The 72089-nt window shown below is 47.6% G+C and overlaps 2 protein-coding genes across 2 annotated transcripts; both read left to right on the top strand.

Moving 5' to 3' along the window:
• Positions 1–22732: 22732 nt before the first annotated feature.
• On the top strand, positions 22733–32975 carry LOC136610093 (olfactory receptor 5AR1-like). The gene is made up of 3 exons (XM_066589358.1): positions 22733–22751; positions 23311–23598; positions 32326–32975. The coding sequence occupies exons 1-3, from the start codon at positions 22733–22735 to the stop codon at positions 32973–32975; spliced, it is 957 nt and encodes a 318-aa protein (XP_066445455.1).
• A 12612-nt stretch (positions 32976–45587) lies between these two features.
• On the top strand, positions 45588–46424 carry LOC136610744 (olfactory receptor 5AP2-like). The gene has a single exon (XM_066589954.1). It carries the CDS (start codon positions 45588–45590, stop codon positions 46422–46424), a length of 837 nt encoding a protein of 278 aa, XP_066446051.1.
• The last annotated feature ends 25665 nt before the right edge of the window (positions 46425–72089 follow it).

Below are 72089 nucleotides of genomic sequence, written 5' to 3' on the forward strand. Positions count from 1 at the left end.
AACCTTTGTCGCGCCAAGATCAGCTGGGGAGCCACCACCACCAGCATGCGCAGGCATATGATGGCCAAGCACCCCACAAGATGGGACGAAGGCCGTTCACTGCCTCCGGTTTGCACCACTGCCTCTCCCACTGTGCCCCAACCTGCCACTGAGATCCAACCCCCCTCTGAGGACACAGGCACTACCGTCTCCTGGCCTGCACCCACACCCTCACCTCCGCTGTCCTCGGCCCCATCCAGCAATGTCTCTCAGCGCAGCGTCCAGACGTCGCTAGCGCCACTGTTTGAGCGCAAGTGCAAGTACGCCACCACGCACCCGCACGCTCAAGCGTTAAACGGGCACATTGCCAAATTGATCAGCCTGGAGATGCTGCCGTATAGGCTTGTGGAAACGGAGGCTTTCAAAAGCATGATGGCGGCGGCGGCCTTGCGCTACTCGGTTCCCAGTTGCCACTACTTTTCCCGATGTGCCGTCCCAGCCCTGCACGACCACGTCTCCCGCAACATTGTACGTGCCCTCACCAACGCGGTTACTGCCAAGGTCCACTTAACCACGGACACGTGGACAAGCACAGGCGGGCAGGGCCACTATATCTCCCTGACGGCACATTGGGTGAATTTAGTGGAGGCTGGGACAGAGTCAGAGCCTGGGACCGCTCACGTCCTACCTACCCCCAGAATTGCGGGCCACAGCTCGGTGCTGGTATCTGCGACGGTGTATGCTTCCTCCACTAAACCACCCTCCTCCTCCTCCAACGCAAACTCTGTCTTGCAATCAAGATGTGTCAGCAGCAGCAGCACGTCGCCAGCAGTCGGTGTCGCGCAGCGTGGTAGCACAGTGGTGGGCAAGCGTCAGCAGGTCGTGCTGAAACTACTCAGCTTAGGAGAGAAGAGGCCCACTGCCCACGAACTGCTGCAGGGTCTGACAGAGCAGACCGACCGCTGGCTTGCGCCGCTGAGCCTCCAACCGGGCATGGTCGTGTGTGACAACGGCCGTAACCTGGTGGCGGCTCTGCAGCTCGGCAGCCTCACGCACGTGCCATGCCTGGCCCATGTTTTTAATTTGGTGGTTCAGCGCTTTCTGAAAAGCTACCCACACTTGTCATACCTGCTTGGAAAGGTGCACCGGGTCAGCGCACATTTCCGCAACTCCAAGACGGACGCTGCCACCCTGCGGACCCTGCAACATCGGTTTAATCTGCCAGTGCACCGACTGCTGTGCGACGTGCCCACACGGTGGAACTCTACGCTCCACATGTTGGCAAGGCTCTATGAGCAGCGTAGAGCTATAGTGGAATACCAACTCCAACATGGGTGGCATAGTGGGAGTCAGCCTCCTCAATTCTTTACAGAAGAGTGGGCCTGGTTGGCAGACATCTGCCAGGTCCTTGGAAACTTTGAGGAGTCTACCCAGATGGTGAGCGGGGATGCTGCAATCATTAGCGTCACCATTCCTCTGCTATGCCTCTTGAGAAGTTCCCTGCAAAGCATAAAGGCAGATGCTTTGCACTCGGAAACGGAGGCGTGGGAAGACAGTATGTCGCTGGATAGTCAGAGCACCCTCATGTCTATATCTCAGCGCGTTGAGGAGGAGGAGGTGGAGGAGCATGAGGAGGAGGGGGAAGAGACAGCTTGGCCCACTGCTGAGGGCACCCATGCTGCTTGTCTGTCATCCTTTCAGCGTGTATGGCCGGAGGAGGAGGAGGATCCTGAAAGTGATCTTCCTAGTGAGGACAACCATGTGTTGCGTACAGGTACCCTTTTACACATGGCTGACTTCATGTTAGGATGCCTTTCTCGTGACCCTCGCGTTACACGCATTCTGGCCACTATGGATTACTGGGTGTACACACTGCTCGACCCACGGTATAAGGAGAACCTTTCCACTCTCATTCCTGAAGAGGAAAGGGGTTCGAGAGTGTAGCTATACCACAGGACCGTGGCGGACAAGCTGATGCTAAAATTCCGATCCGACAGCGCTAGTGGCAGAAGGCGCAGTTCCGAGGGCCAGGTAGCAGGGGAGGCGCGGAGATCAGGCAGCATGTACAGCACAGGCAGGGGAACACTCTCTAAGGCCTTTGACAGCTTTCTGGCTCCCCAGCAAGACTGTGTCACCGCTCCCCAGTCAAGGCTGAGTCAGCGGGAGCACTGTAAAAGGATGGTGAGGGAGTACGTAGTCGATCGCACGACCGTCCTCCGTGACGCCTCTGCCCCCTACAACTACTGGGTGTCGAAGCTGGACACGTGGCCTGAACTCACGCTGTATGCCCTGGAGGTGCTTGCTTGTCCTGCGGCTAGCGTCTTGTCAGAGAGGGTGTTTAGTGCGGCTGGGGGAATCATCACGGATAAGCGTACCCGCCTGTCAACCGATAGTGCCGACAGGCTTACACTCATCAAGATGAACAAAGCCTGGATTTCCCCAGACTTCTCTTCTTCACCAGCGGACAGCAGCGATACCTAAGCAATAAGTAGGCTGCACCCGCGGATGGCAGCATCGTTCTCTATCACCATCAAAAACGGGGACATTTTTGCTTCATCAATCTGTGTATAATATTCCTCCTCCTCCTCCTGCTCCTCCTCCTGAAACCTCACATAATCACGCTGAACGGGCAATTTTTCTTAGGCCCACAAGGCTCAGTCATATAATTTTTCTAAACAATTTTTATACGTTTCAATGCTCATTAAAGCGTTGAAACTTGCACCTGAACCAATTTTTATTTTATCTGGGCTGCCTCCAGGCCTAGTTACCAATTAAGCCACATTAACCAAAGCGATTAATGGGTTTCACCTGCCCTCTTGGTTGGGCCTGGGCAATTTTTCTGAGGTACATTAGTACTGTTGGTACATCAATTTTTGGGGGCCCTTGCCTACAGTGTAATCCAATTAATTTTTAGCCCACCTGCATTACAGCTGACGTTACATCAGCTGTGTTGGGCACTGCAATGGGATATATTTATGTACCGCCGGTGGGTTCCAGGGAGCCACCCATGCTGTGGGTCCACACGGAGTTGAAACTGTATGTGTCCACTTCTAAAGAACCCCAGTCTGACTGGGGCATGCAGTGTGTGCCGAAGCCCACCTGCATTTAATCGGACGTTACCTCAGCTGTGATGGGCACTGCAATGGGATACATTAATTTACAGCCGGTGGGTTCCAGGGAGCCACCCATGCTGTGGGTGCACACGGAATTCCCATTGCAGAGTTGTACCTGCCTGTGACTATTTATAAAAAAACGCGGTCTGACTGGGGCATGCAGACACCTTGACAGAATGAATAGTGTGTGGCACATAGGTTCCCCATTGCTATGCCCACGTGTGCAGCTCCTGATGGCGGTGGCACAGGATTATATTATTCATTGCTTCTGTACAGCATTGTGGGCTATCGCCCCGCCCCTTTTAAAGAGGGTCGCTGCCTAGCCGTGCCAACCCTCTGCAGTGTGTGCCTGCGGTTCCTCCTCATGGCAGACGCACTTATAAATAGACAGGAGTGTGGCGTGGCATGAGGGCAGCTGAAGGCTGCGCTGGGACAATTTGGTGTGTGCTGTGGACACTGGGTCGTGCAGGGGGGGTTGGGCAGCATGTAACCCAGGAGAAGTGGCAGCGGAGTGTCATGCAGGCAGTGATTGTGCTTTGTTGGAGGTAGTGTGGTGCTTAGCTAAGGTATGCATTGCTAATGAGGGCTTTTCAGAAGTAAAAGTTGTTGGGGGGGCCCACTCTTGCCGCTATTGTGGCTTAATAGTGGGACCTGGGAACTTGAGATGCAGCCCAACATGTAGCCCCTCGCCTGCCCTATCCGTTGCTGTGTCGTTCCCATCACTTTCTTGAATTGCCCCGATTTTCACAAATGGAAACCTTAGCGAGCATCGGCAATATACGAAAATGCTCGAGTCGCCCATTGACTTCAATGGGGTTCGTTACTTGAAACGAACCCTCGAGCATCGCGATAATTTCGTCCCGAGTAACGAGCACCCGAGCATTTTGGTGCTCGCTCATCTCTAGTCGCAAACCAATGTGGACACACTGAATGTTTAGATGTCTACTTGACAAATGAAATTCAATGTGCATAAAAGTAAAGTTATATGAAAGGGCCAGGCAAAAATATACAGCTAATTAGAGATGAGCGAGCACCCAAATCCTTGGGTGCTCGTTACATGGGATGAAAATTTCGCGATGCTCGAGGGTTCGTTTTGCTACATGTTGGGCTGCATCCCAGGTTCCCAGGTCCCACTATTAAGCCACAATAGCGGCAATAGTGCCCCCCCCTCCCAACAATTTTTACTTCTAAAAAGCCCTCATTAGCAATGCATACCTTAGCTAAGCACCACACTACCTCCAACAAAGCACAATCACTGCCTGCATGACACTCCGCTGCCACTTCTCCTGGGTTACATGCTGCCCAACCCCCCACCCCCCGCATGACCCAGTGTCCACAGCACACACCAAAGTGTCCCTGCGCAGCCTTCAGCTGCCCTCATGCCACGCCATCCTCATGTCTATTTATAAGTGCGTCTGCCATGAGGAGGAACCGCAGGCACACACTGCAGAGGGTTGGCACGGCTAGGCAGCGACCCTCTTTAAAAGGGGCAGGACGATAGCCCACAATGCTGTACAGAAGCAATGAGAAATATAATCCTGTGCCACCGCCATCAGGAGCTGCACACGTGGGCATAGCAATGGGGAACCTATGTGCCACACACTATTCATTCTGTCAAGGTGTCTGCATGCCCCAGTCAGACCGCGTTTTTTTATAAATAGCCACAGGCAGGTACAACTCCGCAATGGGAATTCCGTTTGCACCCACAGCATGGGTGGCTCCCTGGAACCCACCGGCTGTACATAAATGTATCCCATTGCAGTGCCCTGGACAGCATAGCTAACGTCAGATTAAATGCAGGTGTGCTTCGGCCCACACTGCATGCCCCAACATGACCGGGGTTTTTAATTCATAGACACAGGCAGGTACAACTCCCTATTGTGAAATCCCTGTGGAATCACAGCATGGGTGGCTCCCTGGAACCCACCGGCGGTACATAAATATATCCCATTGCAGTGCCCAGCACAGCTGAGGTAATGTCATGTTTAATGCAGGTGGGCTTCGGCCCACACTGCATGCCCCAGTCAGACTGGGGTTCTTTAGAAGTGGACACATGCAGTTACAACTCCCTGTGGACCGACAGCATGGGTGGCTCCCTGGAACCCACCGGCAGTACATAAATATATCCCATTGCAGTGCCCAACACAGCTGAGGTAATGTCGTGCTTAATGCAGGTGGGCTTCGGCCCACACTGCATGCCCCAGTCAGACTGGGGTTCTTTAGAAGTGGACACATGCAGTTACAACTCCCTGTGGACCGACAGCATGGGTGGGTGCCAGGAAGCCACCGGTGGTACATAAATATATCCCATTGCAGTGCCCAGCACAGCTGATGTAACGTCAGCTTTAATGCAGGTGGGCAAAAAATTAATTGGATTACACTGTAGGCGAGGGCCCCCCCAAAAAAATTGGTGTACCAACAGTACTAATGTACCTCAGAAAAATTGCCCATGTCCAACCAAGAGGGCAGGTGAAACCCATTAATCGCTTTGGTTAATGTGGCTTAATTTGTAACTAGGCCTGGAGGTTGCCCAGTTAAAATAAAAATTGGTTCAGGTGCAAGTTTCAACGCTTTAATGAGCATTGAAACGTATAAAAATTGTTTACAAAAATTATATGACTGAGCCTTGTGGGCCTAAGAAAAATTGCACGTTCGGCGTGATTACGTCAGGTTTCAGGAGGAGGAGCAGGAGGATGAATAGAATACACAGATTGATGAAGCTAAAAGGTCCCCGTTTTTGATGGTGATAGAGAACGATGCTTCCATCCGCGGGTGCAGCCTACGTATTGCTTAGGTATCGCTGCTGTCCGCTGGTGGAGAAGAGAAGTCTGGGGAAATCCAGGCTTTGTTCATCTTGATGAGTGTAAGCCTGTCGGCACTGTCGGTTGACAGGTGGGTACGCTTATCCGTGATGATTCCCCCAGCCGCACTAAACACCGTCTCTGACAAGACGCTAGCCGCAGGACAAGCAAGCACCTCCAGGGCATACAGCGTGAGTTCAGGCCACGTGTCCAGCTTCGACACCCAGTAGTTGTAGGGGGCAGAGGCGTCACAGAGGACGGTCGTGCGATCGGCTACGTACTCCCTCACCATCCTTTTACAGTGCTCCCGCCGATACAGCCTTGACTGGGGAGCGGTGACACAGTGTTGCTGGGGAGCCAGTAAGCTGTCAAAGGCCTTAGAGAGTGTTCCCTTGTCTGTGCTGTACATGCTGCCTGATCTCCGCGCCTCCCCTGCTACCTGGCCCTCGGAACTGCGCCTTCGGCCACTAGCGCTGTCGGATGGGAATTTTACCATCAGTTTGTCCGCCAGGGTCCTGTGGTATAGCATCACTCTCGAACCCCTTTCCTCTTCAGGAATGAGAGTGGAAAGGTTCTCCTTATACCGTGGGTCGAGCAGTGTGTACACCCAGTAATCCGTAGTGGCCAGAATGCGTGTAACGCGAGGGTCACGAGAAAGGCATCCTAACATGAAGTCAGCCATGTGTGCCAGGGTACCTGTACGCAACACATGGCTGTCCTCACTAGGAAGATCACTTTCAGGATCCTCCTCCTCCTCCTCCTCAGGCCATACACGCTGAAAGGATGACAGGCAAGCAGCATGGGTACCCTCAGCAGTGGGCCAAGCTGTCTCTTCCCCCTCCTCCTCATCCTCCTCATGCTCCTCCTCCTCCTCCTCCTTAACGCGCTGAGATATAGACAGGAGGGTGCTCTGACTATCCAGCGGCATACTGTCTTCCCCGGCCTCCGTTTCCGAGCGCAAAGCGTCTGCCTTTATGCTTTGCAGGGAACTTCTCAAGAGGCATAGCAGAGGAATGGTGATGCTAATGATTGCAGCATCGCCGCTCACCATCTGGGTAGACTCCTCAAAATTTCCAAGGACCTGGCAGATGTCTGCCAACCAAGCCCACTCTTCTGTAAAGAATTGAGGAGGCTGACTCCCACTGCGCCGCCCATGTTGGAGTTGGTATTCCACTATAGCTCTACGCTGCTCATAGAGCCTAGCCAACATGTGGAGCGTAGAGTTCCACCGTGTGGGCACGTCGCACAGCAGTCGGTGCACTGGCAGATTAAACCGATGTTGCAGGGTGTGCAGGGTGGCAGTGTCCGTGTGGGACTTGCGAAAATGTGCGCAGAGCCGGCGCACCTTTCCGAGGAGGTCTGACAAGCGTGGGTAGCTTTTCAGAAAGCGCTGAACCACCAAATTAAAGACGTGGGCCAGGCATGGCACGTGCGTAAGGCTGCCGAGCTGCAGAGCTGCCACCAGGTTACGGCCGTTGTCACACACGACCATGCCCGGTTGGAGGCTCAGCGGCGCAAGCCAGCGGTCGGTCTGCTCTGTCAGACCCTGTAGCAGTTCGTGGGCCGTGTGCCTCTTCTCTCCTAAGCTGAGTAGTTTCAGCATGGCCTGCTGACGCTTGCCCACCGCTGTGGTGCCACGCCGCGCGACACCGACTGCTGGCGACGTGCTGCTGCTGACACATCTTGATTGCGAGACAGAGGTTGCGTAGGAGGAGGAGGGTGGTTTAGTGGAGGAAGCATACACCGCCGCAGATACCACTACCGAGCTGGGGCCCGCAATTCTGGGGGTGGGTAGGACGTGAGCGGTCCCAGACTCTGACTCTGTCCCAGCCTCCACTAAATTCACCCAATGTGTCGTCAGGGAGATATAGTGGCCCTGCCCGCCTGTGCTTGTCCACGTGTCCGTGGTTAAGTGGACCTTGGCAGTAACCGCTTTGGTGAGGGCGCGTACAATGTTGCGGGAGACGTGGTCGTGCAGGGCTGGGACGGCACATCGGGAAAAGTAGTGGCGATTGGGAATTGAGTAGCGCGGGGCGCTCCTCCCTCGGACTTACTCCAATTACTACTACCTGAGTGATAGACAACTGTGTCTCATCGTCATCTTCCTCCTCACCCACTGAAAGCTCTTGAGACAGTTGCCGGAAGTCCCCAGCCTCATCCCCCGGACCCCGGGAACTTTCCAAAAGTTGGGCATCGGTCACGACAAACTCCTCCAGTGGGAGAGGATTCGGAACCATTGCTGTCCATTCTGGGCAGGGGCCCGAGAACAGTTCCTGGGAGTCTGCCTGCTCCTCAGAATCTAAGGCAAAGACCAGGCAGCATCAGATGAATTTTCAAGACAACTTCAAAACCTTTATTCCTCCATCAAAGGAAAACCTGCGACGTTTAGGCCACTATCGCGGCCTTTCTCAAGCATGCAAATTCATCTGATGCTGCCTGGTCTTTGCCTTACACTTCTGATGACTACTGGGTCGTGATCCGGACCAAGCTGGGCTGTTGCATTTACCTGCTCCCGCTGCATTTGCGGCAGAACGACTGAGACTAGTTTTGAGAGAATCCATGTGAGTGCTGCTGTTGGCTTTTATATTTACTTGCTCCTCAGAATGTGTCATTGTAATGAAGTGAGGAGGCTGGGAGGAAGGAGGAGCAGCAGCCAGAGGATTCAGAGTTGCAGCAGTGGACGGCGCAGAACTCTGGGTGGTCGATAGATTGCTGGATGCACTTTCTGCCATCCACGACAGGACCTGCTTACACTGCTCATTTTCTTATAAAAGTCTACCGCGTGGACCCATTAATTGTGAGATCAATGTGGGGATGCCAGAAACGTGCCTCTCTCCTAATCCCGCAGCAGTCAGCTGCGATACACTTGGATCAGGAGCTCGGCCTGTGCCCACACCCTGACTTGGGCCTCCGCGTCCTCGCCCGCGTCCACGTCCACATCCTCTAGGCCTACCCCTACCCCTCAGCATGGTGTATTACCAGTAGTGCAGAAACGGAATGCTGTAATTAAATGTGCCGCTTATTGGCCTGTGGTTGGAGGCTGACTTCGCTTACGGAACGCACAGCAGAGCCAGGAAAGAATTTAGCGCAAGCCTGCTGTAACACTTAGCTGGCTGCGTATTAATTAGGACTACTACCCCCAGCAGAGACGCAGTACACTCAGGACGGTCACAGGCAGCCCAAATAGAATGTTTTTTCCCAAATTTCTTTGGAAAAGCCCACTGCCTATATACACAGTATATCTCTTTCACTGTCCCTGGCTCACCACTACTGGCCCTGGACTATGTAAAATTACTGCAGACTGTTTCCCTCTGGACAGGATGACAGCGGTGATGTAACGGGCAACGCAGAGCCAGGAAAGAATTTTGCGCAAGCCTGCTGTAACACTTAGCTGGCTGCGTATTAATTAGGACTACTACCCCCAGCAGAGCCGCAGTACACTCAGGACGGTCACAGGCAGCCCAAATAGAATGTTTTTTCCCAAATTTTTTGGGAAAAGCCCACTGCCTATATACACAGTATATCTCTTTCACTGTCCCTGCCTCACCACTACTGGCCCTGGACTATGTAAAATTACTGCAGACTGAGGACGCAATGCTCTGCACGGCCGATATACAAAAAAAAAAAAATGTGCAACACTGCAAAAAGCAGCCTCAACAGTACTGCACACGGTCAGATGTGGCCCTAAGAAGGACCGTTGGGGTTCTTGAAGCCTAAAATAACTCCTAACACTCTCCCTATAGCAACTCCAGCAAGACAGCACTTTCCCTGAACTTTGTCAGAATGCATGTGTGGCGAGCCGCGGGAGGGGCCGATTTATATACTCGGGTGACACCTAATCTCGCCAGCCACTCACTGCAGGGGGGTGGTATAGGGCTTGAACGTAGCAGGGGGAAGTTGTAATGCCTTCCATGTCTTTCTATTGGCCAGAAAAGCGCGCTAACGTCTCAGAGATGAAAGTGAAAGTAACTCGAACATCGCGTGGTACTCGTCACGAGTAACGAGCATCTCGAACACGCTAATACTCGAATGAATATCAAGCTCGGATGAGTACGTTCGCTCATCTCTAATCACAAAGTCATATGTACACCAATCTATGTATGTGTCAATAAAAACTACAAATCACCCTGCAAAAAAATGAGGTTGGGAGTCCTGTATGTGCCCAAGTTCCTGCAGCTGTCTGACTTTGCACCGCTTTTTTTAGGGAGCTGAAAAGAAGCCCTCTGTGCCACTATGTAATACTGTTATTCCATCTGTAGCTCTGTCCTCTTCCCTGAGCAAGTTTTCTGCCTTCTCTTTTTGTTGTAGGTCATCGCGGGAAAGAAACATTAATCATTACAAGAACAGGACGTTGGTGGTAATGTTAATGTTAGCCATGCATCAGGCTTACTGGCGATCTCCAGCAATGGTCGTGATGCACAAGCAGTTACATGACCACAATGCTAGCATGATGTGTCACCAGCCAAGGAAACACTGAGATGGCGCACTGACATAACTTGGCTCCACTACACCTCTGCTAATAACCGGAGACAAAGTAAAATTGGAGCACACTTATAGATGACTTTCCAGAATAAGTTGCTGTGTATACATGAAGAATATCATTATATCTGCCCATTATATGACTTGTATCCTGTATTTATCATCATTTCCTCCCTCTTCAGGGTGTATCTATAATTCTCAATTCTCTTTGCGCCAGTGCAGGAGACTACACATTGTGCTGTGTTCTATACACTGTGCACAAAGAGAACAGCAGATTCTACTCCCAAAGGGTGCGTTCACATTGGAAAGTTTTCATGCAATGCATATCGCATCCAAAAAGCCCATTGGCAAAACCAGTGTTTTTTGTCATTTTTCTGCATTTGCAGATTTTTACAGAAAATGTGTCAAAACTGTGGCAAAAATGCACTGATGCAGTTTTTGGATATAGCTTTTATAGTATCTTAGCTGCCCCCTGTGAATAATGCCTGTGTGTAACACACCCGCATACAGATATAACTTCATTAGCTAGCACACTAGAAAAGTGCTGAGCAGTAGCTACACAGTAAACAATCACTACTAGCTGCAAGAATGTCTATGTGAGTCTTTCCTCCTCAAGCAGCTCACCTCTTCTCCTTTCTTTCAATAGACTTCTATGGGCAGCTAAGTTAGCCTTCTCCACCGTTTCCTGTTTTCCATCTTGCTATCTCTTTTACTAGAGATTTCTATCACTTTGCAACAAACAGTGGACAACTAATTAGAAGGAAGGGAGAACCCTAGTGGCCAGCACTTTAAATGGATTTTTTAGCACAAAAACCATCATTTTAGGCAAATAAATGTTGTAGACATAAAGATTAGTTAGCGTAAAATGTCTATTGATTTGTAATAAAGAAGAAGCATTGCGCAGCTGTAGTGATTTAGCTCTGTAGAGGCTAACGGCTGCTTAATTTCATTATGGTAATTGCTGGACAATGGCATGGTGAAAGATATATGTGTTTTATAACTTCAGCCTAATATAAAGCTCTTCTGCAGCCTCTAAGAGTTAGACACATTCCTGTACTGTGTGTTTTAAGTGTATCCATTTTGTGTGTCTTCCCAGCCCTTTTTCCCCCACACTGAAACTTCTCAAACAAAGACTGCCACATACACTGGAATTCCTTTAGCTTGACCGTATGCTGAGAGGACAAAGTCCACACATACACTGGACTTGAGAGAAGGGTGGGGAGGGGAGACAGGGAATTCTATATGGCCCAGCGAATAAGAATATGTATACGATACTGATGTAATCTGTTGCACGCCCATAAAGGGCAGGTATTATGTGTTTCAATAAATTAGGGCTCTGGGGATTGTAACTCCAGAGAGCTGGTTGAGATTCAAGGCTGATGACTTGTGTCCGATTGGTTTCTTTCATTATGTGTGCACACTATACAATTAGGAAGCTACAGAATACCCTGAAACCTGCTGGAGAAAAATATAATCCAGTACATAAAGTGATTTGCATTTTTGCTAGTTATCATGGTGGCTATCACATAAACGGAAGTTGTATGAAACATTATTGACCATTTAATCTTTATACTGTACATGTGTTAGTATATACACAGTCTAAAGGTAACAGTTTATCTCCCACTGGACAAATAAATTCTACTTCTCGACCAAGATATGGTTTAGTATCTCTATACACACTCCTTTTATCAGTCAGTCCATAAGAGCTTGGTCACAGTCCTCGCATCTTTCATGCCTGCCACTATCTCAGACCCTGGGTGGTCACAGCAACAGTCTGACTCTCACTCCTGCACACCAGCAAAATGAATACCAGCGATAGATCCTAGTATCACAATCCCTCTTTGGTACAGTGTTACTCCTGCACTGACTTGCCACTGGCACACTCTGTTATTAGTGCCACTTACATCTCTGCCATCTACATCACCTGTATCTCCAAGCTTTCCTGCCATCTTGATGTCCGCCTGACTGTAACAACCCCTAGCACACCCTACAATACCACCACACCACTAAAACATTTGATAACAGTCTGGGATGATTTAGTGAATCCTGCACTGAGCAGGGGGTTGGACCCGATGACCCTGGAGGTCCCTTCTAACTCTACCATTCTATGATAACGTGTACTATACAAGTATACATATATTTGCACAACAAACAGTATAACCACACACGTTGGAAGAATCATGTGGGAAATAAAGCTCTCAGAATGATTTCTCTACATTAGGGACATTGATAATTAACCTCTCTTCGATATTTTAATAATGTAGCTTGTTAAACATACACAAGCCGAAATATCCCCAGGGATAAATACAAAGATATAAGAAATCTTATATTCTGTGCAAATATAAATGGACTTGCTGTGCATACAGGGTCCTGATTGACAGCCCTTTACAACTAGGAAGACATATATTATTAGGAAACTCAACAATTGCTCCAAGAACAAGAAATTAACTTACAGCAAAAATAAGCAATTCATAATTGTGAGCATGGATGGACTTAACAATGGTTAGTGACAAGTCAGTGACTTTCTGAGAAGTGCCTCCTCGTCGCCAATGTCCTAATGACGATTTTATTGCTTCTATATACTATATATATTTCTCAGTGAATATATTGGCTTTGACAACCTCTGTCATATACCTATGCACCATTGTCAAAATAAATCTTGTAGTAAGTAAACTGCCAACCACAACAGCGCATAATTTACTTCCCTACTAGTAGCACAGTCTTCTAGGGGCTCATGCACAAAGTGTCCGGTATAACAAATACCATTCAGACCCATGGAAGAGTTACGTAAATGTCTTCAATACATTGCTACGTGGAAACATACCCTTAGTATTGCACAGATAAATTCCTTTTTTTCCCCTGTATGTCTGAGTAAATACCAGTCCACACGTTTTTACTGGCATTCTATAAATGGATCAAGAAAATTAGGATGAATAACTGTATGTCAAAATGCTATAAGATTAGACTTCCCCAAAACAATGCATGAATTCCCACAACTGAGGTGAAATCTCAACCAAAATCAAGTCAGGATCGGCAAGATCACCTTCAAGTCAAGGAGGTACCCTCAGACCCAAAGCTATCCCCCCCCCCCCCCCACACACACACACACACCCCACCACTCTCACTCTGCACCAGACGTGGCAGCTGTAAATTCAATATTCACGACTCCTCTTCAAACGCCTGTAGCTCTGAATCTATAAGAGATATAGACACATATTTTGTGTGTCATTCTAAAGTCAAGGCTTTAAAATGATTCCAAAAGCATGTTGATAATATTGATAGAACTGAGGCTACAGCTGTTTGAATTACAGCAAGGTCTGTCCTAGGTAAACTGTAGGGGAATGCAATTGGCAGGCTGGCGCCTCCTGTCCCCCTCAGTCTTGACTGCACCCGGGTCACATGCATCACCAAGCTATGCCCCTGAGTTCCAGTGGGTACACAGCAATATTCACAAGAACTTTCAGCCATACTCTGACAATATCTGATTTTGTGCTATATCTATATATAGAATTACTTGGTTGTTGAAAAAATCTCCTGCAATCCTCTGTTCGTATAACCATCTATTTTGGAATAGCTGTGTGTATTTCTGTAGTGATGTCTCCTACAATTGGGTCATATCCACATCAGGTATCTTATTTTTGCTGTACTGACTACTGCATTGTGTTCTGTGTTCCATTCTAGATATAGATATTTGTTTATTATATTCCATTTATGTACTCTATCATACTTTATATACTAGGTTTATGTTTATCTAGGTGGAAACAACTATCATACAGTTGCAAGAAAAAGTAAGTGAGCCCTTTTAAACTATAAATAAAATGTGGTCCAATTGTTATATAAGTCACAATTATAGACAAATGAAACCTAATAATACACATACAGTTGTACCGTTCTTTTGCTTTATTGAGCACATTGAGTAAACATACAGAACGCAGGGAGAAGAAAATAAGTGAACCCTTGAATTTAATAACCCGTAGATCCACCTTTAGTAGTTTTGCATCCTTCTTGGACTTGCAAGTGTCTATCAGTTTGTCAATATTTCTGGGTTGTATAGCATACACATCCCTCTTTAGGTCATACCACAGCAACTCAATAGGGTTAAGGTCAGAAGTTTGACCTTATTAGTTCCAAAATACAGATCTTCTTCTTCAGTTGATCCACTTGTGTACTTTGGGTCTTTAGTAACATAGTAACATAGTATGTAAGGCTGAATGAAGACATTGTCCATCTAGTCCAGCCTGTCTATCCTACTTTGTTGATCCAGAGGAAGGCAAAAAACCCCAAGGCCAGAAACCAATTAGCCCTTTCGGGGAAAAAATTCCTTCCCGACTCCCTAATGGCAATCAGACTGTTCCCTGGATCAACCCCTAATAGTTCCTACCTGCCTATATACCCGGATTAACAATTAACCTAAGATTTATATCCTGTAATATCCTTCTTCTCCAGAAAGACATCAAGTCCCCTTTTAAACGCCTCTGTGGATTTTGCCATCACCACTTCCTCCGGTAGAGAGTTCCATAGTCTCACTGCTCTTACAGTAAAGAATCCCCTTCTATGTTGGTGATGAAACCTACTTTCCTCTAATCGTAGCGGATGTCCTCTTGTTACCGTCGTGGTCCTGGGTGTAAACAGATCGCGGGAGAGATCCATGTGTTGTCCCCTCATATACTTATACATAGTTATTTGGTCCCCTCTTAACCTTCTTTTTTCTAGAGTAAATAGACCCAATTTGGATAGCCTCTCTGGGTATTCCAGTCCCGTCATTCCATGTATTAGTTTAGTTGCCCTTCTTTGAACCCCCTCCAGTACCGCAACATCCCTCCTGAGCACCGGTGTCCAGAATTGTACGCAGTATTCCATGTGAGGCCTGACAAGTGCCTTATATAATGGAAGGATGATGTTCTCGTCCTTCGCCCCTATACCTCTTTTAATGCACCCCAAGACTTTATTTGCCTTTGCAGCAGCTGACTGGCATTGGTTACTCCAGTTTAGTCTATTATCCACTAATACCCCCAGATCCTTTTCCATATCACTTTTCCCTAGTGGTACCCCAATAAGTGAATATTGGTGACATCTGTTTCTCCTGCCCATGTGCATAGTCTTACATTTTTCAACATTGAACTTCATTTGCCATTTTTCTGCCCAAGCCCCCAGCTTATCTAGGTCCGTTTGTAGCCGCACATTGTCCTCCATTCCATTAATTATATTGTATAATTTTGTGTCATCTGCAAATATTGATATTTTGCTGTGCAGCCCCTCTACCAGGTCATTGATAAATATGTTGAACAGAGTGGGGCCTAATACTGAACCCTGTGGCACCCCACTAGCGACTATGGTCCAATCAGAGTACGCACCATTTATTACCACCCTCTGCTTTCTATCATTGAGCCAATTTTCTACCCACTTACACATGTTTTCGCCCAGTCCGAGCTGCCTCATTTTGTATATTAGCCTATTATGTGGCACGGTGTCAAAGGCTTTAGAGAAGTCCAGATATACAAGATCAATAGATTCTCCCTGGTCCAGCTTAGAGCTTACTTCATCGTAGAAACTGATCAGATTTGTCTGACATGAGCGACCCTTCATGAATCCATGCTGGTGAGGAGTTATTCCCTTGTTTTCCTTGAGGTGCTCATCGATGGCGTCTCTCAGAATCCCCTCGAAAATTTTTCCCGTTACTGAAGTGAGACTTACTGGCCTGTAGTTTCCAGGCTCACTTTTGCTCCCTTTTTTGTAAATTGGAACCACGTTGGCAATGCGCCAATCCAATGGTACTATACCGGTCTTGATAGTGTCTAGAAATATTAGGTATAGCGGCCTAGCTATCTCGTCGCTTAGTTCCCTTAGTATCCTTGGGTGTAATCCATCTGGGCCCGGCGATTTATCAATTTTACTTTTCTTTAGACGCTTCCGCACCTCCTCCTGTGTTAGGTATGAGATGTTTTGTGAGGGGTTCGTTTTATTCCCCTGTATCTCGTGTGGCATTTCCTTTTCTTTTGTGAATACACTTGAGAAGAAACTGTTTAGTAGGTTTGCTTTCCCTTCGTCATCATCAATGATTTCTCCTGCATTGTTTTTTAACGGGCCATCGCTCTGCCTGCAAATCCTTTTGCTGTTAATGTCTGTTTGTCTTGCTGTATCACCCCTCTCTTCAGTTTGAGGACATGGGCAACTGCACTTACATTCTCTGCAAAATGTTTTGCTGTACTTTATAATTCATTGATCCCTCAATGATCACAAGTCATCCAGGCCCTGATGCAGCGAAATATCCCTAAACCATCATGCCGCCTCCACCATTCTTCTCAGCTGGGATGGGATGTTAATGTGAAGTGTCTTTTTATCTCATCTGTCCATATAAAATTTTCCCAGAAGCATCATGTACCACACAGGAAGTCTTGTGCAAATGTCAGATGAACCAATCTGCTTTTCTGGACATCATTAGCTTACTTTGTGGTGTCCTTCCATAAACAAAATTCTTATTTTGTGTTTTTCTAGTTATGGCACATGAACAAATGTTTTTGCAATGTGTAGAGTCTCCTTTAGTTCTTTTATAGTTACCCTTGCTCATTGCACTCTTGGATTGATCTTAACAGGATGCCCACACATATGCAGAATAGAAGAAGTCTTGAATTTTCTCAATTTGTAGATAATTTAATTATAGATAGATGTACACTCAGGTCTTTGGCAATAAATTTGTAGCAATTTAAGCAGCTTGCATCTTTATAATATGTCTTCTGAGTTCTTCTGAAGGTTTATGTATCGAAGCATGGTTCACACTAACCAATCTTTCTTGAAAATAATAGATTTGTTAGAAGCCAGGCTTTGTGTGCCTTTATTTAATGGACAAAGACTACCAATAATTATTGTTATTATAATTCAAGCACCTTTTGCCAATTAACTCTTGGAAAAATCACTTTTTTCTCTGATCAATAGATGTTTACTCAATGTGCCAAATAAAAGACAAAACAAAAAATAATGTTTGGTACTGTGGCTTAGATAACAATTAGAATACATTTTATTAGTAATCAATGTAGAAATCCAGGTGGTTCCAAAGGGAACGCTGTACATTTATACTTTGTAAATCCTGGTTGGATTTTAGTTTAGCTTTCACATCAGATTGGAGTTTTCTAATCTAATTTCCCAAAGTATTGTCTTTGAGAAATATAATCTGTTAGCATTTTAATAATGAATAGAGATGAGCGAGCGCACTCGTCCGAGTATTAGGGTACTTGAGATGCTCGTACTCGAGGCAAGCACCACGCGATGTTCGAGTCAATTCCATTTCCTTCCCTGAAAGTTTTGCGCCATTTTCTGGCCAATAGAAACGCAAGGAAGGCATTACAACTTCCTCCTGTGACGTTCCAGCCCTATCCCACCCCCCTGAAGTGAGTGGCTGTCGAGATCAAGTGACCCCCGAGTATTTAAAGTGTGGCCGCCCGCGGCTAGCCCACAGTCACACACTGGGACAGATCAGGGACAGTGCTGGTGCTGCTATAGGGAAAGTGTTAGTGTCGGATCCTGTGTACAAGAACCCCAACGGTCCTTCTTAGGGCCATATCTGACCGTGTGCATTACTGTTGTGGCTGCTGGTAGCAATTTTGCTAATTTATTTTTTTTTTTTTGCATATCGGGCGTGCAGCCCCATTACAGCTATAGCGTTCTCAGGCTGCAGTCTGTACTACATAGTATAGGGACAGCGTTGCTGAGATAGGCAGAGTGGTAGTGTAGGATCCTATGTACAAGGACCCCAACGGTCCTTCTTAGGGCTACCTGTGACTGTGTGCATTTTACAGGTTGTCTGATGGAAGTTGTAGTCCATCACTATTGCACAGCCAGGCCTGTTTGCAGCCTTCCATATACATTTTTTTTGGCTGAATTTAGCGTTACATAACCGCTGTCAGCCTCCAACTGTACGCCAATAATTCCAAAATTTTATACACCGCTCTGTGTCTGCCATCAACTTCACGCATAGCGTACGGCAACAGCCCCTGATAGAGGGAAAGTCATATACATGCTATATAGCCGGTATTCTTTTTCAAAAAAATTTTAAATAAAAGCTCCTTCTTATGGCTACCTGTGACCGTGTGCATTTTACAGGTTGTCTGATGGGAGTTGTAGTCCATCACTATTGCACTTAGGCCTGTTTGCGGCCTTTCTGACTATTTTTTTCTGCCTTGAGTTTGCCTTACTATACTGATCTCAGCGACAAAGTCTACGCACATAATTCCAAGATTATTTACACCGTCCTGTGTCTGCAGTGAATTAGAGACGCACAGCATACAGCCACAGCGACTAATAGAGGGGAAGTGATATACACAGTATATAGCCTGTATTCTTTTACCAAAAAAACAAAAAGCTCCTCTGTTGGGCTACCTTTGACTGTTTAAATTTTACTGGGTGTCTGGTGGGAGTTTAAGTCCAACACTATTGCACAGTTAGGCCTGTTTGTGGCCTTCCTGACTATTTTTTTCTGCCTGGAGTGTGCCTTACTATAACGCTCTCAGCGACAAAGTCTACATACATAAGTCCACGATTATTTACACCGGCCTGTGTCTGCAGTGAATTTGACGCTCAGCGTACGGCCAACACAGGTACTTATAGAGGGAAAGTGATATACACATTATATAGCCTGTCTTTTAAAAAAAAAAAAAAAAAAAGCTCCTTCGTTGGGCTACCTCTGACCGTCTGCATTTTACTGGGTGCCTGGTGGAAGTTTTGGTGCATCACTATTGCATTGCTAGGCCGGTTTGCGGCCTTCATTCCATTTTTTCCTGCCTGGAGTTAGTGTTACGATTCTGCTCTCTGCGTGAAAGTGTACGCATATAATTCCATAATTATTTACAGCGGTCTGGGTCGGCTCTATTTGTAATCCACCATGCTGAGGGGTAGGGGTAGGGGCCGAGGATGTGGACACGGGCGAGGATGCAGAGTTCCAAGTGAGGGTGTGGGCACAGGCCGAGTTCCTGGTCCAGGTGTATCCCAGCCGGCTGCTGCGGGATTAGGAGAGAGGCAAGTTTCTGGGGTCTCCAGCTTCATATCACAATTTATGGGTCCACGTGGTAGACCTTTATTGCAAACAGAGCAGTGTAAGCACGTCCTTTCGTGAATGGCAGAAAATGCATCCAGCAGTGTATCGGGCACCCAGTCTTCTACGCAGTCCACTGCTGAAACTCTGAATCCTCTGGCTGCTGCTCCTCCTTCCTCACAGCCTATACTGCTGCTACAAAAATGGTACTGGGGTCTGCATATGCTTCTGCTACAGAAATGTTCCTGGGGTCTGTTTATACTGCTGCTACAGAAATGTTACAGGGGTCTGCGTATACTGCTGCTAGAGAAATGTTCCTGGGGTCTGCCTATACTTCCACTACAGAAATGGTACTGGGGTCTGCCTATATTGCAGCTACAAAAATGTTACAGGGGTCTGCCTATACTGCTGCTACAGAAATGTTCCTGGGATCTGTTTATACCTTTGCTACAGGAATGTTACAGCGGTCTGTCTATACTATGGGTGCACTAAGTCTTCCCATCGCGGTGTTTTACCGATGTGGCACAAATAATACAGTGACTGACTAGGCCAGAATTGCTGGCCGAGGCCAAGTTGCTTGGTGGGGCGAAACTCTCTCATGGTTGGGCACTCCGATTTCTTTCTGTGTAATACCATCTTTGTGCACTTACAGCATAGGCTAGGCCAAGGAACTCAAAGACTGCCCCTTCCAGTGTTGAGCTATCTATGTTGCAACACATGGATTTCCCGCTGCTATGTAACTCAGGGCACCTTGGGTCACAAAGGTGGAGGCTTAGAACCGAGCCTGACCCTAGGCCCGCTAGCGTGCTTCCCACACAGACTATAGCGGGTCCTGGTCATGGTGTCTTGGGCTTGTAATGCCACCTCCTCCTCCTGTTTGGGGTCAGGGGATCATGTATTTTCTCCCGTGTTACTACAGTTATCTGATACACTGGTTTGGGCCAAAGAAGAGGAGCGTTACAGCATTGATGAGATCTTCACAGCTGTACTAGCATCGAAGTCTGCTCTATGCCCACAATTGCTGAGGGTGTGTGCAGAGGCCTATGTACTCGGCACAGTGAAAGTCTGGCATGTTTGGGCACTATCATTTCTTCATGGTAATTACTGTCTTTGGGTTCCTTCGGCTCGCCTACGCTGTGGGTGCACAAATAAAATAAATAAATCTTGGTATTTATATAGCGTCAACTTATTCCGCAGCGCTTTCAGGTAATAATTACTTATTACCCCCCACCAAGCTGGGTTCTCATTTTACCAACCTCGGAAGGATGGAAGGCTGAGTCAACCTTGAGCCGGCTACCTGCATCATGCAGGGATAGCTCTATCGACACCACACTCTGCGCCACACGAGGCTCAGTACAAAGACTTCCCATAGCGGTGATTTACCTGTCCAGCACAAAGTCACTGACTGACTTGGATAGGGTGCATAGTGCAGATGCCTTTCCCCTTGCGGTGTCGATAGAGCTATCCGACACCTAGACAGAATGAATACTGTGTGGGCACATCGACTTCCCATTGCTATGTCAGTCGCGGCACCTTGGGTCTCACAAGGTGTTTGCTGGGACCGAGCCTGGCCAAGGGCCCACTCACATCCTTCCCACACAGGCTACAGCAGGTCCTAGTCATGGTGTCTTGGGCTTGTAATGCCACCTCCTCCTCTTGCTTGGGGTCAGGTGATCAGCAATGCGTATCATGTATTTTCTCTCATGTTACCACAGTTATCTAAGAAACTTGTTTGGGCCAAAGGAGAGAAGCGTAACTGCATTAATGTTACAGGGGTCTGCCTAAACTTCAGCTGCAGAAATGTTACAGGGGTCTGTCTATATTTCAGCTGCAGAAATGTTACCGGGGGCTGCCTATACTTCAGCTGCAGAAATGTTACAGGGGTCTGCCTATACTGCTGCTACACAAATGTAACCCAGGAGAAGAGGCAGCGGTGTGTCCCGCAGGCAGTGATTGTGCTTGGTTGGAGGTAGTGTGGGGCTTAGCTAAGGTGTGCCTTGCTAATGAGGGCTTGTCTGAAGAAAAAATTGTTAGGGGGGGGGGGCACTCTTGCCGCTATTGTGGCTTAATAGTGGGACCTGGGAACCTGAGATGCAGCCCAGCATGTTGCCCCTCGCCTGCCCTGTCCGTTTCTGTGTCTTTTTCATCACTTTCTTGGGTTTTCCAGATTTTCACAAATGAAAACCTTAGCGGAGCATGGGTCATATACAGAAATGCTCGAGTCACCCATTGACTTCAATGGGTTCGTTACTCGAAACGAACTCTCGAGCATCGCGAAAAGTTCGACTCGAGCAACGAGCACCCGATCATTTTGGTGCTCGCTCATCTCTAATAATGAAATAACGATTATCTAAATAAATATTATTTGTGGGCAAGGCTTGGAGTCAATTCTTTAGGTTTTTTCTGTTTATGTATAATCCTGGCATTTGTATCAAAGGATATAATTGCGCTGTTTAAACAATTTATCTGCATATTATATAACAGATATTAGAAAAAAATCAATAATAGAGTGTTTGAAACGGTCCTTAAAATATAGCAGTGATAGAGCAGTTCTGCATCCATGTCTACTCTATGTGGGGGTTCATAATAACATTTCTTTTTTTTTTTTTCAAATCAGATTTTTATTAAAGTTTTTGCAATTGTACAGGGGTATCAAGCGACACAACATGTAACAAACACTCATTGGTCTAGAGAGTACAAACGCGCCAATACAGGCTACCCAATATCCGATGTCTCAGTCTGCGGTTGGCGTTATATTTCTTCATCTGCAGCTATACTAGAGGAGTCTAGGTATGTAGCCATAGATCGAATGCTTCTCCTCTGTTTTCTCTCTCTTACCGGACCAATGGCATAGATAAACTTGGAAGTCAACATCTGTGGGGTGGGAGGGAAGGGAAAGGAGGGGGGGAAGAGGGGGCAGGAAAGGGGAAGAGGAAAGGATATAGTGTGGTGGACCTAAAAGCAGGGGAGGGGGAGCGGGTGCACCTCGTCTCATTAGTCCCACACCGCCATGAGCCGCATCTCACGCCATGGTGCCCAGGTTACTATGAACTTGTCATAGGTGTTATTCGACCAGCTGTGTAATTCTTCCAATGAGTATAAATTGTCAATTCTCTCTTTCCATTGACCCAACGTTGGGGGTGTATTTTGTAGCCAAAGGCGGGGGATTAGGGATTTAGCTGTATCCAGCAGCAGAGCAATCAATTTATTTCTTATAGGATGGAAATGCTTAAGCGGTCTCCATAGTAGGACTAAGTCAGGGAAGATGGAAATGTTTGGTGCAATTTTCTGGATGATTTTATCCACGCCCCTCCAGAAGGGAATCAGGACCGAGCATGACCACCAAATGTGTAGGTACGTCCCCACATCGTTCTTACATCTCCAGCAAGTTTCCTGGGTGGAGAGTTTATGTTCGAATAACCATTGTGGGGTCCGATACCACCTTACAAGCAGTTTATATTATGCCTCCTGACTAGAGATGAGCGAACGTACTCGTAACGAGTACTTACGCACCTGAGTACCGCCATTTTCGAGTACTTCAGTACTCGGGCGTAAAGATTCGGGGGGCGCCGGGGGGCGGGGAGAGGCGCGGCGGTGCGGGGGGGAGCAGCGGGGAACAGGGGGGAGCCCTCTCTCTCTCCCTCTCCCCCCCACTCCCCACTGCTACCCCCCGTGCCGCCACGGCGCCCCCCGAATCATTACGCCCGAGTACTGCAGCACTCGAAAATGGCGGTACTCGGGTGCGTAAGTACTCGTAACGAGTACGTTCGCTCATCTCTAGCTATGACGCATTGGGGTTAGACCAAATGAGGTATTTAGGATCGATTTAGTCTCCTCTGCCGTTAGATGAATACCCAACTCCTTCTCATAATAACATTTCTAAAGCACTTTTCTCATTATATCTATCTTACAGGTCATCATGTGTATAATGAATCATCAAAAAAAGGTTTCACACTCCTAGGATTTAGTGATCAAGCAAATCTTCAAATTTTCCTCTTTCTGGTGTTCACGTCCATGTATCTAATCACTGTTGCTGGGAACCTGGGGATCATGCTACTTACAGTCACAGATACTCACCTGCACAGTCCAATGTATTTTTTCCTTTTCAACCTGGCCTTCATTGATCTTTGGTACTCTTCAGGCATCACACCGAAAATGTTGGTAGATTTAGTTACGGTGGAGAAAAGCATATCATATATTGGGTGTGCATTAGAGATGAGCGAACGCGTTCGTCCGAGCTTGATATTCGTGCGAATATTAGGGTGTTCGGGATGTTCGTTATTCGTGACGAACACCATGCGGTGTTCTGGTTACTTTCACTTCCTTCCCTGAGACGTTAGCGCGCTTTTCTGGCCAATTGAAAGACAGGGAAGGCATTACAACTTCCCCCTGCAACGTTTAAGCCCTATACCACCCCCCTGCTGTGAGTGGCTGGCGAGATCAGGTGTTCGCCTAATATAAAAGTCGGCCCCTCCCGCGGCTCGCCTCAGATGCGGTGTGAGTTAGATGAGGGACAGTGCTGTTTATACCGGAGCTGCTGTAGGGAAAGAATTGGTAGTTAGTGTAGGCTTCAAGACCCCCCAAAGGTCCTTATTAGGGCCACTGATAGCTGTGTGTTGGCTGCTGTTAGCAGTGGGATTTTTTTTTTTTTCTCAAAATCGCCTCTGCAGACCGTTGCACCTGGCATTAGGGACAGAAGTGCTGCATAGGCAGGGAGAGTGTTAGGAGTGAGTGTAGCCTTCAAGAACCTCAACGGTCCTTTCTAGGGCCATATTTATCCGTGTGCAGTACTGTCCAGGCTGCTGTTGGCTGTGCTGCATTTTTTTTGGGCTTCTCAAAATCGCCTCTGCAGAGCATTGCACCCTCCATTGATACTGCAGGGAAAGAATTGTATAGGCAGGGCCACAACACAGTTATTATTCATAGAATATACGCAGTGCTGCCTGTTGGTGGGAAAAAACTGAAAACAAATCTATTTGTCCAGCCTCTGTCCGTCCTTACGCCTGTGTAGACGTGTGAGCTGCGTGAAAAACATTGCTAAATCATACGCAGCCAGCTACGCTTTACTGCTGGGTTCGCCATTTGCTTTCCTTAATTGGGAAAAAAAATACCTGCTCTCCAAGAGTTATAATAACTCTGCTACCCTCACGTTCTGTGACACATAAGCAGGGACACAGCGCAGTTATTAAACTTCGCAGGTTCATTGAATATACGCAGTGCTGCCTGTTGGTGGGAAAAAACTGAAAACAAATCTATTTGTCCAGCCTGTGTCCGTCCTTACGCCTGTGTAGACGTGTGAGCTGCGTGAAAAACATTGCTAAATCATACGCAGCCAGCTACGCTTTACTGCTGTGTTCGCCATTTGCTTTCCTTAATTGGGAAAAAAAAATACCTGCTCTCCAAGAGTTATAATAACTCTGCTACCCTCACGTTCTGTGACACATAAGCAGGGACACAGCGCAGTTATTAAACTTCGCAGGTTCATTGAATATACGCAGTGCTGCCTGTTGGTGGGAAAAAACTGAAAACAAATCTATTTGTCCAGCCTGTGTCCGTCCTTACGCCTGTGTAGACGTGTGAGCTGCGTGAAAAACATTGCTAAATCATACGCAGCCAGCTACGCTTTACTGCTGTGTTCGCCATTTGCTTTCCTTAATTGGGAAAAAAAAATACCTGCTCTCCAAGAGTTATAATAACTCTGCTACCCTCACGTTCTGTGACACATAAGCAGGGACACAGCGCAGTTATTAAACTTCGCAGGTTCATTGAATATACGCAGTGCTGCCTGTTGGTGGGAAAAAACTGAAAACAAATCTATTTGTCCAGCCTGTGTCCGTCCTTACGCCTGTGGAGACGTGTGAGCTGCGTGAAGAACATTGCTAAATCATACGCAGCCAGCTACGCTTTACTGCTGTGTTCGCCATTTGCTTTCCTTAATTGGGAAAAAAAAATACCTGCTCTCCAAGAGTTATAATAACTCTGCTACCCTCACGTTCTGTGACACATAAGCAGGGACACAGCGCAGTTATTAAACTTCGCAGGTTCATTGAATATACGCAGTGCTGCCTGTTGGTGGGAAAAAACTGAAAACAAATCTATTTGTCCAGCCTGTGTCCGTCCTTACGCCTGTGTAGACGTGTGAGCTGCGTGAAAAACATTGCTAAATCATACGCAGCCAGCTACGCTTTACTGCTGTGTTCGCCATTTGCTTTCCTTAATTGGGAAAAAAAAATACCTGCTCTCCAAGAGTTATAATAACTCTGCTACCCTCACGTTCTGTGACACATAAGCAGGGACACAGCGCAGTTATTAAACTTCGCAGGTTCATTGAATATACGCAGTGCTGCCTGTTGGTGGGAAAAAACTGAAAACAAATCTATTTGTCCAGCCTGTGTCCGTCCTTACGCCTGTGTAGACGTGTGAGCTGCGTGAAAAACATTGCTAAATCATACGCAGCCAGCTACGCTTTACTGCTGTGTTCGCCATTTGCTTTCCTTAATTGGGAAAAAAAATACCTGCTCTCCAAGAGTTATAATAACTCTGCTACCCTCACGTTCTGTGACACATAAGCAGGGACACAGCGCAGTTATTAAACTTCGCAGGTTCATTGAATATACGCAGTGCTGCCTGTTGGTGGGAAAAAACTGAAAACAAATCTATTTGTCCAGCCTGTGTCCGTCCTTACGCCTGTGGAGACGTGTGAGCTGCGTGAAGAACATTGCTAAATCATACGCAGCCAGCTACGCTTTACTGCTGTGTTCGCCATTTGCTTTCCTTAATTGGGAAAAAAAAATACCTGCTCTCCAAGAGTTATAATAACTCTGCTACCCTCACGTTCTGTGACACATAAGCAGGGACACAGCGCAGTTATTAAACTTCGCAGGTTCATTGAATATACGCAGTGCTGCCTGTTGGTGGGAAAAAACTGAAAACAAATCTATTTGTCCAGCCTGTGTCCGTCCTTACGCCTGTGTAGACGTGTGAGCTGCGTGAAAAACATTGCTAAATCATACGCAGCCAGCTACGCTTTACTGCTGTGTTCGCCATTTGCTTTCCTTAATTGGGAAAAAAAAATACCTGCTCTCCAAGAGTTATAATAACTCTGCTACCCTCACGTTCTGTGACACATAAGCAGGGACACAGCACAGTTATTAAACTTTGATAATTCATTCACTAGAGGCAGTGGGGCCTTTCGTTTTCCAAAAAGGGCAAAAATTATATTTGGCCTGCAGTCTTGCGCCAATTTATTTCCTGCCTGGGAAATCTAATCACTGGTAATACAGCATGCTGAGGGGTAGGGGTAAGCCTAGAGGACGTGGACGTGGACGTGGCAGAGGACGCGGAGGGCCAAGTGAGGGTGTGGGCACAGGCCAAGCTCCTGATCCAGGTGTGTCGCAGCTGTCTGCTGCGCGATTAGGAGAGAGGCACGTTTCTGGCGTCCCCACATTCATCGCCCAATTAATGGGTCCACGCGGGAGACGGTTATTAGAAAATGAGCAGTGTGAGCAGGTCCTGTCCTGGATGGCAGAAAGTGCTTCGAGCAACCTATCGTCTACCCGCAGTTCTGCGCCGTCCACTGCTGCCAATCCGAATCCTCTGTCTGCTGCTCCTCCTTCCTCCCAGCCTCCTCAGTCCACTACAATGACACCTGCTCAGGAGCGGGAACACTCCCAGGAACTGTTCTCGGGCCCCTGCTTAGATTGGGCAGCAGCGGTTCCTCTCCCACCAGAGGAGTTTATCGTCACTGATGCCCAACCATTCGAAAGTTCCCGGGGTCCGGGGGAAGAGGCTGGGGACTTCCGCCAACTGTCTCAACAACTTTCTGTGGGTGAGGAGGACGATGACGATCAGACACAGTTGTCTTGCAGTGAGGTAGTAGTAAGGGCAGTAAGTCCCAGGGAGCAGCGCACAGAGGATTCGGAGGAAGAGCAGCAGGACGATGAGGTGACTGACCCCACCTGGTGTGCAACGCTTACTCAGGAGGACAGGTCTTCAGAGGGGGAGTCAAGGGCATCAGCAGGGCAGGTTGCAAGAGGCAGTGCGGTGGCCAGGGGTAGAGGCAGGGCCAGACCGAATAATCCACCAAGTGTTTCCCAAAGCGCCCCCTCGCGCCATGCCACCCTGCGTAGGCCGAGGTGCTCTAAGGTCTGGCAGTTTTTCACAGAGACGCCTGACGACCGACGAACAGTGGTGTGCAACCTTTGTCGCGCAAAGCTCAGCCGGGGAGCCAACACCAACAGCCTCACCACCACCACCATGCGCAGACATATGATGGCCAAGCACCCCGCAAGGTGGGACAAAGGCCGTTCACCGTCTCCGGTTTGCACCCCTGCCTCTCCCCCTGTGCCCCAACCTGCCACTGAGATGCAACCCCCCTCTCAGGACACAGGCACTACCGCCTCATGGCCTGCACCCACACCCTCATCTCCGCTGTCCTCGGCCCCATCCAGCAGTGTAGTTCAGCGCACCGTTCAGCCGTCGCTTGCGCAAGTGTTCGAGCGCAAGCGCAAGTACGCCGCCACGCACCCGCACGCTCAAACGTTAACCGTCCGCATCGCAAAATTCATCAGCCTTGAGATGCTGCCGTATAGGGTTGTGGAAACGGAGTCCTTCAAAAGTATCATGGAGGCGGCGGCCCCGCGCTACTCAGTTCCCAGTCGCCACTACTTTTCCCGATGTGCCGTCCCAGCCCTGCACGACCACGTCTCCCGCAACATTGTGCGCGCCCTCACCAACGCGGTTACTGCCACGGTCCACTTAACTACGGACACGTGGACAAGCACAGGCGGGCAGGGCCACTACATCTCCCTGACGGCACATTGGGTGAATTTAGTGGAGGCTGGGACAGAGTCAGAGCCTGGGACCGCTCACGTCCTACCCACCCCCAGAATTGCGGGCCCCAGCTCGGTGCTGGTATCTGCGGAGGTGTATGCTTCCTCCACTAAAGCACCCTCCTCCTCCTCCTCCTCCTCTGTCTCACAATCAAGATGTGTTAGCAGCAGCATGTCGCCAGCAGTCGGTGTCGCGCGGTGTGGCAGCACAGCGGTGGGCAAGCGTCAGCAGGCCGTGCTGAAACTACTCAGCTTAGGCGATAAGAGGCACACGGCCCACGAACTGCTGCAGGGTCTGACACAGCAGACCGACCGCTGGCTTGCGCCGCTGAGCCTCCAACCGGGCATGGTCGTGTGTGACAACGGCCGTAACCTGGTGGCGGCTCTGCAGCTTGGCAGCCTCACGCACGTGCCATGCCTGGCCCACGTCTTTAATTTGGTGGTTCAGCGGTTTCTGAAAAGCTACCCACGCTTGTCAGACCTGCTCGTAAAGGCGCGCCGGCTCTGCGCACATTTCCGCAAGTCCCACACGGACGCTGCCACCCTGCGCACCCTGCAACATCACTTTAAGCTGCCAGTGCACCGACTGCTGTGCGACGTGCCCACACGGTGGAACTCTACGCTCCACATGTTGGCCAGGCTCTATGAACAACGGAGAGCTATAGTCGAATACCAACTCCAACATGGGCGGCGCAGTGGGAGTCAGCCTCCTCAATTCCTTTCAGAAGAGTGGGCCTGGTTGGCAGACATCTGCCATGTCCTTGGTAATTTTGAGGAGTCTACCCAGGTGGTGAGCGGCGATGCTACAATCATTAGCGTCACCATTCCTCTGCTATGCATCTTGAGAAATTCCCTGCAAACCATAAAGGCAGCTGCTTTGCGCTCGGAAACGGGGGCGGGGGAAGACAGTATGCCGCTGGATAGTCAGGGCACCCTCCTGTCTATTTCTCAGCGCGTACAGGAGGAGGAGGAGGAGCATGAGGAGGATGAGGAGGAGGGGGAAGAGACAGCTTGGCCCGCTGCTGACGGTACACCGGCTGATTGCCTGTCATCCTTTCAGCGTGTATGGCCTGAGGAGGAGGAGGAGGAGGAGGAGGATCCTGAAAGTGATCTTCCTAGTGAAGACAGCCATGTGTTGCGTACAGGTACCCTGGCACACATGGCTGACTTCATGTTAGGATGCCTTTCTCGTGACCCTCGCGTTGCACGCATTCTGGCCACGACGGATTACTGGGTGTACACACTGCTCGATCCACGGTATAAGGAGAACCTGCCCACTCTGATTCCCGAAGAGGAAAGGGGTTCGAGAGTGTTGCTATACCACAGGACCCTTGCGGACAAGCTGATGGTAAAATTCCCAGCCGACAGCGCTAGTGGCAGAAGGCGCAGTTCCGAGGGCCATGTTGCAGGGGATGTGCGTAGATCGAGCAGCATGTACATCCCAGGCAGTGCAACAGTCTTTAAGGGCCTGGCCAGCTTTATGGCTCCCCACCAAGACTGTGTCACCGCTCCCCAGTCACGGCTGAGTCGGCGGGAGCACTGCAAAAGGATGGTGAGGGAGTACGTAGCGGATCGCACGACCATCCTTGGTGACGCCTCTGCCCCCTACAACTACTGGGTGTCGAAGCTGGACACGTGGCCTGAACTAGCCCTGTATGCCCTTGAGGTGCTTGCTTGTCCTGCGGCTAGCGTGTTGTCGGAGAGGGTGTTTAGTGCGGCTGGGGGAATCATCACAGATAAGCGTAGCCGCTTGTCAACCGACAGTGCCGACAGGCTAACACTCATCAAGATGAACAAAGGCTGGATTTCCCCAGACTTCTGTTCTCCACCAGCGGACAGCAGCGATACGTAAGCAATACGTAGGCTGCACCCGCGGATGGAAGCTACGTTCTCTCTCACCATCCAAAACGGGGACATTTCTGCTTCATCAATCTGTGTCTAATATTCCTCCTCCTCCTCCTCCTGCTCCACCTCCTGAAACCTCACGTAATCACGCTGAACGGGCAATTTTTCTTAGGGCCACAAGGCTCACTCAAATAATTTTTCAGAACAATTTTTATAAGTTTCAATGCGCTTAAAAGCATTGGAACTTTAACTTGAACCAATTTTTCGTTACACTGGGCTGCCTCCAGGCCTAGTTACCACTTAAGCCACATTAACCAAAGCGATTAATGGGTTTCACCTGCCCTCTTGGCTGGCCATGGCCAATTTTTGGGATGTACATTAGTACTGTTGATACAGCAATTTGTGTGGGCCCTCGCCTACAGTGTAATCAAATTAATTTTTAGCCCACCTGCATTACAGCTGACGTTACCTCAGCTGTGTTGGGCAATGCAATGGGATATTTTTGTGTACCGCCGGTGGGTTCCAGGGAGCCACCCATGCTGTAGGTGCACACTGAGTTTTTAATACATCTGTACACTTCTAAAGAACCCGTCTGACCGGGGCATGCAGTGTGGGCCGAAGCCCACCTGTATTACGCACGACATTACTACCTCAGCTGTGTTGGGCAATGCAATGGGATATTTCTATGTACCGCCGGTGGCTTCCTGGCACCCACCCAGGCAGTGGGTCCACAGGGAGTTAAACCTACATGTGTCCACTTGTAAAGAATCCCAGTCTGACTGGGGCATGCAGTGTGGGCCGAAGCACACCTGTATTACGCACGACATTACTACCTCAGCTGTGTTGGGCAATGCAATGGGATATTTTTGTGTACCGCCGGTGGCTTCCTGGCACCCACCCAGGCAGTGGGTCCACAGGGAGTTAAACCTACATGTGTCCACTTGTAAAGAATCCCAGTCTGACTGGGGCATGCAGTGTGGGCCGAAGCACACCTGTATTACGCACGACATTACTACCTCAGCTGTGTTGGGCAATGCAATGGGATATTTTTGTGTACCGCCGGTGGCTTCCTGGCACCCACCCAGGCAGTGGGTCCACAGGGAGTTAAACCTACATGTGTCCACTTGTAAAGAATCCCAGTCTGACTGGGGCATGCAGTGTGGGCCGAAGCACACCTGTATTACGCACGACATTACTACCTCAGCTGTGTTGGGCAATGCAATGGGATATTTCTATGTACCGCCGGTGGCTTCCTGGCACCCACCCAGGCAGTGGGTCCACAGGGAGTTAAACCTACATGTGTCCACTTGTAAAGAATCCCAGTCTGACTGGGGCATGCAGTGTGGGCCGAAGCACACCTGTATTACGCACGACATTACTACCTCAGCTGTGTTGGGCAATGCAATGGGATATTTTTGTGTACCGCCGGTGGGTTCCAGGGACTTCACAATAGGGAGTTGTACCTGCCTGTGTCTATGAATTAAAAAGCCCGGTCTGACTGGGGCATGCAGACACCTTGACAGAATGAATAGTGTGTGGCACATAGGTTCCCCATTGCTATGCCCACGTGTGCAGCTCCAGATGGCGGTGGCACAGGATTCTATTTCTCATTGCTTCTGTACAGCATTGTGGGCTATCGCTCCGCCACTTTTAAAGAGGGTCGCTGCCTAGCCGTGCCAACCTCTGCAGTGTATGCCTGCGGTCCCTCGTCATGGCAGACGCAATTCTAAATAGACATGAGCGTGGTGTGGCATGAGGGCAGCTGAAGGCTGCGCAGGGACACTTTGGTGTGCGCTGTGGGGGGGAGGGGGTGCGGTTGGGCAGCATGTAACTCAGGAGAAGTGGCAGTGGAGTGTCATGCAGGCAGTGATTGTGCTTTGTTGGAGGTAGTGTGGTGCTTAGCAAAGGTATGCCATGCTAATGAGCGCTTTTCAGAAGTAAAAGTTGTTGGGAGGGGGGGGGGGCCCACTCTTGCCGCTATTGTGGCTTAATAGTGGGACCTGTGAACTTAGGATGCAGCCCAACATGTAGCCCCTCGCCTGCCCTATCCGTCACTGTGTCATTCCCATCACTTTCCTGAATTGCCCAGATTTTCACACATGAAAACCTTAGCGAGCATCGGCAAAATACAAAAATGTTCTGGTCGCCCATTGACTTCAATGGGGTTCGTTGTTCGAAACGAACCCTCGAGCATCACGGGAAGTTCGTTACGAATAACGAACACCCGAACATTTTGGTGTTCGCTCATCTCTAGTGTGCATGCCAAATGTATTTCTTTGTTGCTTTAGGGAGTACTGAAAGTTTTCTACTTGCAGCTATGGCCTTTGATCGTTATGCAGCAATATGTAATCCCCTCCTTTACCTGAAGAACATGACCAGGATGAAGTGTCTTCAGTTACTAAGTGGATCCTATGTGGCCGGCTTTCTTCATTCCCTAATACAGACATGTTGTACTTTTCGACTTTCATTCTGTGGCTCTCATCAGATTCACCATTTCTTTTGTGACATTCCACCTCTACTGAAACTGTCCTGTTCTGACACCACTGTTAATGAGTTCATTCTGTCTATTTTTGCATCTTCTGTTACTGTCACTTCCATCATTGTCATTGTAATCTCCTATGCTTTCATTTTACATGCTGTATTTAGGAGTAACTCTTCTAAAGGAAGGCGTAAAGCCTTCTCCACTTGTGGCTCTCACTTCATCTGTGTGATTCTTTTCTACAGCACAGTTCTCTTTATGTACTTGAGGCCAAGTTCCACATATTCCTTAGAACAAGATAGAACTGTGTCAGTAGTTTACACACTGGTTATTCCCATGCTGAACCCCCTTATATACAGTTTACGAAATCGAGAAATGAAACTTGCACTGAAGCGGACAAAAGCCTTTAGTTTCTTTAGATAAATAGCAAACATTATTTTTGTAAATGTACCTCTAATTATAACCTATTATTATAGATGAGCGAGCGCCAAAATGCTCGGGTGCTCGTTGCTCGAGTCGAACTTTTCGTAATGCTCAAGAGCTCGTTTCGAGTAACGAAGTCAATGGGCGACTCGAGCATGTTTGTATGGGACCGATGCTTTGCATAGGTGATAACTTGTCAAACACCAGAAAACAACCTGCGTTCACAGCGCACACAAAATTTACCCTGCGCAGAGTTCAGCTGCCTTCTTGCCACACGCTCGCTTCATAGGCACACCATCCTTATGTCTATTTATAAGTGCATCTGCGATGAGGAGGAACCGGAGGCACACACTGCAGAGGATTGGCAGGGCCAGGCAGCGACCTTCCTTGAAAGTGCGGGCGATAGCCCACAATGCTGTTGAGAATTGATAAATTGACGTACAATCATCATTCCAATCCCGTGCCACCTCCGTCACAAAATTGTCAGGAGCCGCAAACGTGGGCATAAAGGGGAGTCAGGAGCCAGCACTTCTACACATCTCCACAATGCAGCAATACTCTGTGTGGGAAGCACGTGAGTGGGCCCAGAGTTAGGCTCGGTCCCAGCATCCACCTTGTGTGACCCAAGGTGCCACGAGTTACATAGCAATAGGAAATCCATGTGTTCTCACACAATTCATTTTGTGTAGGTGTCAGATAGCTCAACACCGCAATGGGAAGTCTTTGAGTTCCTTGGGCTCGCCTATGCTGTCGGTGCACAAAGATGGTATTACACAGGAAGAAATCAAAGTGCCCAAACACGGCAGAGTTTCACCCTGCCAAGGACCTCGGCCCACATTTCTATCCTAGTCAGTCAGTGTATTTGTGCCAGACAGGTAAAACACTGCGATGGGAAGTCTATGTGCACCCACAGCATAGCCAGACCCCATTAACATTTCTGTAGCAAGAGTATAGGCGGACCCCAGTAACATTTTTTTATAGCAAGAGTATAGGCGGACCCCAGTAACATTTTTTATAGCAAGAGTATAGGCAGACCCCAGTAACATTTCTGCAGCAAAAGTATAGGCGAATCCCTCAAACCATTCAGTAGAAACTGCATAGGCAAACCCCAATAACATTTCTATAGCAAGAGTATAGGCGGACCCCAGTAACAGTTCTGTAGCAAAAGTATAAGCAGACCCCTGTAACATTTCTGTAGCAAGAGTATAGGCGGACCCTAGTAACATTTCTGTAGCAAAAGTATAGGTGAACCTCTCAAACTATTCAGTAGAAACTGCATAGGCGGACCCCAGAAACATTTCTGTAGCAAAAGCTTAGGCAGACCCCTATAACATTTCTGTAGCAAGAGTGTAGGTGAACCCCTGAAACATTGGTGTACCAAGAGTATAGGCGAACCCCTGAAAAATTTTGTTACCAGGAGTATCGGCGAAGGCCGGAAAAATTAGTTAGATAACAATATAGGCGAGGGCCAGAAAAATTGGTGTACCAAGAGTACAAGTGCACCCCTGAAAAATTGCTCAACCGCAAGGGCAGGTGAAACTCATAAACATTTTTTAAAGATACAGCTCGCAGTTGCTTAATTTGTAAAAGAGCCTGGAGGCAGCCCTTTGAAAAAAATTGGGGTCTGTTAAAGTATCAATACTTTTGAAACGTTAAAAAAATTGTAAAAAAACTTTTAATGCAGGAAAAATGGGCCGCAGAAAAATGGGCAGTTCAGCGTGATGACATGCTGTTTTAGGAGGAGGAGTAGTAGTAGTAGGAGGAATTATATCCGAGAGTGATTGACAAAGCTAATTCCCCCTTTTTTGTGGTGATAGAGGATGCATTTTTCTCCGGTTACAGCAAAAAGAATCTTTAGGTACCGCTGCTTTCTGCTGGTGGAGAAGAGAAGTCTGGGGAAATCCAGCCTTTGTTCATCTTTATGAGTGTAAGCATGTCGGCACTGGCAGTTGACAGGCAGGTACGCTTATCCGTGATGATTCTCCAAGCTGCACTTAACACCCTGACAAGACGACGACAGCACCTCCAGGGCGTACAGTGCAAGTTCGTGTCTCGTGTCCAGCTTTGACACACAATAGTTGTATAGAGCAGAGGCATCAAGGAGGACGGTGGTACTCCCTCACAATCTTTTTACAGTGCTCCCTCCGACTCAGCCTTGACTGGGGAGTGGTGACACAGTCTTGCTAGGGAGCCATAAAGCTGGCAAAGGCCTTAGAGAGTGTTCCCTTGCCTGCGCTGGACATGCTGCCTGATCCCCGCTCCTTCCCTGCTACTTGGCCCTCGGAACTGCGTCTTCTGCCACTAGCGCTGTCAGATGCGAACTTTAGCATCACTATTTCCCCCAGGGCCCTGTAGTATTGCATTACTCTCGTACCCCTTTCCTCTTCGGGAATGAGAGTGGAAAGGTTCTCCTTATACCGTGGTTCGAAAAGGGTGTACACCCAGTAATTCGTGTTGGCCAGAATCTGTCTAACACGAGAGTCACGGGAAAGGCAGCCTAACATGAAGTCAGCCATGTGTGCCAGGGTCCCAGTATGCAACACATCGCTGTCCTCACTAGGAAGATGACTTTCAGGATCCTCCTCCTCTTCTTCAGCCCATACACACTGAACAGATGAGAGGCAAGCAGCATGGGTACCCTCTGCAGTGTGGCCAGCTGTCTCTTCCCCCTCCTCCTCCTCCTGCTCCTTCCCCTCCTCCTCCTCCTCCAAAATGCGCTGAGATATAGACATGAATGTAGTCTGGCTGTCAAGCGACATACTGTCATCTCCTGTCTCCTGTTCCCACCGCCAAGCGTCGGCCTTTATGCTTTGCAGCGAACTTCTCAGCAGGCAAAGTAGCGGGATGGTAACGCTAATGATTGCCCCATCACTGCTCACCAGATGGGTAGACTCCTCTAAGTTTCTGAGGACCTGTCAGATATCTGCCATCCATGCCCACTCCTCAGTAAAGAATTGTGGAGGTTGACTACCACTCCGCCGCCCATGTTACAGCTGGTATTCCAGTATTGCTCTACGCTGCTCGTACAGCCTGGCCAACAAGTGCATCGTAGAATTCCAGCGTGTGGGCACGTCGCACAGCAGTCGGTGCTCTGGCAGCTGAAACCGATGTTGCAGGGTCCTCAGGGTGGCAGCGTCCGCGGTGGATTGCGGATATGTGCGCAGACGCGGCACACCTTGCCAGGCAGGTAAGACAAGTGGGGGTAGTTTTTCAGAAACCGCTGAACCACCAGATTGAAGACGTGGGCCATACATGACACTTGTGTGAGGCTGTCGAGCTGCAGAGCTGCCACCAGGTTACGGCCGTTGTCACACACGACCATGCCTGGTTGGAGGCTCAGTTGCGAAAGCCAGAGGTCGGTCTGCTCTGTCAGACCCTGCAGCAGCTCGGGGGCTGTGTGCCTCTTGTCACCTAAGCTGATTAGTTTCAGCACGGCTTACTGACGCTTGCCCACTGCGCTACCGACTGCTGGAAACATGCTCACACTTCTTAATTGAGAGTTAAAGGTGGTGGAGGAGGAGGAGGAGGGAGAGGGTTTGGAGGAGGTGGCATAAAATGCCGCAAATACCAGCACCGAGGTAGGACCCGCTATTCTGGGTGTGGGTAGGACGTGAGCTTTCCCAGGCTCTGACTGGGTCCCAGCCTCCACCAAGTTCACCCAATGTGCCATCAGGGAGATATAGTGGCCCTGCCCGTCAGTACTTGTCCACGTGTTCGTGGTTAAGTGGACCTTCCCAGTAACCGCGTTGGTGAGCGCACAATTTATTTTGCGGGAGACGTGCTGGTGTAGGGCTGGGATGGCACACCGGAAAAAATAGTGGCGACTGGGGACCAAGTAACGTGGGACCGCCGCCACCATCATGTTTTTGAAAGCCTCCATTTCCACAAGTGTGTACGGCAGCATCTCCAGGCTAATTAAATTGGCAATGTGCATGTTTAAAGCTTGTGCATGTGGGTGGGTGGTGGGGTATTTCCGTTTTTGCTCCAACGCTTGTGTTAGCGACAGCTGAACGCTGTGCTGAGAGACATTGCTGGATGGAGTGGAGGACCATGGCGGTGAGGGTGTGGGTGCAGGCCGGTAGGCGCTCGTGCCTGTGTCCTGGGAGGGGGATTGGATCTGTGTGGGAGCTTGGGGCACAAGGGAAGAGGCAGTGGTGTGACCCAGAGGCGGTGAATGGCCTTCGTCCGACCTTGTGGGGTGCTTGGCCATCATATGCCTGCGCATGCTGGTGGTGGTGAAGCTGGTAGTGGTGGCTCACCGGCTGATCTTGGTGCGACACAGGTTGCACACCACTGTTCATCGGTCGTCCGTGCTCTCACTAAAAAACATCCACACTTTTGAACACCCAGCCCTCTGCACGGAGGCTTGCCGCGAGGGGGTGCTTTGGGAAAGAGTTTGGGGGATTCTTCGCTTTGGCCCTACCTCTACCCCTGGCCACTCCACTGCCTCTTCCAACCTGTCCTGCTGCTGCACTTGTCTCCCCCTCTGAAGCCCTGTCCTCAGTAGGCTTAGCAAACCAGGTGGGGTTAGTCATCTCATCGTCCAGCTGCTCTTCCTCCAAATCCTCTGTGTGCTTCTCCTTTGGACTTACTGCCCTTACTACTACCTCACTGACAAACAACTGTGTCTCATCATCCACATCCACAAAAAGCTCTTGAGACAGTTGCCGGAAGTCCCCAGCCTCATCACCCGGACTCCGGGAAATTTCCAAAGGTTGGGCATCAGTCGTGACAAACTCCTCAGGTGAGAAAGGAACCGTTTTTTCCAACTCAGGGCAGGGACCCGAGAACAGTTCCAGGGAGTCTGCCTGCTCAGAATATGTCATTTACATGGAGTGAGGAGCCTGGGCAGAAGAAGGAGCAGCCAGAGGATTCAGAGTTGCAGTCCCTAGGCTGGGAGTAGTAGACTGCGTTGAAGACTGGGTGGTAAATACAATGTTAGACGCATTTTCTGCCATCCACGACAGGACCTGTTCGCACTGCTCTGTTTGTAATAAAGGTCTACCATGTGGAGACGGGTGTGATTCACCACACCCAGAAACTTGGCCTGTACTCACACCCTCACTTTGACGCCCGCGTCCGCGTCCGCATCCTCCTCCCTTAGCTCTGCTCCTCATCATGTCGGATTAACTATAGAGCAGGGCCCAAATAAATTACCCCACTTTATAGCTCTGACAACTGTGGCTAATTCACCACACACAGACTCTTGCAGATAGCGGAATCTCTATGCTGTGACTTAAACAAATTAACCCGTTGTCTTGCGCTGATACTTAGGGGTAAATTATCGCTCACAGACACTTGTAGATAAGAGAGGCTGTGTGGAGTGGGAGAAGACTCTAAAGCCAGTGGATAGTGCTGGTAACTGTGACTATCTCAACCCACCCAAGGAAAGGGTATTGTGAGACGCTCTGCACAGTGGCAGAGCTGAAACAGTTTGCAGTGGCCCAGGAAGTGTTAGAGTACTGTTTAGCAGTGAAACCTCTGTCTAATGTACTGCAGACATAGAACGGTATAACTGAAATAGTTTGCAGTGGCCCAGGAAGTATTAGAGTTCTGTTTCACGGTGAGACCTCTGTCTAATGCACTGCAGACATAGAACGGTATAACTGAAATAGTTTGCAGTGGCCCAGGAAATATTACAGTACTGTTTAGCAGTGAGACCTCTGTCTAATGCACTGCAGACATAGAACGGTATAACTGAAATACTTCGCAGTAGCCTAGGAAATATTAGAGTGCAGTTTCACGGTGAGACCTCGGTGTAATGCACTGCAGACTGAGAATGCTATAAGTGAAAGGCTGGAAACAGGCCTGAAATGGCCTGCACAGCCCTAGATGCTTAAAAAAAAATGATGCACTACTACTCCCAGCCAGCCACAACTATAATGCACACAGTGAGAAGTAGCCCTAAAAAGGACCATTGGGTTCTTGTAGAGAGGATCACTACTGTAAAACTTCCCCTATATAAGCAGCTCTTTCCCTAAACTCTGCCTAATGCACTGCAGACTGAGAACGCTGTAGCTGAAATACTTTGCAGTAGCCTAGGAAATATTAGAGTGCAGTTTCACGGTGAGACCTCGGTGTAATGCACTGCAGGCTGGGAACGCTATAAGTGAAAGGCTGTAAACAGGCCTAGATGCGTAATAAAAAAATTGATGCACTACTACTCCCAGCCAGCCACAACTGTAAAGCATACAGTGAGAAGTAGCCCTAAAAAGGATTGTTGGGGTTCTTGTAGAGAGGATCACGACTGTAAAACGTTCCCTATATAGGCAGCTCTGTCCCTAAACTCTGCCTAATGCACTGCAGACTGACAATGCTATAGCTGAAATGGCCTGCACAGCCCTAGATGCTTAAAAAAGAAGATTGATGCACTACTGCTCCTAGCCAGCCACAACTGTAATGTACACGATGTGGACTGTTGGGGTTCTTGAAGACATGATCCTACTCTAACACTTTCCCTATATCAGCAGCAGTACATTCCCTAACCTCTGCCAGCATGCGTCTGAGGCGAACCGGATTGGCCCAGCCACTCACTGCTGTTGGCGGGCAGAGGGCTGGCACGTCACAGCAGGAAGTGGTAATGCCTTCCCCGCATGTTTATTGGCTAGAAAATGGCACTAAACATGCGGGGAAGGGAAATGCAATTGACTTAAGTACCGCGTGGTGCCCGCCTCGAGTAACGAGCATCTCGAGTACCCCAATACTCGAACGAGCATCAAGCTCGGACAAGTGTTTTCGCTCATCTCTATTAGCCATGCATTAGCCTTACTGATGGTCTGTAGCAATGGTCGTGATGCACATGCAGTCACATGACCACAATGCTAGCATGATGTGTCACCAACCAGCATCTTGGTCATGTGAATGGTGATGAAAATAGACACTTCCAGTTTCGTTTAGAAAAGACAAAACAAAAACAGGGCACAGGGGTGACAGAGGGGGGGGGGGGGGGGCACTTTTCACAGCATGTGCTGCACCCTGGCAGCCAAGGAAACACTGAGATGGTGCACTGACATAACTTGGCTCCACTACACCTCTGCTAATAACCGGAGACAAAGTAAAATTGGAGCACACTTATAGATGACTTTCCAGAATAAGTTGCTGTGTATACATGAAGAATATCATTATATCTGCCCATTATATGGCTTGTATCCTGTATTTACCATCATTTCCTCCCTCTTCGGGGTGTATCTATAATTTTCAATTCTCTTTGCGCCAGTGCAGGAGACTACATATTGTGCTGTGTTCTATACACTGTGCACAGAGAGAACAGCAGATTCTACTCCAAAAGGGTGCGTTCACATGGGAAAGTTTTCATACAATGAATATCGCATCCAAAAAGTGCATTGGCAAAACCAGGTGTATTTTGACATGATTTTTCTGCATTTGCAGATTTTTACCGAAAATGTGTCAAAACTGTGGCAAAAATGCACATAGTTTCACTGATGCAGTTTTGGGGTATAGTTTTTACAGCATCTTAACTGCCCCTTGTGAATAATGCCTGTGTGTAACACACACGCATACAGATATAACTTTTATTAGCTAGCACACTAGAAAAGTGCTGAGCAGTAGCTACACAGTAAACAATCACTATTAGCTGCAAGAATGTCTGTGTGAGTCTTTCCTCCTCAAGCAGCTCACCTCTTCTTCTTTCTTTCAATAGACTTCTATGGGCAGCTAAGTTAGCCTTCTTCTCCACTTCCTGTTTTCCATCTTGCTATCTCTTTTACTAGGGATTTCTATCACTTTGCAACAGGCGGTGGACAACTAATTAGAAGGAAGGGAGAAGCCTAGTGGCCAGCACTTTAAAGGGATTTTTAGCACAAAAAACATAATTTTAGGCAAATAAAGTGATTTGCACTTTTGATAGTTATCACGGTGGCTATCACATAAACAGAAGTTGTATGAAACATTATTGACCATTTAAACTTTATACTGTACATGTGTTAGTATATACACAGTCTAAAGGTAGCAGTTTATCTCCCACTGGACAGATAAATTCTACTTCTCAACTATCTCTATACACACTCCTTTTATCAGTCAGTCCATAAGAGCTTGGTCACAGTCCTGGCATATTTCATGCCTCCCACTGTCTCAGACCCTGGGTGGTCACAGCAACAGTCTGACTCTCACTCCTCCACACCTGCAAAATGTATACCAGCGATAGATTGTGGTATCACAATCCCTCTTGGGTACAGTGTATTACTCCTGCACTGACTTGCCACTGGCACACTCTCTTACTAGTGCCACTTACATCCCTGCCATCGACATACAGGTGACCTGATATACTACGTCACCTGTGTGTCCAAGCTTTCCTGCCACCTTGATGTCCACCTGACTAACAACTGAGCCATGCCTCTCAGCACACCCTACAATACCACCGCACCACCAAAACATTTGATAACAGTCTGGGATGACTTCTGTACTGAGCGGGGGGTTGGAACCGATGACCCTGGAGGTCCCATCTAACTCTACCATTCTATGATAACGTGTACTATGCAAGTATACATATATTTGCACAATAAACAGTATAACTACACATGTTGCAAGAATCATGTGGGAAATAAAGCTCTTAGAATCATTTCTCTACATTAGGGACATTGATAATTAACCTCTCTTCAATATTTTAACAATGTAGCTTGTTAAACATACACAAGCTGAAATATCCGCAGGGATAAATACAAAGATATAAGAAATCCTATATTCTCTGCAAATATAAATGGACTTGCTGTGCATACAGGGTCCTGATTGACAGCCCTTTACAACTAGGAAGACATATATTATTAGGAAACTCAACAATTGCTCCAAGAACAAGAAATTAACTTACAGCAAAAATAAGCAATTCATAGTTGTGAACATGGATGGACTTAACAATGGTTAGTGACAAGTCAGTGACTTTCTGAGAAGTGCCTCCTCGTCGCTAATGTCCTAATGACGATTTTATTGCTTCCATATACTATATATATTTCTCAGTGAATATATTGGCTTTGACAATCTCTGTCATATACCTATGCACCATTGTCAAAATAAATCTTGTAGTAAGTAAACTGCCAACCACAACAGCGCATAATTTACTTCCCTACTAGTAGCACAGTCTTCTAGGGGCTCATGCACAAAGTGTCCAGTATAACAAATACCATTCAGACCCATGGAAGAGTTACGGAAATGTCTTCAATAAACTGCCACGTAGAAAGAAACCCTTAGTATTGCACAGATACATTTTCTTTTTTCCCTGTACGTCTGAGTAAATGCTAGTCCACACTTTCGTACTGACATTCCATACATGGATCAAGAAAATTAGGATGAATAACTGCATGTCAAAATGCTATAAGATTAGATTTCCCAAAAACAATGCATGAAATCCCACAACTGAGGTGAAATCTCAACCAAAATCAATTCAGGATCGGCAAGATCACCTTCAAGTACAGTGAGCTACCCTCCCCCCAAAGCTATCCCTCCCCCCCACACACACACCACCACTCTCACTCTGCACCAGACGTGGCAGCTGTAAATTCAATATTCATGACTCCACTTCAAACGCCTGTAGCTTTGAATCTATAAGAGATATAGACACATATTTTTTGTGTCATTTCAAAGCCAAGGCTATAAAATGATTCCAAAACCATGTTGATAACATTGATAGAACTCAAGCTACAGCTGTTTGAATTACAACAAAATCAGTTTGTCCAAAACTGTAATTTTTTTCCTGCAGAACCAGCTCTGTTCTAGGTAAACTGTAGGGAAATTAAATTGGTAGGCTGGCACCCCCTGTCCTCTTCAGTTTTGACTGCACCCAGGTCACATGCCCCACCAAGCTATGCCCCTGAGTTCCAGTGGGTACACAGCAACATTCACAAGAACTTTCATCCATACTCTGACAATATCTGATTTTGTGCTATATCTGTATATATACAGATGCTGTGCTATATTCTGTAGTCATGTCTCCTACAATTGGGTCATATCCACATCAGGTATCTTATTTTTGCTGTACTGACTACTGCATTGTGGCTGTGTTCCATTCTAGATATAGATATTTGTTTATTATATTCCATTTATGTACTCTATCATACTTTATATACTAGGTTTATGTTTCTCTAGCTGGAAACAACTATCATACAGTTGCAAGAAAAAGTAAGTGAACCCTTTTGAACTACTAATAAAATGTGGTCCAATTGTTACATAAGTCACAATTATAGACAAATGAAACCTAATAATACACATACAGTTTATACCGTTCCTTTGCTTTATTGAGCACATTGAGTAAACATACAGAATGCAGGGAGAAGAAAATAAGTGAACCCTTGAATTTAATAACCCGTAGATCCACCTTTAGTAGTTTTGAATCATTCTCGGACTTGCAAATGTCTATCAGTTTGTCAATATTTCTGGGTTGTCTAGCATACACATCCCTCTTTAGGTCATACCACAGCAACTCAATAGGGTTAAGGTCAGAAGTTTGACCTTATTAGTTCCAAAATACAGACCTCCTTCTTCAGTTGATCTACTTGTGTACTTTGGGTCTTTGTCTTGCTGTATCACCCCTCTCTTCAGTTTGAGGACATGGACAACTGCACTTACATTCTCTGCAAAATGTTTTGCTGTATTTTATAATTCATTGATCCCTTAATGATCACAAGTCATCCAGGCCCTGATGCAGAAAAACATCCCTAAACCATAATGCCTCCTCCACCATTCTTCACAGCTGGGATGGGATGTTAATGTGAAGTGTGTTTTTATCTCATCTGTCCATATAAAATTTTCCCAGAAGCATCATGTAACACACAGGAAGTCTTGGGCAAACGTTAGATGAACCAACCTGCTTTTCTAGACAACATTAGCTTACTTTGTGGTGTCCTTCCATAAACAAAATTCTTATTTTGTGTTTTTGTAGTTATGGCACATGAACAAATGTTTTTGCAATGTGTAGAGTCTCCTTTAGTTCTTTTACAGTTACCTTTGCTCATTGCACTCTTGGATTGATCTTAACCGGACGCCCACACATATGCAGAATAGAAGAAGTCTTGAATTTTCTCAATTTGTAGATAATTTAATTATAGATAGATGTACACTCAGGTCTTTGGCAATAAATTTGTAGCAATTTAAGCAGCTTGCATCTTTATAATATGTCTTCTGAGTTCTTCTGAAGGTTTATGTATCGAAGCATGGTTCACACTAACCAATCTTTCTTGAAAATAATAGATTTGTCAGAAGCCAGGCTTTGTGTGCTTTTATTTAATGGGCAAAGACTACCAATAATTATTGTTATTATAATTCAAAGACTACCAATAATTATTGTTATTATAATTCAAAGACTACGAATAATTATTGTTATTATAATTCAAGCACCTTTTGCCAGGCTTTGTGTGCCTTTATTTAATGGGCAAAGACTACCAATAATTATTGTTATTATAATTCAAGCACCTTTTGCCTTTGATTGTGTCTTGGATTGATCTTAACCGGACGCCCACACATATGCAGAATAGAAGAAGTCTTGAATTTTCTCAATTTGTAGATAATTTAATTATAGATAGATGTACACTCTGGTCTTTGGCAATTAATTTGTAGCAATTTAAGCAGCTTGCATCTTTATAATATGTCTTCTGAGTTCTTCTGAAGGTTTATGTATCGAAGCATGGTTCACACTAACCAATCTTTCTTGAAAATAATAGATTTGTCAGAAGCCAGGCTTTGTGTGCCTTTATTTAATGGGCAAAGACTACCAATAATTATTGTTATTATAATTCAAGCAAATTTTGGCAATTAACTCTTGGAAAAATCACTTTTTTCTCTGATCAATAGATGTTTACTCAATGTGCCAAATAAAAGACAAAACAAAAAATAATGTTTGGTACCATGTTAGCCAGTAGAGCAATGTGTGATTGTTCTCAGTGAGAGAAACCAAGTAATCTTGTAGATATGATACCTTTTAATGGCTAACTTTAATGGTACAACGATAAAAGACATTAACAGTACAACAGTGTGTGTGTTATTGGCTTGGCTAGATTGTATTTATCTATAACTGTGGCTTAGATAACAATTAGAATACATTTTATTAGTAATCAATGTAGAAATCCAGGTGGTTCCAAAGGGAACGCTGTACATTTATACTTTGTAAATCCTGGTTGGATTTTAGTTTAGCTTTCACATCAGATTGGAGTTTTCTAATCTAATTTCCCAAAGTATTGTCTTTGAGAAATATAATCTGTTAGCATTTTAATAATGAAATAACGATTATCTGAATAAATATTATTTGTGCGCAATGCTTGGAGTCAATTCTTTAGGTTTTTTCTGTTTATGTTTAATCCTGGCATTTGTATCAGAGGATATAATTGTGCGGTTTAAACAATTCATTTGCATATTATATAACAGATGTTAGAAAAAAATCAATAATAGAGTGTTTGAAACGGTCCTTAAAATATAGCAGTCATAGAGCAGTTCTGCATCCATGTCTACTCTATGTGGGGGTTCATAATAATATTTCTAAAGCACTTTTCTCATCATATCTATCTTACAGGTCATCATGTGTATAATGAATCATCAAAAAAAGGTTTCACACTCCTAGGATTTAGTGATCTAACAAATCTTCAAATTTTCCTCTTTCTGGTGTTCACGTCCATGTATCTAATCACTGTTGCTGGGAACCTGGGGATCATGCTACTTACAGTCACAGATACTCACCTGCATAGTCCAATGTATATTTTCCTTTTCAATCTGGCCTTCATTGATCTTTGGTACTCTTCAGGCATCACACCGAAAATGTTGGTAGATTTAGTTACGGTGGAGAAAAGCATATCGTATATTGGGTGTGCATGCCAAATGTATTTCTTTGTTGCTTTAGGGAGTACTGAAAGTTTTCTACTTGCAGCTATGGCCTTTGATCGCTATGCAGCAATATGTAATCCCCTCCTTTACCAGCAGAACATGACCAGGATGAAGTGTCTTCAGTTACTAAGTGGATCCTATGTGGCCGGCTTTCTTCATTCCCTAATACAGACATGTTGTACTTTTCGACTTTCATTCTGTGGCTCTCATCAGATTCACCATTTCTTTTGTGACATTCCACCTCTACTGAAACTGTCCTGTTCTGACACCACTGTCAATGAGTTAATTCTGTCTATTTTTACATCTTCTGTTACTGTCACTACCATCACTGTCATTGTAATCTCCTATGCTTTCATTTTACATGCTGTATTTAGGAGTAACTCTTCTAAAGGAAGGCGTAAAGCCCTCTCCACGTGTGGCTCTCACTTCATCTGTGTGATTCTTTTCTACAGCACACTTTTCTTTATGTACTTGAGGCCAAGTTCCAAATATTCCTTAGAACAAGACAGAACTGTGTCAGTAGTTTACACACTGGTTATTCCCATGCTGAACCCCCTTATATACAGTTTACGAAATCGAGAAATGAAACTTGCACTGAAGCGGACAAAAGCCTTTAGTCTCTTTAGATAAATAATAGAGATGAGCGAACGTACTCGTCCGAGCTTGATGCTCGTTCGAGTATTAGCGTGTTCGAGATGCTCGTTATTCGAAACGAGCACCACGCGATGTTCGAGTTACTTTCACTTTCATCTCTGAGACGTTAGCGCGCTTTTCTGGCCAATAGAAAGACAGGGAAGGCATTACAACTTCCCCCTGCGACGTTCAAGCCCTATACCACCCCCCTGCAGTGAGTGGCTGGCGAGATCAGGTGTCACCCGAGTATATAAATCGGCCCCTCCCGCGGCTCGCCACAGATGCATTCTGACATAGTTCAGGGAAAGTGCTGTCTTGGTGGAGTTGCTATAGGGAGAGTGTTAGGAGTTATTTTAGGCTTCAAGAACCCCAACGGTCCTTCTTAGGGCCACATCTAACCGTGTGCAGTAGTGTGGAGGCTGCTTTTTGCAGTGTTGCACATTTTTTTTTTTTTTTTGTATATCGGCCGTGCAGAGCATTGCGTCCTGCAGTAATTTTACATTGTCCAGGGCCAGTAGTGGTGAGGCAGGGACAGAAGACATATTTAGTGTATATAGGCAGTGGGCCTTTTCCAAAAACATTTGGGAAAAAAAATCTATTTGGGCTGCCTGTGACCGTCCTCAGTGTACTGGGTCTCTGCTGGGGGTAGTTGTCCTAATTCATACGCAGTCAGCTAAGTGTTACAGCAGGCTTGCGCAAAATTCTTTCCTGGCTCTGCTGTGCGTTCCGTAAGCGAAATCAGCCTCCAACCACAGGCAAATAAGCGGCACATTTAATTACAGCGTTCTGTTTCTGCACTACTGGTAATACACCATGCTGAGGGATAGGGGTAGGCCTAGAGGACGTGGACGCGGCCGAGGACGCGGAGGCCCAAGTCAGGGTGTGGGCACAGGCCGAGCTCCTGATCCAGGTGTATCGCAGCCGACTGCTGCGGGATTAGGAGAGAGGCACGTTTCTGGCGTCCCCACATTCATCTCACAATTAATGGGTCCACGCAGTAGACCTTTATCAGAAAATGAGCAGTGTGAGCAGGTCCTGTCGTGGATGGCAGAAAGTGCATCCAGCAATCTATCGACCATCCAGACTTCTGCGCCGTCCACTGCTGCAACTCTGAATCCTCTGGCTGCTGCTCCTCCTTCCTCCCAGCCTCCTCACTCCATTACAATGACACATTCTGAGGAGCAGGTAGACTCCCAGGAACTGTTCTCGGGCCCCTGCCCAGAATGGGCAGCAATGGTTCCGAATGCTCTCCCACTGGAGGAGTTTGTCGTGACCGATGCCCAACCTTTGGAAAGTTCCCGGGGTCCGGGGGATGAGGCTGGGGACTTCCGGCAACTGTCTCAAGAGCTTTCAGTGGGTGAGGAGGACGATGACGATGAGACACAGTTGTCTATCAGTGAGGTAGTAGTAAGCGCAGTAAGTTCGAGGGAGGAGCACACAGAGGATTCGGAGGAAGAGCAGCAGGACGATGAGGTGACTGACCCCACCTGGTTTGCAACGCCTACTGAGGACAGGTCTTCAGAGGGGGAGGCAAGGGCAGCAGCAGGGCAGGTTGGAAGAGGCAGTGCGGTGGCCAGGGGTAGAGGCAGGGCCAGACTGAATAATCCACCAACTGTTTCCCAAAGCGCCCCCTCGCGCCATGCCACCCTGCAGAGGCCGAGGTGCTCAAAGGTCTGGCAGTTTTTCTTTTTTTTTTTTTATTCAAATTTTTATTGACATTTCGAATTTTATAACAATCAACAACAGAATATAAGACAACGTCTCCAGTAGCATAAAAGGATCACTAAATGAACAAGCAATGAATCATTGAAATGCAAATCACCCAATTTTAGCATAGAGACGAGAACATCAGCACAGTATTAATAACCCTTTGGGGAGGGAGATCCCCATTCGGGGCTCGGCCCCGTGCGGGATACCTCCGGGTCTTATCCAAAACTATGAACATGGAGGAAAACAGGAACAATAGGGAACATACTACAGAGGGTGGGTTAGGGGGGGAGGGGGTAGAGGGGGGGGATCGTCTCGTACTTCCCTTAGTCTCTGCTTATGATGACAGTCCATTCTGAGAGAAACGAAAAACGAAGAGACTTGGGGGCAGCTTGCGAATCGTGAGGACTGAGCTAAGGGGTAGAAATGTAATAGGAGGGAAGATCAAGATTCATGGTGATACAGGAGGCAGGGTGGAAAACGGGTATCGTCTCCTACAGTCCTTGGGTGAACCTAAGGTTTAACATACCTCTCCCCTGATAGCTTGCCAAGGGCCCCATGTTTCTAAATATTTCTCATGAGAACTGCTGGCATAACTATTCAGCTCCTCTAGGGCAGACAGGAGATCAACCCTCTCTCTCCATTTAATCAGGGAGGGAGGATCTTTCCTAAGCCAGAGAAGGGGGATGAAAGACTTAGCGATATCAATTAAGAGTGCTATCAATTTGTTCCTCTGCGGATGGAAGGTAGCGGACGGTCTCCACAGAAAAACCACCTCAGGGGAAAGGACCAGCCCCGAAGCCAACCTACACAGCACGCGCTCCACATCCCTCCAGAAGGGAACCAGCACCGGGCATTCCCACCACAGATGTAGATAAGAGCCAGTATCAGAGTCACACCTCCAGCAGGTTCCCTTAGATGTAAGTTTATGGTCCAAGAGCCACTGGGGAGTTCTGTACCATCTAGATAGCAACTTATAATGTGATTCCTGCGAAGTGACACATGGGGAAGCGCCGGTCTGGCAGTTTTTCACTGAGAGTGCAGACGACCGACGAACAGTGGTGTGCAACCTGCGTCGCGCCAAGATCAGCCGGGGAGCCACCACCACCAGCCTCACCACCACCAGCATGCGCAGACATATGATGGCCAAGCACCCCACAAGGTGGGACGAAGGCCGTTCACCGCCTCCGGTTTGCACCGCTGCCTCTCCCCCTGTGCCCCAACCTGCCACTAAGATCCAAGCCCCTCTCAGGACACAGGCACTACCGTCTCCTGGCCTGCACCCACACCCTCACCTCCGCTGTCCTCGGCCCCATCCACCAATGTCTGTCAGCGCACCGTCCAGCCGTCGCTAGCGCAAGTGTTGGAGCGCAAGCGCAAGTACGCCGCCACGCACCCGCACGCTCAAGCGTTAAATGAGCACATAGCCAAATTTATCAGCCTGGAGATGCTGCCGTATAGGGTTGTGGAAACGGAGGCTTTCAAAGGTATGATGGCGGCGGCAGCCCCGCGCTACTCAGTTCCCAGTCGCCACTACTTTTCCCGATGTGCCGTCCCAGCCCTGCACGACCACGTCTCCCACAACATTGTACGCGCCCTCACCAACGCGGTTACTGCCAAGGTCCACTTAACAACGGACACGTGGACAAGCACAGGCGGGCAGGACCACTCTATCTCCCTGATGGCACATTGGGTGAATTTAGTGGAGGCTGGGACAGAGTCAGAGCCTGGGACCGCTCACGTCCTACCCTCCCCCAGAATTGCGTGCCCCAGCATGGTGGTGGTATCTGCGGCGGTGTATGCTTCCTCCACTAAACCAGCCTCCTCCTCCTCCGCAAACTCTGTCTCGCAATCAAGATATGTCAGCAGCAGCATGTCGGCAGCAGTCGGTGTCGCGCGGCGTGGCAGCACAGCGGTGGGCAAGCGTCAGCAGGCCGTGCTGAAACTACTCAGCTTAGGAGAGAAGAGGCACACGGCCCACGAACTGCTGCAGGGTCTGACAGAGCAGACCGACCGCTGGCTTGCGCCGCTGAGCCTCCAACCGGGCATGGTCGTGTGTGACAACGGCCGTAACCTGGTGGCGGCTCTGCAGCTCGGCAGCCTCACGCACGTGCCATGCCTGGCCCACGTCTTTAATTTGGTGGTTCAGCGCTTTCTGAAAAGCTACCCACGCTTGTCAGACCTGCTCGGAAAGGTGCGCCGGCTCTGCGCACATTTCCGCAAGTCCCACACGGACGCTGCCACCCTGTGCACCCTGCAACATCGGTTTAATCTGCCAGTGCACCGACTGCTGTGCGACGTGCCCACACGGTGGAACTCTACGCTCCACATGTTGGCCAGGCTCTATGAGCAGCGTAGAGCTATAGTGGAATACCAACTCCAACATTGGCGGCGCAGTGGGAGTCAGCCTCCTCAATTCTTTACAGAAGAGTGGGCCTGGTTGGCAGACATCTGCCAGGTCCTTGGAAACTTTAAGCAGTCTACCCAGATGGTGACCGGGAATGCTGCAATCATTAGCGTCACCATTTCTCTGCTATGCCTCTTGAGAAGTTCCCTGCAAAGCATAAAGGCAGACGCTTTGCGCTCAGAAACAGAGCCGGGGGAAGACAGTATGTCGCTGGATAGTCAGAGCACCCTCCTGTCTATATCTCAGCGCGTTGAGGAGCATGAGGAGGATGAGGAGGAGGGGGAAGAGACAGCTTGGCCCACTGCTGAGGGCACCCATGCTGCTTGCCTGTCATCCTTTCAGCGTGTATGGCCTGAGGAGGAGGAGGAGGAGGATCCTGAAAGTGATCTTCCTAGTGAGGACAGCCATGTGTTGCGTACAGGTACCCTGGCATACATGGCGGACTTCATGTTAGGATGCTTTTCTCGTGACCCTTGCGTTACACGCATTCTGGCCACTACGGATTACTGGGTGTACACACTGCTCGACCCACGGTATAAGGAGAACCTTTCCACTCTGATACCCAAAGAGGAAAGGGTTTCGAGAGCGATGCTATACCACAGGACCCTGGCGGACAAGCTGATGGTAAAATTCCCATCCGACAGCGCTAGTGGCAGAAGGCGCAGTTCCGAGGGCCAGGTAGCAGGGGAGGCGCGGAGATCAGGCAGCATGTACAGCACAGGCAGGGGAACACTCTCTAAGGCCTTTGACAGCTTTCTGGCTCCCCAGCAAGACTGTGTCACCGCTCCCCAGTTAAGGCTGAGTCGGCGGGAGCACTGTAAAAGGATGGTGAGGGAGTACGTAGCCGATCGCACGACCGTCCTCCGTGACGCCTCTGCCCCCTACAACTACTGGGTGTCGAAGCTGGACACGTGGCCTGAACTCGCGCTGTATGCCCTGGAGGTGCTTGCTTGTCCTGCGGCTAGCGTCTTGTCAGAGAGGGTGTTTAGTGCGGCTGGGGGAATCATCACAGATAAGCATACCCGCCTGTCAACCGACAGTGCCGACAGGCTTACACTCATCAAGATGAACAAAGCCTGGATTTCCCCAGACTTCTCTTCTCCACCAGCGGACAGCAGCGATACCTAAGCAATACGTAGGCTGCACCCGTGGATGGAAACATCGTTCTCTATCACCATCAGAAACGGGGACATTTTTGCTTCATCAATCTGTGTATAATATTCATCCTCCTCCTCCTGCTCCTCCTCCTGAAACCTCACGTAATCACGCCGAACGGGCAATTTTTCTTAGGCCCACAAGGCTCAGTCATATAATTTTTGTAAACAATTTTTATATGTTTCAATGCTCATTAAAGCGTTGAAACTTGCACCTGAACCAATTTTTATTTTAACTGGGCTGCCTCCAGGCCTAGTTACAAATTAAGCCACATTAACCAAAGCGATTAATGGGTTTCACCTGCCCTCTTGGTTGGGCATGGGCAATTTTTCTGAGGTACATTAGTACTGTTGGTACACCAATTTTTTGGGGCCCTCGCCTACAGTGTAATCCAATTAATTTTTTGCCCACCTGCATTAAAGCTGACGTTACCTCAGCTGTGCTGGGCACTGCAATGGGATATATTTATGTACCGCCGGTGGGTTCCAGGGAGCCACCCATGCTGTCGGTCCACAGGGAGTTGTAACTGCATGTGTCCACTTCTAAAGAACCCCAGTCTGACTGGGGCATGCAGTGTGGGCCGAAGCCCACCTGCATTAAACATGACATTACCTCAGCTGTGATGGGCAATGCAATGAGATATATTTATGTGCCGCCGGTGGCTTCCTGGCACCCACCCATGCTGTCAGTCAACTGGGACTTCACAATAGGGAGTTGTACCTGCCTGTGTCTATGAATTAAAAACCCCGGTCAGGTTGGGGCATGCAGTGTGGGCCGAAGCCCACCTGCATTTAATCTGACGTTAGCTCTGCTGTCCAGGGCACTGCAATGGGATACATTTATGTACAGCCGGTGGGTTCCAGGGAGCCACCCATGCTGTGGGTGCACACGGAATTCCCATTGCGGAGTTGTACCCGCCTGTGACTATTTATAAAAAACCGCGGTCTGACTGGGGCATGCAGACACCTTGACAGAATGAATAGTGTGTGGCACATAGGTTCCCCATTGCTATGCCCACGTGTGCCGCTCCTGATGGCGGTGGCACAGGATTATATTTCTCACTACTTCTGTACAGCATTGTGGGCTATCGTCCTGCCCCTTTTAAAGAGGGTCGCTGCCTAGCCGTGCCAACCCTCTGCAGTGTGTGCCTGCGGTTCCTCCTCATGGCAGACGCACATATAAATAGACATGAGGGTGGCGTGGCATGAGGGCAGCTGAAGGCTGCGCAGAGACACTTTGGTGTGTGCTGTGGACATTGGGTCGTGCGGGGGTGGTGGGGGGTGGGCAGCATGTAACCCAGGAGAAGTGGCAGCGGAGTGTCATGCAGGCAGTGATTGTGCTTTGTTGGAGGTAGTGTGGTGCTTAGCTAAGGTATGCATTGCTAATGAGGGCTTTTCAGAAGTAAAAATTGTTGGGAGGGGGGGCCCACTCTTGCCGCTATTGTGGCTTAATAGTGGGACCTGGGAACTTGAGATGCAGCCCAACATGTAGCCCCTCGCCTGCCCTATCCGTTGCTGTGTCGTTCCCATCAATTTCTTGAATTGCCCAGATTTTCACAAAAGGAAACCTTAGCGAGCATCGGCGATATACAAAAATGCTCTCGTCGCCCATTGACTTCAATGGGGTTCGTTATTCGAAACGAACCCTCGAGCATCGCGAAATTTACGTCCCGAGTAACGAGCACCCGAGCATTTTGGTGCTCGTTCATCTCTAATAAATAACAAACATTATTTTGGTAAATGTATCTCTAATTATAACCTATTATTAGAGATGAGCGAGCACCAAAATGCTCGGGTGCTCGTTGCTCGAGTCGAACTTTTCGTAACCCTCGAGAGCTCGTGTCGAGTAACGAACCCCATTAAAGTCAATGGGTGACTCGAGCATTTTTGTATGGGAATGATGCCCCGCATAGGCGATGACTTGTCAAGCGCCAAAAAACATCAGAAAGTCATGGAAACACAACATAAACGGATGGGGAAGGGCAGGGGCAGCATGCATGCCTGCATCTGAGACTCCCAGGTCCCACTATTAAGCTAAAATGGGGGCAAGAGTCTGGCGTCACCCCCCTTAGGAATTTACTTCGGACAAGCCCTCATTAGCAAGGCACACGCACTGGCACATCTTAGCTAAGCACGACACTACTTGCAACATTGACAATCACTGCCTGTGGGTGACACCGCTGCCTCTTCTCCTGGGTTATATGCTGGCATTGCTGTCCAACCCCCCCGCACGACCCTGCGTCCACAATGCACACAAAATTTTCCCTGCTCAGCGTTCAGCTGCCCTCATGCCACACGCTTGCTTCATAGCCACACCACCTTCATGTCTATTTATAAGTGCATGCTGGATGAGGAGGAACCGGAGGCACATATTGCAGAGGGTTGGCAGGGCTAGACAGCGACCCTCTTTGAAAGTGTGGGCGATAGCCCACAATGCTGTTGAGAATTGATGATAAATTGACATACGATCATCATTCCAATCATATACCACCTCCATCACAAAATTGTCAGGAGCTGCAAATGTGGGCATAAAGGGGACTACACATCTCCACAATGCAGCAATACTCTGCGTGGGTCAGGCTCGGTCCCAGCCTCCACCTTTTGTGACCTAAGGTGCCACGAGTTACATAGCAATGGGAAATCCATGTGTCCCCACACAATTCATTCTGTGTAGGTGTCAGATAGCTTAACACCGCAATGGGAAGTCTTTGAGTTCCTTGGGCTCGCCCATGCTGTCGGTGCACAAAAATGGTATTACACAGGAAGAAATCAAAGTGCCCAAACATGGCAGAGTTTTACCCCGCCAAGGACCTCAGCTCACATTTCTATCCTAGTCATTCAGTGTATTTGTGCCAGACAGGTAAAACACCGCGATAGGAAGTCTTTGTGCACCTACAGCATAGGCAGACCCCAGTAACATTTCTATAGCAAGAGTATAGGCGGACCCCACAAACATTTTTTACAGCAAGAGTATAGGCGGACCCCAGTAACATTACTGCAGCAAAAGTATAGGCGAACCCGTCAAACCTTTCAGTAGAAACTGCATAGGCAGACACCAGTAACATTTCTATAGCAAAAGTATAGGCAGACCCCTGTACCATTTCTGTAGCAAGAGTATAGGCGGACCCCAGTAACATTTCTGTAGCAAGAGTGTAGCCGAAGCCCTGAAACATTGGTGTACCAAGTGTATAGGCGAACCCCTGAAAAAGTTTGGTTACCAAGAGTGTAGGCGAAGGCCGGAAAAATTAGTTAGATAACAGTATAGGCGAGGGCCAGAAAAATTGGTGTACCAAGAGTACAAGTGCACCCCTGAAAAATTGCTCAACTGAGAGGGCAGGTGAAACTCATAAACATTTTTCAAAGATACAGCTTGCTGTTGCTTAATTTGTAACAGAGCCTGGAGGCAGCCTGTCTGTTAAAGTATCAATACTTTTGAAACGTTGAAAAATTGTAAAAAACATTTAAAAGAGCCTTTTGGGCCGCAGAAAAATTGGCAGTTCAGCGTGATGACAAAGAGAAGAGAAGTCTGGGCAAATCCAGCCTTTGTTCATCTTTATGAGTGTAAGCATGTGGGCACTGGCAGATGACAGGCGGGTACACTTATCTGTGATGATTCCCCTAGCTGCACTAAACACTCTCTCTGACAAGATGCTAGCGAAAGGGCAGGCCAGCACCTCCAGGGCGTACAGCGCAAGTTTGTGCCACGTGTCCAGCTTTGATACCCAATAGTTGTATGGCGCACCCCTTTTTTGGGGTAATAGAGGATGCATTTTTCTCCTGTTGCAGCAAAAAGAATCTAAACACCCTCTCTGACAAGATGCTAGCGACAGGGCAGGTCAGCACTTCCAAGGCGTATAGCGCAAGTTCGTGCCACATGTTCAGCTTTGATACCCAATAGTTGTATGGAGCAGAGGCGTCATGGAGGATGGTGGTACTCCCTCACCATCTTTTTACAGTGCTCCCTCCGACTCTGCCTGGGCAGTGGTGACACAGTCTTGCTGGGGAGCCATAAAGCTGGCAAAGGCCTTGGAGAGTGTTCCCCTGCCTGCGCTGGACATGCTGCCTGATCCCTGCTCCTTCCCTGCTACTTGGCCCTCGGAACTGCGTCTTCTGCCACTAGCGCTGTCAGATGGGAACTTTAGCATCACTTTTTCCACCAGGGCCCTGTGGTATTGCATCACTCTCGTACCCCTTTCCACTACGGGAATGAGAGTGGAAAGGTTCTCCTTATATCGTGGGTCGAGAAGGGTGTACACCCAGTAAACCATGTTGGCCAGAATGCGTCTAACGCGCGGGTCACGGGAAAGGCAGCCTAACATGAAGTCAGCCATGTGTGCCAGGGTCCCAGTATGCAACACATCGCTGTCCTCACAAGGAAGATGACTTTCAGGATCCTCCTCCTCTTCTTCAGCCCATAAACGCTGAACAGATGAGAGGCAAGCAGCATGGGTACCCTCTGCAGTGTGGCCAACTGTCTCTTCCCCCTCCTCCTCCTCCTCAAAACACGCTGAGATATAGACATGAGGGTGGTCTGGCTATCAAGCGACATAGCCTTTATGCTTAGCAGCGAACATCTTAGCAGGCAAAGCAGCAGGATCGTAACGCTAATGGGGGTAGTTTTTCAGAAACCGCTGAACCACCTGATTGAAGACGTGGGCCAGGCATGGCACGTGTGTGAGGCTGCCAAGTTGCAGAGCCACCACCAGGTTATGGCCGTCCTGACACATGACCATGCCTGGTTGCAGGCTCAGCGGCAAAAGCCAGAGGTCGGTCTGCTCTGTCAGACCCTGCAGCAGCTCGGGGGCCGTATGCCTCTTGTCACCTAGGCTGACTAGTTTCAGCACGGCTTGCTGACGCTTGCCAACCGCTATGCTGCTGCGCTGAGCGCTACCGACTGTTGACGACGTGCTCACACTTCTTAATTCAGAGGTGTAGGTGGCGGAGGAGGGGAAGGGTTTGAAGGAGGTGGCATAAAACGCCACAGGAATGAAGACCAAGGTAGGACCTGCTATTCTGGGTGTGGGTAGGACGTGAGCGGTCCCAGGCTCTGACTCAGTCCCAGCCTCCACCAAGTTCACCCAATGTGCCACCAGGGAGATATAGTGGCCCTGCCCTCCAGTACTTGTCCCATGTCAATGGTTAAGTGGACCTTCCCAGAAACCGCATTGGTGAGAGCATTTATATTGCGGGAGACGTGCTGGTGTAGGGCTGGGACGGCACACCGGAAAAAATAGTGGCGACTGATGACCAAGTAGTGCGGGACCCCCGCCACCATCATGTTTTTGAAAGCCTCCATTTCCACAAGTGTGTACGGCAGCATTTACAGGCTGATTAATTTGGCAATGTGCACGTTTAAAGCTTGTGCATGTGGGTGGGTGGCGGCGTATTTGCGCTTTCGCACCAATGCTTGTGTTAGCGACAGCTGAACGCTGTGCTGAGAGACATTGTTGGATGGAGTGGAGGACTGTGTAGGTGAGGGTGTGGGTGCAGGCCGGGAGGCGCTCAGTCTGCATCATGGGAGGGGGATTGAATCTGTGTGGCAGGTTGGGGCACAGGGGAAGAGGCAATGGTGTGACCCGAAGGCGGGGAATGGCCGTTGTCCCACCTTATGGGGTGCTTGGCCATCATATGCCTGCGCATGCTGGTGGTGGTGAGGCTGGTGGTGGTGGCTCCCCGGCTGATCTTGGCGTGACACAGGTTGCCCACCACTGTTCGTCGGTCGTCCGCGCTCTCACTGAAAAACATCCACACCTTTGAACACCTAGCCCTCTGCACGGAGGCTTGCCGCGAGGGGGTGCTTTGGGAAACAGTTGGTGGATTCTTCGCTTTGGCTTCCTCTGAAGCTCTGTCCTCAGTTGGCTTAGCAAACCAGGTTGGGTCAGTCACTTCATCGTCCAGCTGCTCTTCCTCCGAATCCTCTGTGCGCTCCTCCCTCGGACTTACTGCCCTTACGACTACCTCACTGACATACAACTGTGTCTCATCATCCTCATCCACAAAAAGCTCTTGAGACAGTTGCCGGAAGTCCCCAGCCTCATCACCCGGACTCTGGGAAATTTCCAAAGGTTGGGCATCGGTCGCGACAAACTCCTCTGGTGAGAGAGGAACCATTTTTTCCCACTCAAGACAGGGACCCGAGAACAGTTCCTGGGAGTCTGCCTGCTCAGATTATGTCGTTTTCATGGAGTGAGGAGGCTGGGAGGAAGGAGTAGCCAGAGGATTCAGAGTTGCAGTCCGTAGGCCAGGAGTTGTGGTCTGCGTAGAAGACTGCGTGGCCGATACATTGCTGGAGACGTTTTCTGCCATCCACGACAGGACCTGCTTGCATTGCTCTGTTTGTAATAAAGGTCTACCACGCAGACCTGTAAATTGTGATATGAAGCTGGGGAGCCTAGAAACTTGCCTCTCTCCTAATCCCGCAGCAGCCGGCTGTGATTCACCATGCCCAGGAACTCAGCCTGTGCTCACACCCTCACTTGGATGTCTGCGTCCTCGACCCTTACCCCTACTCCTCATCATGGCGGATTAAGAATAGAGCAGGGCCCAAATAAACTACCCCACTGTACAGCGCTGACAACTGTGGCTTAATTCACCGCACACAGAGACTTGTAGAGAGCGGAGGCTCTATGCTGTGACTTGAAAAAATTAACCCGCTGTCTTGCGCTGATACCAAGGGGTAATTTACCACTCTCAGAGACTTGTAGATAATAGAGGTTGTATGGAGTGGGAAAAGACTCTAAATCCAGTGGATAGTGCTGGTAACTGCGGCTATCTCAACCCCACCAAGGAAAGGGTATTGTGAGACGCTCTGCACAGTGGCAGAGCTGAAATACTTTGCAGTGGCCCAGGAAATATTACAGTACTGTTTAGCGGTGAGACCTCTGTCTAATGCACTCCACACACAGAATGGTATAACTGAAGTAGTTTGCAGTAGGCTAGGAAATGTTAGAGTGTAGTTTAATGGTGTGAGCTGGTTGTACAGCACTGCAGGCTGAGAACGCTATTACTGAAAGGCTGGGAATAGGACGAGATGTGTAATACAAAAATTGATGCACTACTGCTCCCAGCCAGCCACAACTATAATACACATGGTGAGATGTAGCCCTAAGAATGACCATTGGGTTTCTTGTACAGAGGATCACGAGGATTGTAGTGTATAACTTTCCCTATATAAGTAGCTGGGTCCCTAAACTCTGCGTTATGAACTGCACACACAGAACAGTATAGCTGAAATGGCCTGCACAGCCTGAGATGCTTTTAAAAAAAAATGGTGCACTACTGCTCCCAGCCATCCACAACAGTAATGCACACTATGAAGAGTAGCCCTAAGAAGGACCGTTGGGGTTCTTGACAACAGGATACTACTCTAACACTTTCCCTATATCAGCAGCAGCACTTTCCCTAACCTTTGCCAGCATGCGTCTGAGGCGAGCCGCAGGTGGGACTACTTTGAGTACTCGGCGGTCACCTGATCTCGCCAGCCACTCACTACATTGGAGGGGGAGAGGGCTGGCACGTCACAGCAGGAAGTGGTAATGCCTTCCCCGCATGTCTATTGGCTAGAAAATGGCGCTAAACATGCGGGGAAGGAAATGCAATTCACTCGAGTACCGCGTGGTGTTTGTCTCGAGTAACGAGCATCTCGAGTACCTTATTGCTCGAACGAGCATCAAGCTCAGACAAATGTGCTTGCTCATCTCTACCTATTATGTCTAATGAGGGTAACGGGATCCATTTTACTTCAGTAGATCTCTGAATTCGTGTTTTCCCCTCAAATAATATAAAAAAATGTCTCTTTCTGCCATGAGTTGACAACCCCAAAGCTGTCCCTCAGTTGAAGCTCAATGGACCTGTATGTGCAAGGGCAATAGAATAATGGATCAGTTTGAAGAGCAATAAATTTCCTAGTCCTGATAAGAAATCACTGGAGCAGGAGGAACACCAGATGGTCAAACTGAATTTGTCACTGTAGGGTTCAGAACTAAAATATAACTTTTATTAAATCTTTATAAAAAAGAACTTGATGAACAAGTCTCAAATAGGACACACATATAGCTAAAAGAGAGTACTCCTTAAACAAAGTTCCCAGAGATGACGGAAAGGCCGTATTTCGGGATAGAGAATTTAAAGCTATACAGCTTTAAAAGGAGTAGACCATAGAAGGTTCAAAACAATCAGTGATTTGCTACAGAATTATGTAGTGTAGCTATAACCTTTTACTCAAAGGGTCAAACTAGCTAGTACGTTCAGAAGTTTCTCAGAACACCAACAACCTCGAGAAGTCTCCGTAGCCCTCTAAACGAGGGGTTAACTCGGTGATTGGGTTCAGAATTTTTGGAACTTCACACGTTACCCCAGTCTAGTTTAGTGCACAGAGGTATACATAAATCCCTCTAAATTGCACTCCAATAGAGACTTCAGGGTAATCTCAGCAGAAAAGAGAAGATCCACTCCTCCCAGATCTAGTCCACTATATATAGATAACTTCCCATGTGGCTATATCTGATGGAGAATACACCATTGATAACTTAGAAAAATTCCAAAATTGATTACTTCCAATCCAAAATAAGGAGAGGAAAGATAATCCATCAATTATATGGAATAGTCTTAGGACGTCACTTCTTAAGAAAAATTACGCGGTTCGACGCGTTTCTGCTACAGTTAGAGTAGCGTCATCAGGAACCAAATTCCATATCTGGACGTCAAAAAGGCTGGTGCTGCTACCTTCTCTCGTTCTTATTGCTTTCTAGGGGGGAATCTCTGGGGGATATTTAACCCTTTGAATGCTAGCATCATCTACCTCTCCTTTACCTTTACAACTTCCGCTACAATCTAATTTTTGTCGAGCAGTTTAAGGACGTTGTTTACTGACTTTTTGACGTCCAGATATGGAATTTGGTTCCTGATGACGCTACTCTAACTGTAGCAGAAACGCGTCGAACCGCGTAATTTTTCTTAAGAAGTGACGTCCTAAGACTATTCCATATAATTGATGGATTATCTTTCCTCTCCTTATTTTGGATTGGAAGTAATCAATTTTGGAATTTTTTCTAAGTTATCAATGGTCTATTCTCCATCAGATATAGCCACATGGGAAGTTATCTATATATAGTGGACTAGATCTGGGAGGAGTGGATCTTCTCTTTTCTGCTGAGATTACCCTGAAGTCTCTATTGGAGTGCAATTTAGAGGGATTTATGTATACCTCTGTGCACTAAACTAGGCTGGGGTAACGTGTGAAGTTCCAAAAATTCTGAACCCAATCACCGAGTTAACCCCTCGTTTAGAGGGCTACGGAGACTTCTCGAGGTTGTTGGTGTTCTGAGAAACTTCTGAACGTACTAGCTAGTTTGACCCTTTGAGTAAAAGGTTATAGCTACACTACATAATTCTGTAGCAAATCACTGATTGTTTTGAACCTTCTATGGTCTACTCCTTTTAACCCCTTGAGTGGCAGGTTTCCTACCACCCTGTCGTGCCCACCAGGGCAGGTTTTTTAAAATGGTCTAATCATTGAATTTCAACTAGTTTTGCAGTTGCGTCTCAAGAGCCATAACTTTTTCATTTTTCCATTGACATGGCCATAAAAGGCCTTGTTTTTGCGGGACAAGTTGTGATTTTTTAAACAGGAGGGAGGAAAAAAAGAAATGGGGAAAAAAGAAAAAAGGGGCCATGTCATTAAGGGGTTAAATAATGTATTAACTTCCTTCTCTGGGTCATTACGACGCACAAGGATACCACATGTGTGATTGTATTTTTGATTTTTTTACAAAGTAAAGGGAGACAAGTGTTTTTTTTATTTTTTTAATAATTTTTTTACTTTTTTTTTTTTTTATTTTTTTTAAATTTTTTTTTTTTGTCCCTTTAGGGGACTTCCACAGGGACCCATCAGGACCCCTGATCACATTCCAGGGGTCCGATGGTGACAGCCCTTTACATGCTGCAGTGACAGCCCTTTACATGCTGCAGTCACATAGACTGCAGCATGTAAAGGGTTAACACAGCAGAGATCGGAGGTTTTCTCTGATCTCTGCTGTAAGAGCAGGTACCTATCTGTCCTCTGACAGCCAAGCACCAAGCTCTCCCTGCCACAGAGACCATCAGCTTGCTTCTGACAAGCCGATGGTCTCTATGGCAACCTGTAAACAAAGCAGGACATTGCCGACATGTCGGCAATATCTTCTGCTGGTTTTTCAAAGCCCTTGCTTTGTTCTCTCTGGGTCTGTGCAGGCAGAGCACACTGCCACAGCTTGTGGCATTGTGCTCTGCAGCTCCTATAGTGATACATAGCCCGGAAATCTTCCGGGGTATATCACTATGGGCAGTGGAGCTCGTCACGGAACTTTTCCGGGCGTGCCACTCAAGGGGTTAAAGCTGTATAGCTTTAAATTCTCTATCCCGAAATACGGCCTTTCCGTCATCTCTGGGAACTTTGTTTAAGGAGTACTCTCTTTTAGCTATATGTGTGTCCTATTTGAGACTTGTTCATCAAGTTCTTTTTTATAAAGATTTAATAAAAGTTATATTTTAGTTCTGAACCCTACAGTGACAAATCCTAGTCCTGATAAAGAACATATGCATTTATAGAAACCAGGGCACAAAATCATTGTATCTTCAATATACATAGAGTTATACTTGAAATAAGTATTAAGTAATGAGGTACGCAATAATTCAGCTGGCCATACAGATAAAATCACTCTCTCTTGACTTCAATATTGGTTTCCATTAACGTCATTAACCCCTTAATGACGCGACCCCTTTTTCTTTTTCCATTTTCGTTTTTTCCTCGCCCTCTTCAAAAAATCGAAACTCCTATATTTATCCATCGACGTCGCTGTATGGGGGCTTGTTTTTTGCGGGACGAGTTGTATTTTTCAATGGTGCTATTTAAAGTACCATATAATGTACTGAAAAACTTTAAAAAAATTCTAAGTGGAGTAAAATGAAAAAAATGACATTTCGCCATTTTTAGTGCGTCTTGTTTCTACGGCGCACAAACAGCAACAAAAGCGACATGATAACTTTATTCTATGGGTTGGTACGATTACTATGATACCAAACTTGTATAGGTTTTTTTCTTACTATAATACTCTTTTTTTTCAAAGACATTTAATTTTTTTCAGTTATTTTCTGCGGTCATTTTGTGCGCGCAATAACTTTTTTATTTTTCCGTTGACGTAGTTGAGCAAGAGCTTATTTTTTGCGGGATGTCCTGTGGTTTCCGATAGTATCAATTTTGAGTACATAAGATTTTTTGATCGCTTTTTATTGCGTTTTTTCTGGGAGACAGGGTAACTAAAAAAGTGCATTTCTGGCGCTCTTTATTTTTTTTTTCGGATGACGTTCACCGTGCAGGAAAAATAATGCGCTACTTTTATAGATCGGACTTTTATGGACGCGGCGATACCAAATATTTTTTAATAATAGATATGGCAAAAGGGGTTGATTTAAACTTTTATAACTTTTTTTTTTTTTTACTATTAAAAAAACTTTATTGATTTTATTTTACTTTACTGTGAAGTCCCCCTGGGGGACTTTAACATGTGATGCTTTGATCGCTCCTGCAGTATGATGTAATGCTATAGCATTACGTCATACTGCAATTTAAAAGGCAGTCTATCAAGCCACCCCACGAGGATGGCTTGATAGGCAGTCTGGTAAGGCAGCCCTGGGGCCTTTCATTAGGCCCCCGGCTGCCATGACACCTGCACGGCTTCCCCGATCTCACCGCGGGGGGGCCGTGCGGGACCCCCTAACATTGTTCGGGGTATTTAAATGCCGCTGTCAGAATTGACAGCGGCATTTAAATGGTTAATAGCCGTGATCGGCTGAATGGCCGATTGCAGCTATTGCCCGTGGGTGTCAGCTGTTATAAACAGCTGATGCCCGCACTGTATGAAGAGAGGTTGCCGTACCGGTACGTCATGGAGCGGGAAGGGGCTAAGAACCTTGGAGTATGATCATCAACATACATCTTTCATATGCAACATGTAAAACGCTTTCTAGGGACAGGGGACCTCAGAAAAAATACGAGGGAAAGTATTAATATTAATAATGTGGAGTCACTTCTATTATTTATTGAACAAGATTATTCAGTACAAAAAAGTGATCTATATTTAAATTCAGTAACCATTTCATGATGAAAATTTTGTAGCACAAAGTTTTTTGGACAGCAATTCCAATTTCTGGTCATGAAATTGTTGCTTCAGATTGTTGAGAAATGCATTCTGATTTGATTTTTATTATTTTACACTGCACTACTTATGTAGTGCAGTATAGTATCACTTTGATAGTTCTCCTATTAGACCCTACCAGAGTAGATTAGCTTACTTGGCAGACATAGAGGCCTTGGTTAGGCCTCTTGTTGTCATGGCAGCCTAACCATTCCCCATAATTGCATCGCAGGGTGCTGATGGGTGACAGAAGGAGTCCCTACTTGTCATAGTTTCTATTGACTGCTGCATGTAAAGGGTTCAATGGCCAGGATCACAAGTTTCTCAATTTCTGGCTGTTAGATCAGCAGTCTGGCTGTCAGTAGATACTCTCAGCACTAGATTTCCATTTTGGTCTTAAGGCCCATTTATACAGGAGGAACTGTCGGGTAAATGATGCCCAACACCGTTTCCCAGTGAAGCTTGCTCCTGTCCTGGTATCGCCCACAGAGGGGACAGCATGGTGGCGGGGCGGCTGGGGAGCGCTCTCCTCCTGCCCGCCTCCATTCACTGTAAGTAAGCAGTTGTCTAGAACTGAAAGACTGCTGTTTACACTAAACAGCTTGTCATTCAGGTTTTTGCATACAGAATCTGAATGACTGAACAGCTCTCCTTTACACTGGGGATCGCAATATCGCTGCAAAATCATAATTGTGTTAATGCAGTTTTTGAGCAGCAGCAATGCTTTTTCTTGTAAAAAAAATAACGCATTGCATCACTGCCTCCTGCGATTTCCTCTCGTGATTTTAAAGTCAGTAGGGATTTTTAATGTTAAAAACACATTGCATTGCACGAAAATTGCAAGTTCATGAATTACAATGTGATAAAAATAAGACTCCATAGGACTCCACATGGGTTAGAAAAAAAATCAGAAAATGCAGAAAGATAGGCCATGACTTTTTTTTCATGCTACATTGCATGAGTGAAAACATTGTAAATGGAAATGAACCCATTGAAAATCATTGATTTCATAATTCTGCTCTTCACTCACTCTCGCATCACGTGAAAATCGCACAATTTTATCGCAAGTGTAGAGGCACCCTTAGTGTCACTTTAAGAGGTGCAAGTGTAATATTGTTACACTTAAGAAAAAAATTCAGGCTCCTCTTTAACAAGTTCACCATTACCCCGTCCTCAGGCAGACAGTTCCATAGTCTCATTGCTCTTACATTAAAGACCCCCATCCATGTTTATCATGTATATGGGGGTCTATGGGTCTGACAGTCGCAAACCTGTGACGTACAGCACCCAGGGGCACGCTGCAGGATCAACCTATTTCCAGCTCCGCAGATCCTGGAGCCCAAAACGCACTCTGCATGGCCTAGCATGCTCCAACACACTTCATTGCCACCACTGACCGCTTCTGACAGATAGGTCAACCACCTTGGTTTCCACCAGCCTCTACACAATTAACATACTTCGGGTTACGGATCTATTAAAGCATTCAAGAATGACTAATTCAATTTTAAGCTTTATTCTAAAACGAGTCAGCAGTGCTTAGATAATAATATAATAATCTTTATTTGTATAGCGCCAACTTATTCCGCAGCGCTTAGATAAAAAAAAATATACAAAAGGAAATATTTGCAAAAAGGGTACGGGGCTTACAAATACACACAAACTAAATGAAAACAAAAAGGAATAAAATAATAGAAAATAATCTACGAAGTTGTTTCAAACAGTCCTGAGGTGCGGAGTAGGCAGAAAAGAATTGGACAGACTGCATTTAGACAATTTCAGGATGGGATCTCTCGCTGAGTCATACCTCTGCTGTCCTCCTTTTTACACCATCAATGGGTGGGCTGAGTATATGCACAGATGTTCCGAATGGAAACCCAATTTAACATTTCAGTCATATTTCCTAGGAGGCACTCAAATTAGTGAGCTATGGCCGCCATGTTTCATATCATGAATTTACTTACTTGTGGATACCATACATGATATGCGACAGATGATTAGCAATAGCAATTAGCAGAAATGCAATTTTGCGGGTTCCGGGGGTGCAACAGTGATGGAAGAAAATGCACTGGATCCGCAATACACTCACAGTCCAGAAAATATAAGTGCTGTTGGGCTGGGATCTTTGGATGCCCATAATCCATGTTATGAATTCCTCTTCTGATTGATACAGTACCAAGGCTCCATGCCACATTGTCTTGGTTATGTATATTGGACACAGAATTGGAGACAAATGGTTGGGGTATGTAACAAATGACACCCCTTTGTAACTAGGTAACTTTGTTAATATCACAACAAAGGATTTCCTTGCTGGCCTCAGAAAGAGCAAGTGACATCAAAGACCCCCTCTTTGAATGGCAGAAAATACACTTAACCATCTGTCTAAATCAACTCAACTTTTCCCAGACCAGAAAGGGGGCAGATTGACATGGAAAGATGGGTGACGGTGCACCAGTATCATTTCATCACAATGTTGGTGTAGAAACTTCCTTTCTTATAGACGTAGAGAGTGCCCCCTTATTACAGTCACAGGTCTGGGTATAAATAGAGAATAATTAATATCTCTGTATTGTCCCCTGATATAGTTATATATAGTTATTAGGTTGCCCCTTAGCTATCTTTTTCCTCAACTAACTTTATATATTAATTCTGGGTATTGTAGTCTACCCATTTCGCTTACTAGTTTAGTTGCCCACCTTTGAACCTGCTCAAACTCTGCTATTGTACACAATCTTCTATGTGCTATCTAACCAGTGATTAAAAAAATCACTGATAGCGGTGACAATAAATTTTTGTATATTAACTGAGAATAGAGGTAGATAAAACTAAACCTTTATTGGAAGCATTAAAATCGAAAGCACATAAGCTCAGTGTGTATATAAATATATATTTTTTTGAACATACAACAATGAGAAAACAAAACAAACAGTTCCACCTTTATCACCCCAGTCAAACTGGAGGCACAAAAAGGGTACTGGTCAGTGTATATAACACCAAGATGGATAAGTGGTGGGTGGAAATACAAAAATAATAAAGACTCTTATGGATAAGCCCAACACATTTCTACTCTATATGGTTTCACTAGGGGTGTCATGTAAAGAGTTTCAAAAACTGGTAATGACCTACACCAGCAGTAGAACATGAATAATACTTAGAAAACTAACAATGACATATACCAATAGTAGACCGAGAATAATGCTCAACAAAATCGGGGAAGAACTTGGAGTATAAAGATTGAAAGCTCCCAAAAATAGCTCCTAATAGACTTGTAACAGTCCGAGGTGCAAAAAGAGGCCTTGCAACAAAAAGCCAAAGCTCCTATATTACAAAGTAGTGTAGAACAGAGTAAATAGATCTATCTGTAACCTGCATTCATAGGATACATAACCCCCTATGTCTGTATATACCACAGTATAGTGCCCCAAGGAAGGTCAGACAGCACACATCCCTACCTCACCAGATATCTAATAATAAGCCAGAAACACTATAAAGATGTATCCCTTCTTGTATAATACTGCAAAGATGCACAGGCTGTGGCAGCGGCAGGATGAAAGACAGCGGCTGCCAGAGCAGAGGGAGCGGCGGCTGGAGCAGTAAGAGCGGTGGCCCGAAGACAACCAGCGGCGGCTGGAGCAGAGGGAGCGGCAGCCCCATGACAGCTAGCGGTAGCCGCAGCAGAGGAAGCACTGTTGCCAGAAGCAGAGCCACTGGCAGCGGATGCTGGAGGGAGTGACAGCAGCAGCAGGAGACCCGCGGGCAGCGGCCACTGCAGGAGAGGTAATTGTCTGCATTTAATTTAGCTTTTCAATTGATGTGGCCTGGAGGGTTAGGGTCAGGGTTTATTATCCTGTGAGGCTCATGAACCATTACCCTCCAGCCCAGGCAAACATCCATGCTGACGCTGCTACTAGCAGCCTTCAGAAATCCGCCAATTAGGAGTTAGGGGTGTAAGAAGGGCGTTCCTCCTGTCAAACCCCTAGCTTCTGGTGGCGTCAAAATACAATAATACCAGTAACTGCATTAACCCTGGTTGATTTCTGAAAGAGTAAATGAGTGCAATAAAGGTATGTCCCTGCCTAACATAACTGCAAAGATGCGCAGTTAAATATACTAGCAGTATCTGTCATGACAGCTATATCATGAGGATGTCAATTATAGCAGAAGCATGCGCAGAAGCCGGGGACAGCCTGGGAAATTTAAAATCTCTTTGCTCCCGGCTACTAAAGATAGCCAAAAGCCTAGAACAGTAACAGGATCATGTGATCGCCGTTATGCAATGGATAAGGAACGATCACATAAATGTTAAAAATGTTTTTTAAAAATTTAAAACGTAAAAGTTTTATCTCCCCCTTACTGATCTGATAGGTGAAGGGAGATGAAACGTCCTACCTGAGGCCTCCTGTGATGTCCGCAGCACGATATTTAAGCAAAATGGTGGCTGCATGTGCAGCAGACCTATATACCAAGGGATCTATATGCTAAGGATTAGTAAAGAACACTGTGTTCATTTCTTTTCTTCTTGTTCAAGCCTTCTCTGTTTGGTCTTACACGTTCATTAAAACAATTGTTCTAAAATGGCACATAGGAGGTATAGTGCAAAGCAGGCCAATGATTGCTTTGTTCCAGCAGTTCTGGTAGCGATACTGAAACTGTGTCGGAGGCAGAAATAAATTCTGTCAGTGACGACTCTAGTTGTACCACTAGCCCTACGGTGATGGAAGTAGTTGTTGAGCCGTCAGGACTAAGTACTGTGATGTGTCCTGCAATGTGGGATTCTGCCATTTCATTTTCCTTCCTAAACACCACATATAGTGACTGCAGGTGTAAATGTGGATGTCACTAATTTTGCCCCCTTTGATTTTTTAACATTTATTTATTAGCGATAAAGGCATGAAAATAATTAGCCGGCATACCAACCTCTATGCTGGACAATTTATTGCAGAGCACCCCACCTTTGTCTGTTCCAGACTATCTATACCCACAAGTAGAGATGAGCGAACGTACTCGTCCGAGCTTGATACTCGTTCGAGTATTAGCGTGTTCGAGATGCTCGTTACTCGTGACGAGTACCACGCGATGTTTGAGTTACTTTCACTTTCATCTCTGAGACGTTAGCGCGCTTTTCTGGCCAATAGAAAGACAGGGAAGGCATGACAACTTCCCCCTGCGACGTTCAAGCCCTATACCACCCCCCTGCAGTGAGTGGCTGGCGAGATCAGGTGTCACCCGAGTATAAAAATCGGCCCCTCCCGCGGCTCGCCACAGATGCGTTCTGACATACTTTAGGGAAAGTGCTGTCTTGGTGGAGTTGCTATAGGGAGAGCGTTAGGAGTTATTTTAGGCTTCAAGAACCCCAACGGTCCTTCTTAGGGCCACATCTAACCGTGTGCAGTACTGTGGAGGCTGCTTTTTGCAGTCTTGCACATTTATTTTTTTTTTGCATATCGGCCGTGCAGAGCATTGCGCCCTGCAGTAATTATACATAGTGCAGGGCCAGTAGTGGTGAGGCAGGGACAGAAGACATATATTGTGAGGCAGGGACAGAACACATATATTGTGAGGCAGGGACAGAAGACATATTGATTGAATCTAGGCAGTGGGCCTTTGCAAAAACATTTGTGGAAAAAAATCTATTTGGGCTGCCTGTGACTGTCCTCAGTGTTCTGGGTCTGTGCTGGGTGTAGTAGTCCTCCTAATTCATACGCAGCCAGCTAAGTGTTACAGCAGGCTTGCGCAAAATTATTTCCTGGCTCTGTGTTGGCTGTTAAATCACCGCTGTATTCCAGTCCACAGCGCAACACTCTGCAGTTATTTGACATACTCCAGGGCCAGTAGCAGTGACGCAGAGAGAGAAGAGATATATTGATTGAATATAGGCAGTGGGCCTTTGCAAAAACATTTGGAGAAAAAAATCTATTTGGGCTGCCTGTGACTGTCCTCAGTGTACTGGGTCTGTGCTGGGTGTAGTTGTCCTCCTAATTCATACGCAGCCAGCTAAGTGTTACAGCAGGCTTGCGCAAAATTATTTCCTGGCGTTCCGTAAGCGAAGTCAGCCTCCAACCACAGGCCAATAAGCGGCACATTTAATTACAGCGTTCTGTTTCTGCACTACTGGTAATACACCATGCTGAGGGGTAGGGGTAGGCCTAGAGGACGTGGACGCGGGCGAGGACGCGGAGGCCCAAGTCAGGGTGTGAGCACAGGCCGAGCCAGTGCGGTGGCCAGGGGTAGAGGCAGGGCCAGACCGAATAATCCACCAACTGTTTCCCAAAGCGCCCCCTCGCGCCATGCCACCCTGCAGAGGTCAAGGTGCTCTACGGTGTGGCAGTTTTTCACAGAGACGCCTGATGACCGATGAACAGTGGTGTGCAACCTTTGTCGCGCCAAGATCAGCTGGGGAGCCACCACTACCAGCATGCGCAGGCATATGATGGCCAAGCACCCCACAAGGTGGGACGAAGGCCATTCACTGCCTCCGGTTTGCACCACTGCCTCTCCCCCTGTGCCCCAACCTGCCACTGAGATCGAACCCCCCTCTGAGGACACAGGCACTACCGTCTCCTGGCCTGCACCCACACCCTCACCTCCGCTGTCCTCGGCCCCATCCAGCAATGTCTCTCAGCGCAGCGTCCAGATGTCGCTAGCACCACTGTTTAAGCGCAAGTGCAAGTACGCCGCCACGCACCCGCACGCTCAAGCGTTAAACGTGCACATTGCCAAATTGATCAGCCTGGAGATACTGCCGTATAGGCTTGTGGAAACGGAGGCTTTCAAAAACATGATGGCGGCGGTGGCCCTGCGCTACTCGGTTCCCAATTGCCACTACTTTTCCCGATGTGCCGTCCCAGCCCTGCACGACCACGTCTCCCGCAACATTGTACGCGCCCTCACCAACGCGGTTACTGCCAAGGTCCACTTAACAACAGACACGTGGACAAGCACAGGCGGGCAGGGCCACTATATCTCCCTGACGGCACACTGGGTGAATTTAGTGGAGGCTGGGACCGAGTCAGAGCCTGGGACCGCTCACGTCCTACCCACCCCCCGAATTGCGTGCCCCAGCTCGGTGGTGGTATCTGCGGCGGTGTATGCTTCCTCCACTAAACCACCCTCCTCCTCCTCCTACGCAACCTCTGTCTCGCAATCAAGATGTGTCAGCAGCAGCACGTCGCCAGCAGTCAGTGTCGCGCGGCACGGCAGCACAGCGGTGGGCAAGCGTCAGCAGGCCGTGCTGAAACTACTCAGCTTAGGAGAGAAGAGGCACACGGCCCACGAACTGTTGCAGGGTCTGACAGAGCAGACCGACCGCTGGCTTGCGCCGCTGAGCCTCCAACCGGGCATGGTCGTGTGTGACAACGGCCGTAATCTGGTGGAGACTCTGCAGCTCGGCAGCCTCACGCACGTGGCATGCCTGGCCCATGTCTTTAATTTGGTGGTTCAGCGCTTTCTGTAAAGCTACCCACACTTGTCATACCTGCTCGGAAAGGTGCGCCGGGTCAGCGCACATTTCCGCAACTCCAAGACGGACGCTGCCACCCTGCGGACCCTGCAACATCAGTTTCATCTGCCAGTGCACCGATTGCTGTGCGACGTGCCCACACACTGGAACTCTACGCTCCACATGTTGGCCAGGCTCTATGAGCAGCGTAGAGCTATTGCGGAATACCAACTCCAACATGGGCGGCGTAGTGGGAGTCAGCCTCCTCAATTCTTTACAGAAGAGTGGGCCTGGTTGGCAGACATCTGCCAGGTCCTTGGAAACTTTGAGGAGTCTACCCAGATGCTGAGCGGGGATGCTGCAATCATTAGCGTCACCATTCCTCTGCTATGCCTCTTGAGAAGTTCCCTGCAAAGCATAAAGGCAGACGCTTTGCACTCGGAAACGGAGGCGGGGGAAGACAGTATGTCGCTGGATAGTCAGAGCACCCTCATGTCTATATCTCAGCGCGTTGAGGAGGAGGAGGAGGGGGAGGAGCATGAGGAGGAGGGGGAAGAGACAGCTTGGCCCACTGCTGAGGGTACACATGCTGCTTGCCTGTCATCCTTTCAGCGTGTATGGCCAAAGGAGGAGGAGGAGGGGGTGGAGCATGAGGGGGAGGGGGAAGAGACAGCTTGGCCCACTGCTGAGGGTACACATGCTGCTTGCCTGTCATCCTTTCAGCGTGTATGGCCAGAGGAGGAGGAGGAGGAGGATCCTGAAAGTGATCTTCCTAGTGAGGACAGC

Source organism: Eleutherodactylus coqui, chromosome 2 (genome assembly GCF_035609145.1).
Source record: "Eleutherodactylus coqui strain aEleCoq1 chromosome 2, aEleCoq1.hap1, whole genome shotgun sequence".
NCBI classification, from domain to species: domain Eukaryota; kingdom Metazoa; phylum Chordata; class Amphibia; order Anura; family Eleutherodactylidae; genus Eleutherodactylus; species Eleutherodactylus coqui.

Bases quoted from the DNA above. Each gene is read 5' to 3' on its own strand.
- LOC136610744 (XM_066589954.1), top strand. From the start codon at position 45,588: ATGTATCTAATCACTGTTGCTGGGAACCTGGGGATCATGCTACTTACA.
- LOC136610093 (XM_066589358.1), top strand. The intron at 23,599-32,325 runs GGTGTGCATTAG...TCGCTCATCTCT, and splicing joins GAAAAGCATATCATATATTG to AGTGTGCATGCCAAATGTAT.